Here is a 72,089-nt window from a genome sequence, read left to right on the forward strand (position 1 = left end):
GGGGCCACGGTCGGAAACCACATCCTGGGGAAGCCCGTAAAGCCGGAAGACGTGGGTGGTGAGTAGCTCCGCCGTCTCCGCCGAGGTCGGTAGCTTTGCCAGAGCTACCAACCGCACGGACTTGGAGAAGCGGTCCACGATGGTGAGGATGACCGTGTTGCCTAGGGACGGGGGAAGGCCGGTCACGAAGTCCATGGCGAGGTGGGACCACGGTCGACCGGGCACGGGTAGAGGCCGCAGCAGTCCTGAAGGCGGCCGGTGGGATGCCTTGCTGCGAGCGCAGGTAGGGCAGGCCGAGACGAACTCCCTGACGTTCGCGGCCATGGTGGACCACCAGAACCGCCGGCGCAGGAAGGACAGTGTGCGTAGGGCCCCAGGATGGCAGGCGAAGCGGCTGGCGTGGCCCCACTGCATCACCTTGGTCCTGACGGCGTCCGGGACGAAGAGACGGCCGGGGGACCCCGGTCGGGGATCTGGCTGGGTGCGCTGTGCAGCTCTGACCACCGCCTCGATCTCCAGGGTGACCACTCCAACGACCCGGGAGGATGGAACGATGGTGTCCGGAGTGGTGGGTTCCTCCTCTGCGGCATGGAGCCGAGAAAGGGAGTCAGCCTTGGCGTTCAGGGAGCCCGGACGGAACGTGAGGTGGAAGTTAAACCGCCCGAGGAACAGGGCCCAGCGTGCCTGACGGGAGTTCAACCGCCTGGCCGACTTGATGTAGGTTAGGTTCTTGTGGTCCGACCAGACGGTGAAGGGGTGCTCCGCGCCCTCCAGCCAGTGCCGCCACTCGTGGAACGCCTCCACCACCGCCAGCAGCTCGCGGTTCCCGATGTCGTAGTTGGCCTCGGCGGAGGTATAACGGCGGGAGTAGAAGGCGCAGGGGTGCACGGTCTGGTCCTCCGATCGTTGAGAGAGCACGCCACCGACGCCCGTGTCTGAGGCGTCCACTTCCACAATGAAGGGCCTAGAGGGGTCTGGGTTGATTAGGACCGGCGCCGAGGTGAAGAGCCTCTTCAGGTCACTGAAGGCAGCGCTGGCTGCTGGTGTCCACGTGAACTGGCGCAGGGGGGAGGTGAGGGCAGTGAGGGGGGCGGCTACCCGGCTGAAGTCCCGGATGAATCGCCGGTAGAAGTTGGCAAAGCCGAGGAATGACTGCAGCTGTTTCCGGGTGGTAGGTTGGCCCCACTCGACGACGGCCCGAGTCTTCTTGGGGTCAGGGCGAGTCAACCCACCCTCCACGATGAGCCCCAGGAATTCCACAGAGTGAGTGTGGAACGAGCACTTCTCGGCCTTAATAAAAAGGCGATTCTCCAGTAGGCGCTGGAGGACTAGGCGGACATGTTGGACATGCTCCTCAGGGTTCCTGGAGAATACTAGGATGTCATCCAGGTAGAGGACGACAAAGATGTCCAGCATGTCCCTGAGGACGTCGTTCATGAGGGCCTGAAAGACGGAGGGGGCGTTAGTGAGACCAAAGGGCATGACAAGGTACTCATAGTGGCCACGGGGGGTCTTGAACGCCGTCTTCCACTCGTCCCCCTCACGAATCCGGACCAGATGGTAGGCGTTCCGGAGGTCCAGCTTAGTGAAGATGGTGGCCCCAAGGAGGGGCTCAAAGTTGGAGCTCATGAGGGGGAGAGGATAGGTGTTCCGGACGGTGATGGCATTGAGCTCACGGTAGTCAATGCATGGCCTGAGGGTTCCATCCTTCTTCTTCACGAAGAAAAACCCCGCTGCCACCGGGGAGTGTGATGGACGGATGAGCCCCTCAGCCAGACAGTCGGAGATGTAGGTGTCCATGGCTGCCTTCTCCGGGGGGGCAAGGTTGTAGAGGCGACTGACCGGAAGTTTGTTGCCAGGGCGGAGCTCGACGGCACAGTCGTAGGGCCGGTGAGGCGGCAGGGTGCGAGCACGCTCCTTGCTGAAGGCCTCTCCGAGGTCGTGGTAGACCTCTGGGATGGAGGAGAGGTCAGGGGGAGCCGGAGGCGGTCGCAGAGGCGATGTGGGGGTATGGGCGGCACGGAGGCACCGGGCGTAGCATGCAGTACTCCAGCTCAGGATACGTCCCTCACCATAGCTGACATGGGGAATGTGGAGCTCGAGCCACGGTCGTCCCAGGATGAGCGGGGACTGGGGGGTCTTGAGGATGTAAAACCGGATCTCCTCCACATGGTTCCCCGAGACGGTCAAGGAGAGGGGTGTAGAGCGGTGGGTGAGAGGCCCCAGGCTGTGTCCGTCTAGGGCTGAGACGGAGAGGGGGGTCTCGAGGGCAACGAGGGGAACGGCAGCTGAGCGGGCCAGCTGGGCGTCCATAAAGTTCTCGTCTGCTCCCGAGTCAATAATGGCCTCGACCGTGAGGTTCTGCCCCTGCCAGGAGAGGGTGACAGAGAACCTGGCTGGGCGGGTGGTAGGTGGGGATTGAGAGACACGGCTCACCCGGATTCCCCCTTCGGGTGAGCCTGCCCCTTTTGATAGGGACGGGCAGGTGTCACGGAGGTGTCCCTTCTCTCCACAGTAGAGGCACAGTCCCTGGGCCCTTCTCCTCTCCTTCTCCGCCGTGGTGAGGCGGGCTCGACCAAGCTGCATCGGCTCCTCGCCAGTGCATGGGGTGTAGGTCGACTCCCGTGCGGAGGAGGGGTTGGCTGTGACGATAGGGTCCTGGGGGCGTGGCGAGCTGGTCTGGTAGCGCCCTCTCTCTCTCCGACGCTCCCGGGAGCGCTCGTCAACGTCGATGGCTAGGGCCACTAGTTCGTCCAGGGCGGCGGGTCTGTCCCGGACGAGCTCGTCCTTGATGGCCTCACTCAGACCCTGGCGGAAAGCAGATCGCAGTGCCCTGTCATTCCATCCGCTTCCGGCTGCCAGGGTGCGAAACTCGGTAGAGTAGGCCGCCGCGGTCCGGTTCCCCTGGTGGAGTGACATCAGTCGCGCCCCGACCTCCTGTCCGGCAGTGGGGTGGTCGAAAACCCTCTTGAACTCCGTGAGGAAGGTAGCGTAGTCACCGAACAGGTCAGGGCGGGCGCAGAGGGTGGCCTGGACCCAATTCAGGGCGTCGCCGGTGGTGAGGTTGGTGATGAACGCCACCCGGGCTGCCGGCGACCAGAACTGGCTGGGCTGATGCGAGAACACCAACTCGCACTGGAGGATGAAGCCTCGGAACTGGGCGAAGGCTCCGTCGAAGGGGCGGGGGCTGGCTAGGTGGGGCTCCCGTGGCTGTCCAGTAGGTGGTGCCGGTAGCTGGGCAGGGTCAGGGAGAGCAGGGGGGGGGGCAAAGGCTGCGAGCGCGGCCACCTGTGCTGTAAGCGCTTGGGTCGTAGAGATGAGGTGCTGCATCTGGGTGGCGCGGTGCTCCTGGTTAGCCTCCTGGGTTGTCAGGCGAGTGTTCAGGGCCTGGCACGCTGTAGCGGCCGCCTGGAGGAGGTGAGTGTGTTCCGCGAGGATCTGGATAGCCGTCGGGCCGGATCCAGGGGTGGGAGATGGTGTCCGGTCCTTCGTGTCGTCTGAGCCCAATTGCATGGTCAGTTCTTCTGTTATGACACGGGGGCGAGGGAGCTCAAGGACACGACACCGGAGGCAGAATATAGTGTTAGCCCCGTAGGGTATTTATTTACAGTGCAGGTGGGTGGAAACACAGATGATGAGTCCGGAGGTTTCAGCCTGGCGGGCTGGGGGTTTCAACCTGGCGGGATGGCGGTAGTGGTTGGCATAGGCTGTGGAGGAACAGGAAAGCAGGGTAAGTCTCCACGGTAGGCCAGTACACAAGATATCAACGAATCACAAGAATAGGCACAAGAGCAAAGTTCATAACTAATCACAGAGGATACTTGCCAGGTCATTCTTAGGGAAGAACTGACGGTGAATGAAGGGAGTCCAGGGTAGATGTAGCCAGAGGGTTAATTGGGAGTGGAGACAGGTGTGTTGGTTTGACTGTGGCTGGATAACCCTCCAATCACCGGGAACGAGCTTCACCTGCGGCGGAGAGCACGCTGTGCTCGAGTTGTGGGGGCGGGTGCTCGGGCTGTGGGGGCGGGAGAGGGCGTGTGTGACGGCCCAGCCGTAACAGTTATACTGTGTTTCTGTCTAGTTTCTAGAGCCATGGCGTCATAACGATGGTATTAAGAGGTAGAATAATTCAGGTAGGAATGTGTCGGACATCACTGAAGGCCTAGGTGTGAAATGCACCGCCCGCCACTGAGTAAAGGGACAGCTCTTCTCGGACTGTTTTGACTTTGCCTCAGACGGCTGTAAAAAAAAAAAAAAAAAGGGAAATAATGCAATGTTGTAATGCTATTGTTAATGTTTGGGATTGTTATTGTCAATGGAATTGCAGACGGAGATGCAAGCATGTCATTTGCAAACAGCTAAAGGAAAGGAGATGTTACATATAGGCATATGTTAGTAGCCTGTGTTACAGGGACACCTAGGGGTACGGTGACCAGACGTCCCCGATTTCCGGGGGGCAAATCCCCGGTTTGGATGACCTGCCCCCGGCAACAAATGGTCCCCGGAAAAGTCCCCGTTTCAAGCATTTCATTTTATTTTTATTTTTTTAAATCTTGGCTTGTATTGTCACCGAACCTGCTGCCAAGGGTCCTACCCATGGGGTCCTCCACCCCTTTATAACGTCAATGTATGCATATTACCCGTTAATGGACGATCGTTACATTCAATAGAAAGCATTTCATTCCCGATTGTTCCCCATTAACGAGCTCATTATGATTGAATGGAGCAATAACAAGGTCATTCTTCACCACTCAGTGAATTACATCCAAGCGTGGGGAAAGCACGCAGACAGTCTCAATGATAATACAATGAAATATATGCAGTGGGTGTATAAAGTTGTTTTAAATTATTAATAAAAATACAATACAATATACAGAATTTTTACAACATCATTAGTCTTATGTTAGGCTTAAACATTATGTTAGGCTTAAAGTATGAGTAGGGTAGTGGAGATAAAAATGGGCATAAAAAGCACAATAGTGTGTACAAATTCACCAGAATGCAGGAAATTAAGTGTTAAATCCTCTTTTTTTCTGGGGGAGGACCCCCAGACCCCCCGCTTGGTTGATGGTTGGCTCGTCAACCTGAACAGTTCTAAGAATTACTTTTAATACCACTTACAGTACACTGACACTAATGTTGAGAGGCACATTCCAGTTGTTACACTTGAGTATTCTTGCTTGAATGTGTATACATTGGTCAAAATAAGGTCAAAATAAATGAAACAGCAATTGTCCCCGTTTCTGTATTTCATCATGATAAAATGTATACATTTTTCCTAAAAAGTTAGAAATGTCCCCAGATTGCATCTGAGAAATCTGGTCACCTTACCTAGGTGTGACTAGATAATGTTGCATGTAAGACCCGGATGTTGTATGTGGGCGTGCGCGGGAGGAACCGCAGTTTAATAAAAGTCATACTGAAACATTTTTGGGTCGCTCCACCGCCAAAAAATCTCACTCCAAACTTTTGGTGAAACTTGGCAGCCCTGCAGATTCACCCAAGATGGCCGCCAGCCTAACAACACAACCAGACTCACCTAAGATGGCCGCCAGACTTACAACACAAACAGATTTACCTAAGATGGCCGCCAGCCTTACAACACACCCTGACTCGCCTAAGATGGCCGCCAGCCCAACAACACAAACAGACCCACCTAAGATGGCCGCCAGCCTTACAACACAACCAGGCTCACCTAAGATGGTCGCCAGCCTTACAACACAACCAGGCTCACCTAAGATGGCCGTCAGCCTTACAACACAACCAGACTCACCTAAGATGGCCGCCAGCCTTACAAACACTCTCCAAGTATATCCAGCTGCGGACATCACGCCTATCACCCGGACGCTTGATGGACCATATTTGGTTGGAGCGCGTCATCATACCGCGCCTGCATATTTGCATATTGCGCCTGCATATTTGCATAGACTACGTCATCGCCTTACGACGGTATGTTTTTTTCAAATCATTTATGCAAGAAATGTTTATACTAAGGATAGTTGATTGTTGAAGTGACTGGATGAAAAGGTAATGTTGTGGCTTATATGCCTTGTTGTGATTTTAATAGATAGCTGGAACTCAGCCATATGTTTTACGTACCATTTTCTAGCATTGACTAATTTTAGATGCACTTGAATTCTACAGGGAAAGGAGGTTTTCATTGCTGACCTTCATGTAACCACAACGTGGGTCCAGCCCCACAACTGTGATCCCATGAGCCATTTCCCAGTAAGTCAAATGATTGAGCCGGTATTTGAATAAGATAAACAGCTATGTAGACAACATTGTATCCAGCATTACAATTGGCATGCCCTTCATGGGACATCAGCACATTAGCTGTGTTGGTCCTAAATACCTTCTTTTTTTTTACTTGATTTCATCAAGGTAAATTAAATGGTTTCCTAACACTAAGCCAAAAAAAACACTACATGTATGAGAAAGGACTTCATCAAATTATCATGTAATTCATAATCATGCACACCCCAGTTAAGTGTTGGATAAAAATGATAAATGCAGTACATGGTTTTGAACAGGAACATGCTGATAGGATGCCCTTATCCTTCCACTGTGGGTTCCAGGCCACTTTGTCCTGTGTGTAAGTGTACTATACCCATATATATATATATACAGAGCATAACTTTATGGTGAATGGTGAATGAATGGTGAATGGTGAATGGTCTTTATTGTCATTGCTATAGTACAGGTACCAAACAACGAAATTTGGGAGGGGTGACTCCCCTGGTGCTAGGAAAAAAAAAAAAAAAAAGACAAGGGAAAGGAGCTGGTTTACATAAATAAAGGCTATGTACACTATCCACTATACTATACTGTACAGATAAAACACTGTGCTGTACTCTATGCTATGCTATACCTATTCTAACATTTCCTATTTCTCTGCAACCTTATGTACCCTAGGGTTGTCATATTGCACATAGTGTTATTGCACATTCATTTAAAGTGTCGCAGTTTGCAGGCTTGAAATGTACACATTTGTGCCTCAGCACTACACCTGATCTTTCAATCCAGCAGCTGCCATCAATCCGTCCAGACTGTCCAGGGCCCAGAACCTAGGTCTTTGCTGTGTTCAGGGCCTGGATGGCCCTGGGGTAGAAGCTGAGCTTCAGTCTGTTTGTCCTTGCGAACATGGTCCTGTACCGCCTGTTCGAGGGCAGCCGAGCAAAGTGTTCGTACCCAGGGTGGGATGGGTTTCTGGAGATCTTGGAGGCCTTCCTGAGGCAGCGTGTGTTGTACAGCTCTTCCAGAGAGGGGAGGGGGGCGCCGGTGATCTTCTGGGCCGTTCTCACGACTCTCTGTAGCGCATTCCTCTCTGCGGTTGTGCAGCTGGAGAACCAGTTGCAGATGCAGTAGGTGAGGATGCTCTCCACTGCGCAGCGGTAGAAGGCCACCAGTATCTCCTGTCTGGTGTGGTCCTTCCTGAGGACTCTCAGGAAGAAGAGCCGCTGTTGTGCCTTCTTGATGATGGCTGCTGTGTTGTTCTTCCAGGACAGGTCATCCTGTATGTGCACCCCCAGGAATCGGAGGGTTGAGACTCTCTCCACGCTCCCTCCGTCGATGAGCAGGGGCTGGACCTCAGATTTTTTCCTCCTGAAGTCCACGATGATTTCCTGGGTCTTTGACTGGTTCAGCAGCAGGTTGTTAACCTTGCACAGCTTGCTCAGCTGCTCTACCTCATCCCTGTACGCCGCCTCGTCCCCCCCGAGATGCAGCCCACCACGGTGGTGTCGTCTGCAAACTTTACGATGGAGTTGCTGGGGTGGACGGGGGTGAAGTCGTAGGTGTAGAGGTTGTAGAGGATGGGGCTTAGCACGCAGCCCTGGGGGGACCCAGTGCTGAGTCTGAGGGCTGTGGAGGTGTGGGAGCCCACCCGCACCCTCTGGGGGCGGTCGGACAGGAAGTCCTTGATCCATGCACATATAGAGTGTGATAGTCCCAGGTCTAGTAGTTTGGTCACTAGCCTGTCTGGAAGGATGGTGTTGAAGGCAGAGCTGAAGTCCACAAAGAGCAGTCTCGCGTAGCTGTTTCCCCTCTCCAGGTGGGATAGAGTGGAGTGGAGAGTCGTTGCGATGGCGTCCTCTGTGGACCTGTGGGCTCTGTAGGCGAACTGGTATGGATCCAGGTTGGGCGGGAGGCGTGTGACTATGCAACCTGGTCTCACACGGAAGCTGTCAGTATTCGACGTCTGTCGTTCGTCTCCAAACGTCGAATTCCGACGAGAAAACGAGCTCTGAAAGCGCAGGGGTGCGCCTGTTATGTGCTCGGGCCGGGCTGTCGGGCCGGGCTGCACTTGCATTAATTAGTTACGCCACATTTTGAGATACAAGCGCTTCAACGTTCATTCATTTGGAACTGCGAGAATGAGTAACATTAGCCCGATTGCACTTGCATTAATAAAGCGTTAATATATTTATTCTTTAAACAAACAAATCTGGGGGAGTGGTCGGAGTTAACGAGATATTGTTCCAATCCATTACCTGGCCATTCAAGTTTGCATTGCCTAGCGTGTAGGCCCGTGAGAAATTGAGAGCATATAAATCACTAGATGCCTACAACTACGCAATCTGTGGTCATGTACAGTACATCAAATACCATGACATAGATTCTAAATAAGAACAATATTCCATTTGCTTACAGATTCCGGGGTGGCGTTATTTGCCGATGTCCGTGTGAATCGTCCGCGAATACATGCGTCTTCCTCTTTGCTGGATGTGTCTGCTTGACTGCATCACGTTGTTTAATTATAAATAAGAACAATATTCCATTTGTTCATTTGCTTTAATGAAATGACAACAATTAAACAAGTCCTGAGCAGGGCGAACGCAGGTGTAAACATTAGAACAGTCTATCTATTTCCTCTTCCGGTGCGTGCACCTAAACATAATATGACCGTAGTGCAATATTCCCTAGATTCAGACTTTTATGTCTTGAAATCAGAAGTCCTCCCAAGCCAAAGACAAGATAGGTTGTCTTACAATCCGTGCGTTTAATTGCAAACTAATTGCTCTCCTTTCCTCAACGCAACACCCGCCCCCCCCCCAGAGGTAGCAAGGGGACACACATTGTGCTCAAACTTCAGGCTTCAGTGCTGAATTAGATACAGTGGATAAGACTGATACGTATGTAACATAATGTGTTTATATATAGGCTATATATAGCAATAGGGATACATAAGATATGTATATGTACAGACAGTTATGAAAATGATAAACTGTACAGTTGTCTCCCAATCCCTTCAGATTTGTTGGAGCTGAGTTTTTTTTTTTTCACAGCGGGTTTACCCAAGTTCCATGCAATAGTGATAAGATATTATGATATGTGTAGCCTATGTACAGTTATGAATGATACACTGCACAGTATGTACCTATCAAGTTGTGTGGTGCATGCATAGCTCCCGCAGCAAAGTAATTGCAGTAGCCTACGTTTGATTATGCATGTACTCATCAATGAATATTATATAACAAACGGATATTTATAATATTGTATATAATGTATTTTTTGTATATCACTGTAGACCACGGTGCTAGACCACTGGACCACCTCAGGCCACCAGTAATAACCATACTATATCCAGAGTAGGGTATAATGTTTATATATACAATATATATATACATGTCCAACATGGTATAATGTTTATCTGGTCTGATAAAGGTCTGATAAAGGTCTGATAAAGATCTGATAAAGGTCTGATAAAGATCTGATAAAGGTCTGATAAAGATCTGATAAAGGTCTGATAAAGATCTGATAAAGATCTGATAAAGATCTGATAAAGATCTGATAAGGGTCTGATAAAGATCTGATAAAGATCTGATAAAGGTCTGATAAAGGTCTGATAAAGGTCTGATAAAGGTCTGATAAAGATCTGATAAAGATCTGATAAAGATCTGATAAGGGTCTGATAAAGGTCTGATAAAGATCTGATAAAGATCTGATAAAGATCTGATAAGGGTCTGGTAAAGGTCTGATAAAGGTCTGATAAAGATCTGTTAAAGATCTGATAAAGGTCTGATAAAGGTCTGATAAAGGTCTGATAAAGATCTGATAAGGGTCTGATAAAGATCTGATAAAGGAGATATGTGAAGTCCTTACATTTTCTAAATCACATCAGGATAAGCTAGTATGAAGCTATTTTGCCGTTTTTCTGTGTAGGAAGAAAGCAAACTTCTGGTATCTGGTTTTCCTCAATAAGCATTTACGGCCTGTGTGTGACACGGAGTGGGTAAAATGCTTTTTTTTCACACACGCAAACATCTCGTCTCAAATGATTTTCTTTTAGACTATCCTAGCTGCTCCGTAAGCCCTGCTCATTGTGTTTAAATTCTTTCAATCGCTTTTTTCACTGTAAAGTCAGTGAGGAGCTTCCATAGGTAAGCTAGTTCACATTTCTTCGTTCACGTTTGATTTTAATACGATTTATTATTATAATATAATTAGTCAGCTAACTACCTAGCTTGCTAGCTATCCCAAGGTGATTAGCAGCATTCATGTTTCCTCTCACAGCCCTGTGAGCAGCCCCGTCACATGACCTCATAGCTGTGTGTTGATCACATACGCAAACACAATCACATGTGTGCTGTTTGTCTTCGCAGACAAATCCTGTCTTGGAGGGGATGCGGGCGTCTCTGGTACGCCAGTGACACAGACACACAGAGAATCTTGTCACTAAACAGTAACGCTTAAGTAGGTATGCAGTATGTAGTAGGTATGTAGTATGTAGTAGGTATGCAGTATGTAGTAGGTATGTAGTATGTAGTAGGTATGTAGTATGTAGTAGGTATGCAGTATGTAGTAGGTATGTAGTATGTAGTAGGTATGTAGTATGCAGTATGTAGTATGTAGTAGGTATGTAGTATGTAGTAGGTATGTAGTATGTAGTAGGTATGTAGTATGTAGTAGGTATGCAGTATGTAGTAGGTATGTAGTATGTAGTAGGTATGTAGTATGTAGTAGGTATGCAGTATGTAGTAGGTATGTAGTATGTAGTAGGTATGTAGTATGCAGTATGTAGTATGTAGTAGGTATGTAGTATGTAGTAGGTATGTAGTATGTAGTAGGTATGTAGTATGTAGTAGGTATGCAGTATGTAGTAGGTATGTAGTATGTAGTAGGTATGTAGTATGTAGTATGTAGTAGGTATGTAGTATGTAGTAGGTATGTAGTATGTAGTATGTAGTAGGTATGTAGTATGTAGTAGGTATGTAGTATGTATGTAGTATGTAGTAGGTATGTATTATGTAGTAGGTATGCAGTATGTCGTATGTAGTAGGTATGTAGTATGTAGTAGGTATGTAGTATGTAGTATGTAGTAGGTATGTAGTATGTAGTAGGTATGTAGTATGTAGTATGTATGTAGTATGTAGTAGGTATGCAGTATGTAGTAGGTATGTAGTAGGTATGTAGTATGTAGTAGGTATGTAGTATGTAGTATGTATGTAGTATGTAGTAGGTATGTAGTATGTAGTATGTATGTAGTATGTAGTAGGTATGCAGTATGTAGTAGGTATGTAGTATGTAGTAGGTATGTAGTATGTATGTAGTATGTAGTAGGTATGCAGTATGTAGTAGGTATGTAGTATGTAGTATGTATGTAGTAGGTATGCAGTATGTAGTAGGTATGCAGTATGTAGTAGGTATGTAGTATGTAGTAGGTATGCAGTATGTAGTAGGTAACCAGGGACCCAATTATCAATATAATGTACCATACAGAGTAGGGAGCTCTAGTGCTTGATTGGAAGTGCCGTTTGTAAAAAGACATCTTCTCACACGTACAGGCACACAACAAGTACAACATGTTGCATTTTTATGCCATTAGGCAACTTGCTTCCTAGCATAGCAGGTCCCTGCTAATATATAGCAGTCGCGTGCAGGGCCTCTAGGGAATGGCCTAGGAGGGTGAAAGTTGACATGGTACAATGTCCCATGAAGGGGAAGGAGTGTGTAAAGTTTGGTGAGTGTGACTCTTTCGCAGCCCCTTCCCTGTGCCCAAACGTACCCTTTTCTCCACAGACACACACAGTGGCCATATAAAGTCATGGAGGTATTTCAAAGTCCAAATGGACCTGCTATGCTAGGAAGCAAGTTGCCTAATGGCATGAAAATGCAACATGTTGTACTCGTTGTGTGCCTGTACGTGTGAGAAGATGTCTCATTCCAAACGGCACTTCACATCAAGCACTAGAACCTCCCTACAGTTGTCCGCCGCGTCGCGTGAATACGTTAGTTTACACCTGCGTTCGTCCTGCTCAGGACTTGTTTAATTATTGTCATTTCGCAGAGTCATTTCATTAAAGCAAATGAACAAATGGAATATTGTTCTTATTTAGAATCTATGTCATGGTATTTGATGTACTGTACATGACCACAGATTGCGTAGTTGTAGGCAAAGACATATTACTGAACGGGCCTACCGGGCCCAGGCCCAGGGGCCCCAGAGATCAGGGGGCCCTTTGCATTTCTTGTCGCAGGGATGCCGGTAGAAAATGTCCTACTGTAACTGGGACAAATGAGATTCCTTATATGAACGTAAAAAAACTATTTTTAATATACTTTTGAATATACTATTTTGAACAATTTTATAGGGGCCCACGTCTTGCAAAAAAAAGAGAAGCTTGTGTGGGCTACATAGTTTCTATAGCCTACTCAGATTATAATGCGAATACAGGCTACATTCCCATTAGATTAATGAGTAGGCTATAGAAACTAGACACTAGAGGGCGCCATTAAAGTTTGTGTACCGGGGACAGGTCACGAGGTCACACTGGTGCAGGTCGCGAGGTCAATGTCAATAACAACGAACTTGAGACTGACAACGCACAGGTAAAATGGAGCACCTTCACACATTAAGTGGAGCAGCTAAACGAAAGATAAAAAAAGAAAAGAAGCAAAACAATCTGATATTTTACATCATGTTCCTCGAATTTCACATTTTTTCAAGAATATTAAAACAAATGAAGAGAACAACATTAGGGTTGCGGGGGAGGCTGACGAGCCCATCGTGGGAGATGAGCAACAGCCAGAGCCAGTCAGCAGCACTGCTAGTGCTAGTGCGAATGCTGCACCACCAGGGCAACTGTTGGTGCTGGCGAGTGAGGAAGAGGAGCAGGCCGGTGCTCAAGAGGCCAAACGGCGACGCGTGTCGCCTCCGCCGCCTGCTAACATGGAGGATCAGTTACAGACTACTCAAAGAGAGGAGAGCAAGGCTTGGTTTGAAACCGTAACTGACCCAGCTTTGTGGGAGATCACTCAAAGTAAGCGGGCCAAAGCGGTTCTAATTGACAGAGGAGTTCAAGTGTTCCAGAATCGGCGTGCACATTATCTAGCGTCTGTAAGGGATAGTGGGATTGGTGGCAAATCCAGAGTATTAACAAATGAACAGCTGAAATGCATTTTGCCCAATAGCCAAGTGGTTGATAGAGAGTGGATTACGTATTCCCCATTCACAGGAAATATTTATTGTTTTGCATGCAAGCTGTTGTCCACTAAGTCACATGCTGCATTCGTTACTGGCTATTGTGACTGGAAACACCCAGAGCGAATCGGCGAGCACGAGAGAAGTGAAGAACATCGAGCCTGCATGCTTGCCCTGCATCAGAGAATCACATGTGCCACCGTGGACGCCGACCTTATGAAGCAAATCGATGGAGAGAGGCAATATTGGAGAGAGGTGCTTAGGAGAGTTGTCTCCGTCATCAAGTTCTTAGGGGAGAGGGGTCTCGCATTTAGGGGGCGTGATGAATTGCTAGATTCCCTCCCCACACAATGGAAACTACTTGGGGATCTTAGATCTTCAAAAAAAAAGTGAGTGTGGCATGCCTGTGTTGTAAATCCTGTGTCGTTGAAATACAGGTGAATTTTTTCTAGTTATTGTGCTGTTGGCTTTGAGTGTTCCTCCGCTGTAAAACCTGTTGAGATGCAGGTAAACGTAGGCTACCGGTATGTCTTATATGCTGTTGGCATTGTGTTTACTTGCGCTCTAAAAAAAAAAAATGTTTGCGCTGGGGAGGGGGGGGGGGGGCTTTCTACACGTCCAGGCCCAGGGGCCCATTTTTTCATGATCCGTCTATGGTTGTAGGCATCTAGTGATTTATATGCTCTCAATTTCTCACGGGCCTACACGCTAGGCAATGCAAACGTTTCAAACTTTTCACAGGCAGGTAATGGCCAGGTAATGGATTGGAACAATATCTCGTTAACTCCGACCACTCCCCCAGATTTGTTTGTTTAAAGAATAAATATGGGAGTTTAATATTACATCCGAATCCTGACGTCTGCCGTGTGAGACCAGGTTGCATTTAGACTATATAGTGACTATATCTAGCTATATATATCTAGTCTAGCTATTGCTGGCTAACGTTACACGTATGTTATTTTAGCTCTCACCTTGTAACAATTAGCTGTAGGCAATAATAATAATAATTAATTATTTAATATAATAATTATTTATATAACGCTTTATTAATGCAAGTGCAATCGGGCTAACGTTACTCATTCTCGCAGTTCCAAATGAATGAACGTTGAAGCGCTTGTATCTCAAAATGTGGCGTAACTAATTAATGTGGCGTGCAGCCCGACAGGCGCACATAACAGGCGTACCCCTGCGCTTTCAGAGCTCGTTTTCTCGTCGGAATTCGACGTTTGGAGACGAACGACAGACGTCGAATCCTGACGGCTGCCGTGTGAGACCAGGTTGGCTATGGAGGTATATTGAAAAATATGATGATAAATAGGCTACATGTGGGATGGAGGTAAGGTGTGGGATGGCAGATATATGTATGATATATTATGGCAGTTTCTCGCGCCTGTCCCGCTCTGTTGTTCAAAGACTATAATATAAAACTTTAACTTTACTCTCATTACTCTCATGTGCCGTGGGCTCTCGGAAAGCTGCGCATTGAATGTATTATGTATGAAAATAATGCAATAGGCTACATAGGAATACGTGTGTTCATATGCAAACATACTCGAGAGATATGAGTTCAATCTGTAAACTGTTATCATCTCAATAGGACGGCCAATGTAAATAAAAAAAAAGAGGAAGGTTTCTGCCAGACAAATTCATCTGATTAGGAGAGCAGCCGCTAAAATGCCATTAAAAAGCAGCAAACAGGTATTTGAAGCCACTGGTGCCTCTGGAGTCCTGCGAACCTCAAGGTGTAGGATCCTCCAGAGGTTTGCAGTTGTGCGTAAACCTACTATTCGGCCACCCCTAACCAATGCTCACAAGCAGAAACGGTTGCAGTGGGCTCAGAAATACATGAAGACTCATTTCCAAACAGTCTTGTTTACTGATGAGTGCCGTGCAACCCTGGATGGTCGAGATGGATGGAGTAGTGGATGGTTGGTGGATGGCCACCATGTCCCAACAAGGCTGCGACGTCGGGCATCCCCTCCAAGAGTCGGCTGCCCGGTTACTTGGACAAGGTCCTCAAAAAGCGCATCCTCAGCTTTCTCACGGAGAGCGGCTGGATATCCCGGGACGTATCCTAACAATCTCCGGAGTTTATGGAGGGGGCGGACTGAGGAGAGAGAGGGAGGATGACTGTTTGTTTTTCCCTTTTTGTCGTGTGTCTTATAAACCATGTGAGATTCACTGTGAACTCCAGATGGACCGAGCGACTGGATTTTACTACCTTTTTGTCGTGTGTTGTCCAACTTTGATCACGCGACATATTTGTGAATATGTACATTGCAAATAATAAGGATTTCTTCCGTTGAAAAAAAATAAACGCAACAACAACAACAACGAAAGAAAATGTGGATACCATTTAAAAGAGGAAGAGGAACAAAGATATATATGTTTGCATTTCAATCATATGAGTGCATATGAATGAGGTATACTTGTATGGGTTGATGATGTCTGTATTGCAGCTGACAATATTATGAACAAGCAAACACGATGTTTTCAATGCTGATGTCAAACGTATCAAACAGTGTCCTGTTCTCCCACAGCTTCTTCTGAGATGTTGATTGATGGGGCGCAGGTAGCCAAGTTCCTATTCACACAGCAATACAGCAACTCTTGGCTGGAAAGAGGATTCCTCTCCTTGAATAGATGAACCCTTAAGCCGTAAGCTTCCAGTATCAGTATTTGGCAGCTAAGACACCCATAGAGCACTGTAGTAGTTTTTATTTTGTTGTTTTTTTACACAATTTGACTCCTTTGACTGTCATCTATTACTTAGCGTATTGGGCTCAGAACTTTGGCATCATGATATGAGGGGGGAGAAACTCATCAGGCCAACTGCACGATTTCTGACTCTACACCTCGTTCCAAATTATTATGCAAATTGCATTTAAGTGTCATAAACATTTAATTTTGTTTTTTACAATTTAACTCATGGATGGTATTGTGTCTCAGGGCTCTTTGGATCATTGAAATCAATCTCAGACACAGGTTTGCCAGGTGAGCCCTATCAAAGGAAAACTACTTAAGGAGGACGTTCCACATTATTAAGCAGGCCGCAGGTTTCAAGCAATATGGGAAAGAAAAAGGATCTCTCTGCTGCCGAAAAGCGTCAAATAGTGCAATACCTTGGACAAGGTATGAAAACATTATATATTTCACGAAAACTTAAGCGTGATCATCGTACTGTGAAGAGATTTGTGGCTGAATCGGAGCACAGACGGGTTCGTGCAGATAAAGGCATAAAGAGGAAGGTTTCTGCCAGACAAATTCATCTGATTAGGAGAGCAGCCGCTAAAATGCCATTAAAAAGCAGCAAACAGGTATTTGAAGCCACTGGTGCCTCTGGAGTCCTGCGAACCTCAAGGTGTAGGATCCTCCAGAGGTTTGCAGTTGTGCGTAAACCTACTATTCGGCCACCCCTAACCAATGCTCACAAGCAGAAACGGTTGCAGTGGGCTCAGAAATACATGAAGACTCATTTCCAAACAGTCTTGTTTACTGATGAGTGCCGTGCAACCCTGGATGGTCGAGATGGATGGAGTAGTGGATGGTTGGTGGATGGCCACCATGTCCCAACAAGGCTGCGACGTCGGGCATCCCCTCCAAGAGTCGGCTGCCCGGTTACTTGGACAAGGTCCTCAAAAAGCGCATCCTCAGCTTTCTCACGGAGAGCGGCTGGATATCCCGGGACGTATCCTAACAATCTCCGGAGTTTATGGAGGGGGCGGACTGAGGAGAGAGAGGGAGGATGACTGTTTGTTTTTCCCTTTTTGTCGTGTGTCTTATAAACCATGTGAGATTCACTGTGAACTCCAGATGGACAGAGCGACTGGATTTTACTACCTTTTTGTCGTGTGTTGTCCAACTTTGATCACGCGACATATTTGTGAATATGTACATTGCAAATAATAAGGATTTCTTCCGTTGAAAAAAAATAAACGCAACAACAACAACAACGAAAGAAAATGTGGATACCATTTAAAAGAGGAAGAGGAACAAAGATATATATTTTTGCATTTCAATCATATGAGTGCATATGAATGAGGTATACTTGTATGGGTTGATGATGTCTGTATTGCAGCTGACAATATTATGAACAAGCAAACACAATGTTTTCAATGCTGATGTCAAACGTATCAAACAGTGTCCTGTTCTCCCACAGCTTCTTCTGAGATGTTGATTGATGGGGCGCAGGTAGCCAAGTTCCTATTCACACAGCAATACAGCAACTCTTGGCTGGAAAGAGGATTCCTCTCCTTGAATAGATGAACCCTTAAGCCGTAAGCTTCCAGTATCAGTATTTGGCAGCTAAGACACCCATAGAGCACTGTAGTAGTTTTTATTTTTATTTATTTTTACACAATTTGACTCCTTTGACTGTCATCTATTACTTAGCGTATTGGGCTCAGAACTTTGGCATCATGATATGAGGGGGGAGAAACTCATCAGGCCAACTGCACGATTTCTGACTACAGTAGTATGAAGTATATTAAACCTGAGGTCCACCCTTTCATCATTGAGTTGCAAGATCAGTAACATTTCTGTGGGCGTTTACCAATGACATATTTAAATCCAGAAGTCCAAATCAAAAGATGTCTCTTGTTTGCCAAAATGAGCATGTTTTCCTGCACCCCTTGTTGTTTTTATTAGAGGTTTAAGTTCGCCTGTTCCCTGGCTAGAATAGGTCTTGTTCATGTTCACTGAGTTGGCCTGCGAAACTGTTTTTTTAATCCTCTTTAATATGAATTTATGGTGCATGATTATTCACTTATTCACTTATCACCTGATGCTGTTACTAGCTGTTTCGTTGTGATCTAGGTATTCAAAGAGTGTAGTATTACTACTACCCATTCGAACAGTTGAAGATCTGCTACGGTCCCAAGTTTGCGTATCCTTCCTGGTTCATTTTTTTGTTCATATAGTTTGGCCTTGCAAAGATAATATCAAAACACTCAAATGTTCCCTGGGGGAAAGGGATGACTGCCACAGAAAGAGGGGTTGGTGTCAGAGTAGCTATTAATGTTTTCCACAGGATGTCATGTTTGTGGCCAATCACAAAAAATTTGTGTTTGACGTCCGTTTGCGTCGTATGAAATGGACACAGGTTAACTACAGCAGGTTGTGAGTGTGGGTTAGTTTATATTAGAAACAGAGGAGTACTGAGTTTGACACTGGGGAATGGATGTAATCGATTGCATGTGTGAAGACCGTGATCGTATCCTTATCAACCAAATGGTAACATAGTCCCCCATTCACAGGGATAATAAAAAGCAATAGCCTATGTTCTCTCCCATTAAGCTCCAGAGTTTGAAAACCAAACCCTGACATTGAAATTGTTTCTCCCATCACCTCATCTCAGACAGCATCTCCTTACAGTGTTGTTGTTGCTAACGGTAGCTGCTAACGTAATAAGGAATTGTGAAATTGTGAATGTAGAAATGCATTGAAATGACATTAGTACATCAGACATTAGACATCAGACATGGAAATATGTCAATGCGCGGCTGTCATGCACAAATCAGCTTGTAACGTTAGACCAGCGGTTCCCAACCTTTTAGGACTCACGGCCCACTTTGCAGATATGTCCAGTATTCGCGGCCCACTTTTTTCCCCCGTGCACGCGCATGAAACGCGCACGAGCGCTCAAAACAATGACGTAATTTTACCAAAAACTAGAGGGAGCGTGGCAAAAAAATAAAACATAAATAGCGGTTAAACCATTAAAGCCGAGCGGCGATGTTTTATATAGCAGGTGATCAAATACCAAGATCGTAAATGTTGTATGTGTTCAATATTTACGACCAAACATCCTTATGTGTGTGGGCAACTCCCGACTCCCGACTAGGGTTGCCAGATGGGCTCGGGTTTTTTTTGTGGAATTAGCGGTTTTAGACTGTGGTTAGGGTGGAAAATGTCGATCCCATCTGGCAACCCTGTTCGCGAGTCCGGGATGGAATGTAGCCAATCAAGAAGCGAGCTGACTTCTTCTTTTCGGATGGAAATATCGGCGCACACCACACACAATACGATCAAGGCTGTTCAATCCAAGATTTTTTATCTTTTTAAAATTAAAACGTTTTTGTAACAAAAAATAAAACAATCAATAAAACATTTTTTTTGCCAATGATTTGGCGGCCCACTTGCAGTACTCTCGCGGATCACCAGTGGGCCGCGGCCCACAAGTTGGGAACCGCTGCGTTAGACAAACAGCACATCGGCATAATAACGTTTTGTTGTTGTTGTGCTTGTTATAAAGAAAAGGTATATAATGCATTGAAATGACATTAGTACATCAGACATTAGACATTAGACATCAGACATGGAAATATGTCAATGCGCGGCTGTCATGCACAAATCAGCTTGTAACGTTAGACACACAGCACATCGGCATAATAACGTTTTGTTGTTGTTGTGCTTGTTATAAAGAAAAGGTCTATAATGCATTGAAATGACATTAGTACATCAGACATTAGACATGGAAATATGTCATGCGCGTCTATCATGCACACATCAGCCTAACGTTAGATTTCACACTTCACATTAAATATGTCTATCATCCGCTGTCAAACGCCAAAGGTAATCTTTTATTTCTAAACAGGAATGTACATCTCGATGTGAATCGCGCTCCTTATATTATTATATAATATATTATATTATGGGAAGGCTCAGGCTGTGCTTGACGCTTCAATGGGGCTCTCCTGCATAGGCACAATAGCGGCATAATAGCGATCTTTTTTTGTTATGCTTGTTGTAAAGAAAAGGTCTATGATGCATTGAAATGACATTAAACTAAGATAATACGATGGTTATCATATTTTTTCAAGTCTTTAATTACAAGTAATTCCAGAAAAAGTAAATGACATTTCAGGCTCGCTTCCGTATTACGAGAGCGAAAAGAACATTTCTGTAGATGTTTCGCAATGCATGCCGGAAGGGAGTCTCATGGCTCCGAATCGAACGAGGGTCAAGATTTTCTCCGAACGGAGCCAACCCTAACCCTATCCCTAACCCTAAATGAGTAATGAATTGGGACGCCACTACGGCTACACGTGAACGCGCAAAACGGAGATTAGGGGTGAAAACGGAGCCAGAGTGGTGAATTGGGATTCACCCAGAATGTCTTTTAGGGCTCGGCGATATAGCTTAAAATTCGTATCTATATTGACACGTTTGGGCCAAACACAATATACAGTGCCTATAGAAAGTCATCACACCCCTTCATTTTTTCCACATTTTGTTGTGTTGTCGACTCAATTTAAAATTGATTAAATAAAAAAAGTAATTGTTGCTCATTTGTTGCTCATTTTAAGAGTGTTATTGCAAAGGGTATGAATGACACAAGGTATTTCTCTTTTTCAATTTTAATACATTTGCAGACATTTCTAAAAACTTGTTTTCGCATTATGGGGTATTGTGTGTGGATTTTTTTTTTTTTTTACATTTTTTTGAAAAAGTGTGATGACACACTGTAATGCTACACTGTATATCTCAGTATGTCCTGTATCAAACTTAATATAAAGTTCAAATACACTTTGCATCTACAATGTACAAGTCATTTCTATTTGTTTTTGTTTTGAAAGAACAGGCCAACAGATATTGTTGTACTAAGACAAATTGTACAATAACAGTTTATTTAGTATCAGAGGCTAGTCTACCTTGTTTTGAGTTTTTCCCTAACAACGTAAAGTTGTTTCTTTTAGGGACTCAAGGGAAAAATCAAGTTAAATGTGTGTGCCAGTTGTGACTAGGTCTTTATTACCAACATACTGGAAAAAATAAGGTAACAAGTCACTAGTAGTAGTATTGGTGATGATAACTGCTGATCACAGTTTGTTTGTTTGGTTCAGATCACAGTTTGGCAGTGTGAAGTGTGAAGATAGAAAAGCCCTCGGGAGGACCTGTGTTCAATCAACGACCATCATCAACCCGGTCATCATCTCCGGTCATCCCAGGAGAAGATCATCATCCTGGGCTTAAACATGATCAGAGCTGTCAGAGAACCAGGAGAACCGCTGCACTGGGCGAGGGAGGCGTCGGTGGCCGGCTGGTCACCACCGAGGGAGCTCCGCTAGCAACGCGAACGACCATTCACCCAGTCCATGACTCGAACTACTTCAATCGTCCAAACAACAAGGAAGCTGGTAAAATGTTGATTGATTGTGTTCTAATGCTATGCTATGTTATGCTATGTGCCATGTGCTAGTTGAATCGTGTTCTGTTGATTGTGTGTAACGGCGCCATCTTGTATCTCGCCACGCGGCTCCCATGAGACGGCGCCATCTTGTGGATCTCGCATCTCACTCTCGCGAGTCTGGGAACAAGTGGCTGCCAGGACGGCGCCATCTTGTGGATCTCGCATCTCACTCTCGCGAGTCTGAGAACACGGCGTGTCTTGCCATGCGCGCGGCGCCATCTTAAGTTGTCAAGCGAACTTGACTAGGTGAGTATCTGCTACGGAGCAGCAGCACAGTAGACTAGTGCATCATCGTAGTCAACACCCTCCAACACCCTCCAACACCCGCACAACACCCTCCAACACCCTCCAACACCCTCCAACACCCTCCAACACCCTCCAACACCCGTACAACACCCGCACAACACCCTCCAACACCCGTACAACACCCGTACAACACCCGTACAACACCCGCACAACACCCTCACTCATTGGGTTTATGGTGAGAGTGTTGAGCTGTGTGATCTTTAGAGCTCCCCATAAGTGACTGATGCTTTATCATAACCTACTAATCTGTAGAAATATCTTTCTCTGTGATTTGGTTTTAAGAGTTTATATGTAATTATTTCCCACTTCAATTAATCTCTCTCTGTGAAGTCTAGAATCTGAGATTATTGAAGCACAATCCTGTGATGGTGTCAACAGTCAGAGGATGTTCATATCTGGTCAGGTTGGACCTCTATTACATATTCCAGGGTTCGGGTCATCTTCATTTGAATGATCCAATGATTGCAAATAGGACATTTGTTTTCAATGTTTTCTCAATAAACTGTAAAAGAGATTATTCTTTTTTTTCTACATTTAAATGTTTTCCTTGTACAACACCCTCCAACACCCGCACAACACCCGTACAACACCCTCCAACACCCGTACAACACCCTCCAACACCCGCACAACACCCTCCAACACCCGCACAACACCCGTACAACACCCTCCAACACCCGTACAACACCCTCCAACACCCGTACAACACCCTCCAACACCCTCCAACACCCGTCCAACACCCGTCCAACACCCTCCAACACCCGCACAACGGAACAATTACAATTGCCGGCTTCTGCACTGCACTCGATATGCCAAACCCTCGTTCTGGTATGCAGCCTGACCAAAAAGCAATGGCTCTTTGGGGGGGGGAGCTAGAAATAAAACAAGGTTACTACTGTTACTACTGTTACTACTGTTACTGTCTCTGCAATATTTGACAATGAAAGAAAGCAGAGTGAAGTATTTGAAAGTATTGTATTGTGTATAAAAAATGTATGGACTCACTGCAATGTAAGTCGCTTTGGATAAAATCGTTAGCTAAATGGCATACATACAACAGTATATAGAAGGGGACTTGCTTTCATTTGTCTAATAATGATAACTGCTGATGACAGTTTGTTTGTTTGCTTCAGAGTTTCACAGTTTGGCAGCAGTGTGAAGTGTGAAGATAGAAAAGCCCTCGGGAGGACCTGTGTTCAATCAACGACCATCATCAACCCCCCGGTCATCATCTCCCATCCCAGGAGAAGATCATCATCCTGGGCTTAAACATGACTAGTGTGATGTAATATTGTGTTACTAGAAATTGTTTAGTATAGTACATAGCCTTTAGCTACGCTAGTTTTTGTGCTAGTTGATTGTGTTCTAATGCTATGCTATGTTATGCTATGTGCTAGTTGAATGTGTTCTGATGCTATGCTATGTGCTAGTTGATAGTGTTCTAATGCTATGCTATGTGCTAGTTGAATGTGTTCTGATGCTATGCTATGTGCTAGTTGATAGTGTTCGGTTGAACGGACGCAATGAGTTGTCCAATCTGTCTGGATCTACTGAAGGATCCGGTGACTATTCCCTGTGGACACAACTACTGTATGGGCTGTATTAAGGGCTGACCAGGATGATCAGAAGGGGGTCTACAGCTGCCCCCAGTGCAAATGGGAATTGACTGTCCCATAACTATGTTTAAATGCAACAATTCATGTGTTGAGGCTCGTAAAAGTGTCCAAGACTGCTTTGCTAAGTAGATTAAAACAAATAGTTCAGAGATAAAATCCTAGTACGGTGAGGTTACAGCAGCACATGGACAATCTGCAGGGCTTTTTGTTTCTACACCTCCTATGTTTTGCTATAAACCCAAACTGTTCAGTGCTGTTTGTGTGTGTCTATAAACTGTCTCCCTGGTTTGCTTTTGCAAGATAGTAGTTGCCTCTTACCTTGCCCTCTAATAAGCTAGATGGAATGTTTCACCTTGCTTTCACATATCCAATGGCAATTACAATGACAGGAGTGTCAAGGAGGGGGAAGCCAGAGTCATTTAGCAGCCTGGCGGCTGAGGGGAAGAAACTGAGCCTGTGGCGGGCCTTTAATGTCTTAGGCAGCCGCAACCTTCTTCCAGAGGGAAGCAGGGTGAGGAGGCCGTGGCCGGGGTGGAAGGGGTCGGCCATGATCTTCCTTGCCCTCCTCAGGGCCCTGGTGTCATGCAGGGAGTTGAGGGAGGGCAAGGGACAGCCGATCACCCTCTCTGCTGAACGTATCACCCGCTGCAACTTGGCCTTGTCCTTGGTCGTTGCAGCAGGGAACCAGGTGATGATGGAGTGGGTGAGGATGGACTCTATGATGGCCGTGTAAAACTGGACCATCATGGACCTCGGCAGCCTGAATTTCCTCAGCTGCCGGAGGAAGAACATCCTCTTCTGGGCCTTCTTCGTGAGGGCCTCGGTGTTCAGCTCCCACTTAAGTCATTCAGGACGTCCAATCAGAGTGTGAGAGTGAGGTCAGCCCCGCCCACAGTGGATGTTCTCCAGAAATGGGAGCTGTGATTGAAGGCGGTCCACTGTTGTTATGGAGTATAACCACCTCAGTTATAACTGGGGGTGAGTGTGGGTGGGAGACCTCAGCCGTTTGGGGGGCTGGGAGGAAAGGCACCTCCTGGGAGACCCCAGTGCTCACATCCAACTGTGTCAGGGGCACGGGTCTTCGCTGCCCTGAGGGCCTAGTCTCTGGTGTTCTCTGGGGTTTGGGAGCCATCACCTTCTGAATGTAAGGGGTGGGGCCCTGTGAGGGGGGAACTGAGGGCAGCCTCTGCTGTGATAGTTCGAGACAGGGTGGAGGAAGTCTCTATAGAAGTAGGTGTTCTAGGTATGGGCAAAGAGACAGACTGCACTACAGCCGCATAAGTGGAAGGCTCAGACTGTTTCCCAGCTTGACTAGGCTGGGATGGATGTATTAAGCTGAGCCTAGATTTTAACATTTCCACAGAACTGTTAGTGAATTTCCTCCTGTATGAATGAATGGTCTTTATTGTCATTGCTACAGTACAGGTACCAAACAACGAAATTTAGGAGGGGTGGCTCCCCTGGTGTTAGGAAAGAAAAAAAAACACTTTTAAAAAAATCACAAGAAGGGAAGGAGCTGGTTTACATAAATAAAGGCTATGTACACTATCTGAGGGCTGTGGAGGTGTGGGGGCCCACCCGCACCCTCTGGGGGCGGTCGGTCAGGAAGTCCTTGATCCATGCACATATAGAGTGTGATAGACCCAGGTCTAGTAGTTTGGTCACTAGCCTGTCTGGAAGGATGGTGTTGAAGGCGGAGCTGAAGTCCACAAAGAGCAGTCTCGCGTAGCTGTTTCCCCTCTCCAGGTGGGATAGAGTGGCGTGGAGAGTCGTCGTGATGGCGTCCTCTGTGGACCTGTGGGCTCTGTAAGCGAACTGGTATGGATCCAGGTTGGGCGGGAGGCGTGTGAGTATGTGGGCCCGGACTAGTTTCTCGAAGCACTTCATGATGATTGGTGTGAGTGCCACCGGGCGGTAGTCGTTTAGGCAGCTCACCGTGCTTTTCTTCGGGACTGGGAGATGAGATTTTCAGGCAGGGTGGGATGGTGGCCTGGGACAGGGACTGGTTGAAGATGTTGGTGAAAACCCCGGCCAGCTGGTCGGCGCAGTCCCTCAGCACCCGTCCCAGGACGCCATCCGGCCCCGAGGCTTTCCTGGGGTCCACCGCCTTCAGCACGCGTCTCACTTCATGCTCTGTGAGGGTGAGGCTGCTGAGAGCTGGAGAGAGTGGTGTTTGTGTTGTGGTTACCTCCGTTCGCCCCTCGTCGAACCGGGCGTAGAAGGTGTTCAGCTTTCCCGCCAGCAGGGGGTCGTCCTCTGCGGCTGTGAGCCTGTTGGCTCTGAAGTTTGTCATGTGCTGAACCCCCTGCCACATCCGCCTGGAGTCGTTGCTCAGGAAGCATTCCTCAATCTTCTCTCTGTGGTCTGCCTTGGCCTCTTTGATGCCGCGCTTTAGGTTAGCCCTGGTGGTGCTGTACAGCGGTGTGCTCTTCCCTGCGAAGAAGGCGTTGTCCCTCTCGTTGATCAGTTTTTGGACCTTCCCAGTCATCCATGGCTTCGTGTTGGGGTAGACCCGGACCCGTTTGTCCACGGTGACTGAGTTGGTGCAGTTCACTATGTGGTTCAGAACCGACGACGTGAACTGTTCCAGGTCCTCATGCTCATATTCCTGCCATGGGGTGTCATTTAGGCAGATCTGCAGTGGAGCGGACCCTTCTGGCCAGGTTCTGACAGTCTTAGTGGTGATGGGAGCACTTTTCCCCATGATAGTGTATGCTGGGATCAGGAGGATTGACACATGGTCAGACATGCCTAGATGAGCTAGCGGTCTAGCCTTGTAAGCACGTTTGATGTTGGTGTATACCTTGTCCAGTGTTTTTTCTCCTCTTGTTGCACATTTAACATGTTGATAGAACTTGGGTAGTACTGCCTTCAGGTCGACATGATTGAAATCTCCTGCTATAATGTGAATTGCCTGTGGATCTGTGCTTTGTTGACCACTGATGACGTCATATAGCCGCGCCAATGCTAAGCTACCGTCTGCATTTGGTGCAATATAAACGCTTGTAATGTACACTGCATTGAATTCTCTCGGTAGGTAAGTGGGTCGGCATTTAACAGTCAAGTATTCCAGGTTTGGGGAACAGTGGCTACTTACAGTTTTCGTGTTTAAGCACCAGCTATCCTTCGTAGATATAATGATGCCGCCTCCGCGAGTCTTACCGCTGAGCAGTGTTGCCACAGTTACTTTGAAAAAGTATTCTGATTACTGATTACTGATTACTCCTTTAAAAAGTAATCTAGTTACTTTACTGATTACTTGATTTAAAAAGTAACTAAGTTAGATTACTAGTTACTTTTTTAGTTACTATTGGCAGCTGCCTAGGCACCCGACCCCCCCCCCCCCCCCCCGCAACATAAAAATGAAAACTGGTTTTGCCAAAACTCACTTTATTTTAACAGTAACTTAAATTACATAATTAAACTTTAAACAATAACTAAAACAAAATAAAGAGTCTTTCTTTGCCTCACCCAACATAAATACTTGTTTTTAAACAATAAAATAAATATAATCTTTATTTAACACAGTAACTAGCAAGGAGTGGTTTCACAAAACCTAAAACCTACCCTGACCATTCAGATATGATCCTAATATAATCCTAATCCTAAACTGGGTGAGTCTGAGTTTATCAATGAAGAGTGAACTCAGCTGTCAAGACTGGAAGGAGGCCATGAACACGCTATGGAGGCCATGAACACGCTATGGAGGCCATGAACACGCTATGGAGGCCATGAACACACTATGAGTGAAACAGTGGAAAGGGGCGAGTAAACCAGTGGTTGTATCTCATTAACAGAAGCTTCTCAAACCTCTTGTCAGAAAGTCTGTTCCTTCTAGGCGTGAGCACCAAACCTCCCAGACTAAAGAGCCGCTCTACAGGAGCGCTAGATGGGGTTGGAGTGTTATACTTCAAGAAAATGTTCTTAATGTTTGGATACTGATTCAGAATCTGAAGCTCATGCCCTGACCTCAAGTAGTCCATGACTTCCTTTTCTGCCGAGTAGGTCTCCTCTGGCTCCGCCTCAAAAGCAAAAAAGTCCATCTCGCCTTGGTTGGCAGTCGTGGTGGGTACACTGGCAGGGCTCTGTGCTGCAGGAGCAGTTTTGCGACATTCTGCTGTGAGAAGCTCCTTTACTTGCTCCCTCCTACCTTCATCTCTCAGCCATCGGAGTTTGAATTTTGGACAACTAGCAGCTGCGAGAAGGGCATCTTTGTTGTCCAGCACACTGGCAAAACGAGTCTGGATAGCCTGAAAGATATAATTTGATATGTTTATTATTATCTAGTTGTAGCCTATAAGGTCTATTATTTATACCTTTATTTACTAATTATGTATGCAATTAGTTTGTGCAACTGACAACCTACATACTGCAGTATGGTGTGACTCTGCTCCATGTTCATGAATAGTGCAATGAAAATGTATTTATTTATCTTTAAGATGGAACAACATAGCATACCTGCACTATGGCATCTGGAAGGCCTGCAGTCATCTTGGATAGGGTGTCTTTCACAGCAAGGGTCTTCTGCATCAGGACTTCAAGTGTGGGCAGTAAAGTCCCATACGGACAGTCACCTTGTAGGATATCCAGTGCTATAGTTAGAGGCTTCATGACGGTACAGTACTCATGCAGGTACTGGTACTCCTGGTCTTTGAAGCACTTCACTCCCAGCTTGTTGCACAGAGTAGTCAGCTCATTCATGGGGATTTCTGCGATTCTCTTTATGGCTTCGTAAAAGGAATTCCACCTTGTGGATGTCGGTACCAGGAGCTTTCTTTTGTTAACCTCCTCCACCGTTTCTGACGCAACGGTAGATCGGCTTGCTTTCGTCCAGAGAGCTGTGCATTTTGCTGTGCTGCTCCTATACACAGCCTTGCTCTCTGGTTTGGAAGTGATGTACTTCTCCACATCACTTGTAGAAATAAGGTTGAGGGTATGTGAAGCACACCTTTGGTGCGGGGGAAGAATCAGCTGGCCATCACTATCATCCTCAGCTGATAGGATTTCTGACACATCTAAAAAAGTGACATCATCCGTGGCCTCCTCCACCGTCTCATCATCGGACTCTGTGACAGCAGGCTGATAGACTTGAAATGCCTTGACAAAGTTAGATCCATTATCTGTCACTGTTGCTACTACTTTGTTGATTAGTCCATATGAAGAGTGAATGTTTTCGATTTCTGCACCAATAACATCATACGTGTGTCTACCGCGGATTCTCCTACACGCCAATGCAGCCTTGTTGCGGTCTAATGTGGATCTACTAATCCAGTGGAGCGTTACTCCCATATAGCTCCTATTGTTAGCTGTCCAAATGTCCGCTGTAGTTGACACATAGTCGACCTCGTTCAGCGCAGCCTTCAGATGTTTTTCCATCTCTGCATACTCCTTCTCCAAGTACGAAGAAAAAGATGTTCTGTGAGGTAGCTCGGCATTGGTAGTAGTGGGGATCTTGTTAATGATGGCACGGAAAGAGGGCGAGTCAACTGTGTTTATGGGCAGCATTTCCTCTACAACATACCGCCCGACCAATTTATTCAACTCTCCCACACTTACAGGTTGTGATTTTGTAGGCCTACTGAAGTCCAGCTTTTGTTGCTTGAGCGGTGTGGGACCTCCCGCAGAAGTCGAGGCCGCGGTCTCTGGGACTTTCTCCGCGAGCTTGACTGTGCTGTGCAGAGATTCCAAATGTTTCTTTAAATTTGATGTTGTGGTTTTACCACAGGACAATATTTTCTTTCCAGCACAGAGTGTACAACGAACATTTATGTTCTTGTCATCCTTTGCTGACACAAACTCAAAATAATCCCTATATTTCCAGCTATTTAACGCATATCTCTGTTCTCGCTCCATTATACGCTTCTGTTTACACTGTGCAATCAGCGTGGTGATACACGTGAGCGATTCTGCTGCACCTCGTGTTGAAAACGTGATCACTGACGTCACTCCCCAAGACGCGAGAAAAGCAATAAATGTTTGTTTACTATCGAACATTACAAAGAAATACTGCATTTAGCCTAAGTTATGAGGTAGTAACGCAATAGTAACGCACAGTCACTCGAATAAGTAACTTTAATCAGATTACTGATTTGGAAATAGTATCGCGATAGAATACTCGTTACTGGGAAAAGTAATCAGATTAGAGTATCGCGATACTTAGTATCGCGTTACCGGCATCACTGCCGCTGAGTAGCGTGCGGTCTGCGCGGTGTAAGGTCCGTCCTTCCAAGCTAATCGCGGAGTCCAAGATAGTTTCATTTAGCCAGGTTTCAGTGAGAATAATCACACAGCTATCTCCCACGATGTTATTTTTGGCAACCTGTAGTCTCAATTCATCCATCTTATTCGTCAGGGACCTGACGTTGGATAGGAAAATACTCGGCAAAGCAGGTTTGTCTGGCCTCCTCTTTAGCCTAGCTAACAGGCCTGCTCTGCAGCCCCGTCGTTGCTTGCGGTCCTTACGCCGACGTTTGCGCCTCAGGGTAGGGACTGAGTACCAAGGTTCTTCCGGTAAGCGGGCGATGTCGTGATAAATCCTTTGTTGCTTCAGGAACTCCGCTGTTACTGTCTTCTCGTTTTGCGTGCCAACTTCTAGTAAGTCGTGCCTGCTGTAGGTACTATTTACACAACCGTTCCCTATAAGTACTAAAATAAAAATGTACATACAAATGCACTTAAAAACACTAAAGAACACCAGTGTTGAAGCCACTCCAGCCGCAGCGACTATGCGCGCAGCCATCTTGCTTTGGAAGGAACACAACAAGCAGGAGATACTGGTGGCCTTCTACCGCGGCGCAGTGGAGAGCATCCTCACCTACGGCATCTGCAACTGGTTCTCCAGCTGCACAACCGCGGAGAGAAATGCGCTACAGAGAGTCGTGAGAACAGCCCAGAAGATCACCGGCGCCCCCCTCCCCTCTCTGGAAGAGCTGTACAACACACGCTGTCTCAGGAAGGCCTCCAAGATCTCCAGAGACCCAACCCACCCTGGGTAGGAACACTTTGCCCGGCGGTACAGGACCATGGCCGCAAGGACAAACAGACTGAAGCTCAGCTTCTACCCCAGGGCCATCCAGGCCCTGAACACAACAAAGACCTAGGTTCTGGGCCCTGGACAGTCTGGATGGATTGATGGCAGCTGCTGGATTGAAAAAATCAGGTGTAGTGCTGAGGCACAAATGTGTACATTTCAAGCCTGCAAACTGCGACACTTTAAATGAATGTGCAATAACACTATGTGCAATATGACAACCCTAGTCGTCTTATCTGTACAGTATAGTATAGTGGATAGTGTACATAGCCTTTATTTATGTAAACCAGCTCCTTTCCCTTCTTGTTTTTTTTAGTTCTTTTTTTTTCTTTCCTAGCACCAGGGGAGCCACCCCTCCCAAATTTCGTTGTTTGGTACCTGTACTATAGCAATGACAATAAAGACCATTCATTCATTCATTCATAATCACACACCAGTGGTGTGACCAGGTATAACCCCAAAGCATTTATATTACTCTCAGCAGGATTAATGGCAGTACTCACACATAAATTAAGTACTGCAATTGCAGACCTAATAATAATAATAATAATAATATAATAATAATAATAATAATAATACTCACCCACGAGTTGAGCATTGACCAATGGAATGACAGGGTACTCCGTTTAAAAAGGAGCCGCGAGCCTCACACGTAACCATAACAAAACAGCTCACCTGACGACGAACACGCAGCTTGAGGACAACGGTAAGATCATATGAACTAGTAGTTCATACTAGTATATATTATATAGTAGTATACCAAAGTCGTTGACACTACCCTTTCATTAACCCAAGAAATTATAGTCTGGCTAGCCAGCTTTTTCAGGGTTTGCTAGCTAACGTGTTAGCTTCTACCACACTAGTAAGCAGCCGTCTTGCTGGGTAGCTAGCTGGGTAGCCAGTCAGCCAACTACGAACTCTGGCTTGTTGATTTTTAACCTTTCTCTTTTCGAGAGCATTGATCATTAAGCAATATCACACGAGAGGGAGTGTGTTATACTGAATATCAGCACGACAATCACAGCCGTGATATTCATAACAGCACGACCTCGATTGTGATATTGCTTTTATACAACAGTTCTACAGCGCGATTTATTAGTTAACAGTAATAAGCGACAACAGATTATGATTTGTTTGTTTATTTAATCATAAAAATAAACAAAAAATAGTTCCGCAACTAAACTTCAAATGGACTGTTGCCTAGTAACCTGAAAACAAACAATGTAGTCTAATTAACGGTCATTTAGTAGAACACCTGTGCGGCGGAGTGATACATATAGTTAAAAGTCCCAGTGCTGTTATACTGTATCGTAACTCATGGAATTCCTCTCGTCCAATCAAATTACTTGGTCGGAACTAACTGTTGTATAATGTAAATAACGGTAGTGAGCTTTTGTGGCTGCAACTGCTAGCGTTTGTCTGTCAGTGATGGATCTGTGGCTAGACAATCAATGTATTGCTATTGGGTAGAGTTACTGCACACACACAAAAAAAAGTTAATATAGATATTAGCTTCAGCCAGCTCTGTCTCAAAACGTATAAATGTCACAGCTTAGAAAGTCACACCGTAGTAATCCTGGGAACCAGATGTACATCTGTATGTTTTGTGTACCTTAAAAGTTGTCGAAAATGGGTTTGAAATGGAAATTCCCAACTGCCAAGTGTGGAGTTTTGAACATTCCACCACTAGAACACACACCACTACATGATTGAAAGTCTCATCGCGCAGAAACGGTCACTCTCTGCGTATGTGGCTGAACATGACCACTGCCCTCAGCTGCCGACTGTCTGCATGATCAGCCATCTCCTACCTTCCTCCCAGGTCTCCTTCAACAGTACATCCTCTTGATAATAGCACTTTTGGATTTGGAAAAAAAACATTTTAGCCATCAGAGATAGATAGAATAAATACTGAGAGGACATGATGCTCAGGACATATTACTTATTAAATTGGTCTTCATGTAAAACATCAGATTTGGGTTGTAGATTTATCATGCATCATACGTTTTGTTTTTACAAAGTAGTTTTTTGCTTGTTTTTTTGCAAGCTTTATAAATGAGGCCCCTGATGCCCATTAGAATACTCTGATACCCAATTCAGATTTGATCTGAGATTTATATTTACATTTCTGACATTCAGCAGACGCTTTTTTATTTATTTATTATGATCTGTAAAGGCAAGGAAGAGCTGGAGGCCATGCTGGAGTCCAAAGGCGACCAGGTGGACCTGTTCTCCCTCGCCCAGGAGGACGAAAGGTGGCACAGCTCAACAAGGCCCTGCTGGACTTTGACTCCCGGGTGGGGCCTGGCAAGCTGCACCCCAAGCACCGGCTCATCCCCGACTGTGGCCGCAGCACCAAGATGCCCATGTATCAGCTGTCACTGACCATCAAGATGCCCATGTATCAGCTGTCACTGACCATCAAGATGCCCATGTATCAGCTGTCACTGACCATCAAGATGCCCATGTATCAGCTGTCACTGACCATCAAGATGCCCATGTATCAGCTGTCACTGACCATCAAGACGCCCGTGGTGTTTGACAAGCTACACTCAGAGGCGTGGAGCATCAGTGCCAAGCTGCACTGGTTCGTCTTTGGGCATGCGCCCCAGGACCCGTGGGAGAAGTTTGAGATCTACTACAAGCTCTTGCCAAGCTGCAATCAATGTACACCTTCTCAGAGAGGACGTTTGAGAGCATTCAGTCAAGCCCTTTCTCCATCAACCTGGATAAGAGCACATCAAGCTCCAATAAGAAGGTGCTGTCAATCCTTGTTGGTTACTTTAATCAGGAGCTGAAGCATGTGGTCGTTGAGCACCTTGGCTCCATTGAAGTACTAAAGGGCACTGCTGAACATCTGGAAAAGGCCCTAGTGACCTTTTTCAAGGAACACACAATTCCATTTACTTACATGGTTAGCATGATGATGGACTCCTGCAACGTCATGCGAGGGAGTAAGTCCGGGCTGGAGACCAGGATAAGGTCCAAGTACTGTCAGAACCTCCTACATGTTGATGGAGATTCCTGCCACCACATCTACAATGCCGGCAAAATTGGAGATATACAAGATCCACAGTGATATAGTGGAGATATACAAGGACCACAGTGTTGGTGAGCGGGCAAAGGCCAGGATACATTTTTTTTTACATATTGTATTTAATCTCTCTCTTCCAGGAATGACGCAAGTTGGGAAGGACAGGAAAGAAAGGGTGTGGAAGAAGCTCTGGTTTGAGAGTCGCAACACAGACCTCCAGCTGAGCATTTACCTTGGCATCCTTCCCATCATGAAGGAGTATGTTACGGTGTTCCAGGTGTGTGTTTTCACACTAATGAATTAGTGAATTATCAATCTCTGATAGATAAACTAAATAGGCCCATTCTCTCATCAGTTAGATTGTGATATAAACAGACCCTCAACTGCATGTCTGTGTATGGTAATAGAATTGTTGTAGCATTTTATAATATTGCCATTATTCACAGGGCAGCCAAACCCTTGTCCACAAGCTGCATGACAAGCAGCTTGAAGTTGTGAAAACCTTCATGGGGTGCTTTATCAAGGCTGAGAATCTGCATACCACCCCAAAGAATATCATGGAGTTGGATTTCAACGACAAAATGCTGCCTCTCTGTGAGCTGTATGTCGGACAGGTGGCGGAGAAACTGAAGGCAGGAAATCCACGTAATCAGGTTAGTAAATGTATTAAAAACGGCAAATCAAACATTTATAAATTTCTCCAGGTAAAATGATTTAATTGCAATCGTTTTAATGTTTTACAGATTGTGCTGCAGTTTCTCGAAACAGCGAAGACTGCATACATGTCGACAGCAGCCTATATGCAGAAAAAGCTGCCACTGGACAGCAGGACCCTGCAGTCACTGTCTGCCTTGGACCCATTGGTGAGGGGACACTCAGAGACGGGCATCCTCCTGAAGTGGCTGGCAGGGATGATGAGCCACTTGGTGCCACACCCCAATTTGACGTGCCACTGGAAGTTGTCAAATTCAGCACAAATTCCACCCTTCCCCTGTACACTGATGGGGACAACATGGTTAACTGGTGGGCAAATGTCATTGACACTGGAAGGTACACAGGCCTCAACCATGTGGTTCGAGCAGCGCTCTCCATTTTCCATGGACCAATGGTGGAGTCATCGTTCAGTGCCATGGGAGATATTATTGACTGCAAAAGCACCAGAATGAGCATGGACACCTTTAGGGACAACCAATCCAGACAACCAAGTATGCCCTCAGGTCCAGGGGTCAGACAGCAATACAGATGTTCAGGAGAGAGGATGTCAAGTTCTCAAAGGTAGACAAGGTCCTATGCAGGAACATCCACACTGCAGGCTCAAAAGACAAGGCTCACAGACAACAGGCCCTGTTGAAGACAAAAGGGAGGCAGGAAGAGTTTGGTTGCCAGCCAACAACCAGTGCTGCACAAAGCAGGAAGACTGCAGTGGAGGATGACAGGCAAGCCACAGTGAGGCACATGGCTGCTCAAAAAAGAAAAAAAAGCACTGGAAGTGCTGGTACAGGCAAAGAAGGCAAAAAAGCACAAGTGATGTGCTTGGTGGGATGGACTTCATCAGAATTGGTTTTATTTGTTCAAAAATAAATGTTCAAAATATATTTACAGAGCATCTTCTCCTCTTTCATTTGGGAGAGTAAGTCACCAAGGATTAGCCAACAAGTTTTACAACTTCCATATAATGATGGTGGCTTAAACCTACCGAACCTTAACATTTACTTTCTGGCTGCCCAACTTACCCAGATTAGGCAGTGGTTCTCTAGCTCATCTAGCGCATGGTCAAGACTGGAATCTTATGACATTCTTCCATATGAACTGAGATACCTGCCTTATATTGGTTTACAACAGGTTAAAAAAATCACAAATAATCCTATTATTATTAACAGTTTACTAATATGGAAGAACTCCCATAAACGTATGGGTCACAAGGAACACCTTTCGCCCTATACTCCTATCTGGAGAAACCCCAATTTTACATCTTGTTTTAATGATGACACCTTCAAGTCTTGGTACGACAAGGGGATAAGGGAAATAACACATCTTTACGACAGTGGTACATTTGTTTCTTTCCTTCAGTTAAAGTCAAAATATAATTTATCTTCCACACATTTATTTCGATTTTTTTCAAATCCGCCATATGATACAGACAACTCAAGGCACTCTAGAAGAACCCAAGCCCTCCAAAATAGAAGGCCTTATCAATAAGGAGGTTCAAAGTTCTAAATGTATTTCTCAAGTTTATTTATCTCTGCTTGAATGCTTGTCTACAAGTACAGATGCTACGAGGTGTAAATGGGAAAAGGATTTAGACATGGATATAAGTAAAGAGGACTGGTCTTTCTTTTGTCTTAAAGTTCATAAATGTTCTTACAATATGAGGCACAAACTCCTTCTTTTTAACATTTTGCATAGAACTTATTATACACCTGCAAAACTTTATAAAATGAATAATGAAATGTCCTTTTTGTGCTGGCGCTGCAAAAAACAGAAAGGGGACTTTTACCATATGTTTTGGTCATGTAATTTGTTGTTAACATTTTGGAACTTTGTAATTGACACGATAGCATTATGTTTAAATATTCACATTGCAAAATCATCTCGCTTGTGTCTTTTAGGCACAATCAATATGGATCCTTGGAATGAATTTCCAAAAATATATATTGATCTTGCTTTGATTGCTGCAAAGAAGTGTATTGCAATCCATTGGAAATCCGATTACTCTCCTACAATATCACATTGGTTAAATGAAATCTCTAGCTACATTCCATTAGATAAAATATACTATAATATAAGACATAAGAGTCAGGACTTTGTAAAAATATGGCAACCACATATAGATTTTATGGCAAGAAGGGCAGCTTCAGGTACTATTGTTTGATGGACAGTGTTTCTTGTAGGGATGCACGGTGATGTGAATTGCTGTTAATATCATAGCGCATCCCTAATGAATGTATTATTGTGTGTGTGTGTGTGTGTGTGTGTGTGTGTGTGTATGTAGGCATGTGTGTTTTGTCTTATTATTATTATATTTTTGTTGTGTTGTCGTTGGGCGTTGCCGCACAATGGTGGGTGGGGGGGGGGATACAAGGGGGCGGGGAAACAAGAAAAAATGTGTTCAATTATATTGTAAAAATGTTTGAATCTTTGAAAAAAAAAAAAAAAAAAAAAAAAAAGGAAGAGGCGGCCCCAGGTCATCCAGGAGTTCCAGAGCCCCGCTCCTGACGGCCCCACGATCATGCTGCTGTCACTCAAAGCTGGCGGGGTGGGACTCAACCTGACAGCCGCCTCCCGTGTTTTCCTCATGGATCCAGCGTGGAACCCTGCAGCAGAGGACCAGTGTGTGGATCGCTGTCACCGCCTGGGCCAGAAGAGAGAAGTCTTCATCACCAAGTTCATCGTGAAGGACTCTGTGGAGGAGAACATGGTGAAGATTCAGAGGCAGAAGCAGGATCTGGTGGACAAGGCTTTCGGCTCCAAGAACCCCACCGACAAGAAGGCGTCACGCATTAATGAAATAAAAGCCCTCATGGAGCTGTAGACGTCCCTACGTATGGGAACCTTGTTAAGAAATTCCCATTTTGAAGTTTAGTTTTGATACTGTTTGTTGTGGAATGTTCTCTCAGCACATATGTCCATCGTTACATTCCCACTCACCACACTGCCCTTGGTTAACAAGTCTCATGATACATTTACATTTTTGGGCATTTAACAGATGCCTTTATCCAAAGCGACTTTTCTTTTGGGGGATTGATGTGTGGTTTCATGTATGTGGGAATAAATGTTTTAAGTGACAAACAAAAAAAACTAAAACTAAAACAAACAAAATATATTTACAAAATAAATACATCTTTCTTCTAATTCTAATAGATGCGTTTTCATTATTGTTACCGCTGCTTCATAGGTCTGAATAACACTGACAGGCTTTATATGTGTCCCTTGAACAGAGCTTGTATAGAAAAATTATAGCATGCATCATAGGAAGGTGCCTGGGCGCCGCGCAATGATAATTTCCGTCGTTTTCAGTGAAAATAATTTTGTCACCTTTTTGGGCCAGCACCCCTGCATTCCCAAAAAATGTGATAGAAATGAGCCATTGAATTGTTGCACTCTCTCCAGCAATTCCCAGTTCCCGGTGTACCATTCTGTAAGTATTTTCTTCGTGGGGTAATAAAAAACCTAATAATGTTTTTCCATGAAAATTCTCTCCATTGTCCAGAGCTAGAGGTGGTGGATTGTATTTTACATATGTTCAACCATTCTTCCTCAGTTAGGACTATGTTTGCTTCCTTCTCCCACTTATCCCTAACATATAAGGTGGAGTGATTCTTGGTGGACTGTATACTCGACTGTATAATTCTTGACACCAGTTTCTTGTGGGTGTTGCCCTTATACGCATCAATAAAAATGTTGACGAGACTCATTTCAGAAACCTCATTATTCTTTATATTCTTATAGAAGTAGTAATGCCTCAGTTGTAAATACCTGTAGAAATCTTGTTTCTCTAGGTTGTGATTATCAATAAGATATTGAAAGGCCTGTATTGGATGAAATTAGGTAGGGATGTCCTGATCCCATTTTTTCACTACCGATACCTGGGCTTCAGGTATCTGCGATACCGATATCAATCCGATATTTGTATTTATTGTTTTACTCCTGAATAATAACAAATACTTCCCCAGTATAGTCCACAACATTTGGCTATTAAAGACTGCCAGCCTTTATTCAAGAAACAAAAACAGTACTCACTGAGTCTGTTACTCACTACTCAGTGACCAACTGGTTTCAAGTTAAAACAATTTAAACAGCAGCATTCAGCATTGTAGAAAAAAATGAGTTACTGTCTGATTTCTAGTTGTAGTGCCTTCAGTTCTCTTTCATAGTATTTTTTTCGTATCTCACTATGGGGAACGCCCCCTGCGTGACCTCATCAGAAACTGAATTACACTGCGCCAGCCCATTGGCTGGCCCAGGCGACGCTTGTGTCACGAGGGACGGGACCCTCCGCCTATATAACGGCATCTGTCGTCATTCAAAAGCCTTTGCTCCCTTCTCACTGGAGCTGACAACAACTGTGCGGGTGGCTAGAGCTAAACAGTCCACAGATACGAGCGACCACAACACACACACACACACACACTGTATGGAAAGTTTGAGCGGCAGTGACGGCCGCGTGCTGCACTTTATTCTTTATTATTTTGAACGTCTCGTTCGGCCCGTCAGTGACTGTGCAGTGGCAGTGTGTGTTAGCCCGTCAGTGACGGTGCAGTGTGTGTGTGTGTTAGCCCGTCAGTGACGGTGCAGTGTGTGTGTGTGTTAGCCCGTCAGTGACGGTGCAGTGTGTGTGTGTTAGCCCGTCAGTGACGGTGCAGTGTGTGTGTGTGTTAGCCCTGCTGAGCCATGCTGTACGTTAACAAACACGTTTGTACAGCTGTTCCTTTGTGTCGACCTCCCTCTGTGCCTAGAGACTCTTACACTAACGTTACCACCAGGTGCTAGCTAACTAAGGTAGCTAATGTTACCACCAGGTGCTAGCTAGCTAAGGTAGCTAATGTTACCACCAGGTGCTAGCTAACTAAGGTAGCTAATGTTACCACCAGGTGCTAGCTAACTAAGGTAGCTAATGTTACCACCAGGTGCTAGCTAGCTACGGGTGCTAACGTTACCACCAGGTGCTAGCTAACTAAGGTAGCTAATGTTACCACCAGGTGCTAGCTAGCTACGGTAGCTAACGTTACCACCAGGTGCTAGCTAGCTACGGTAGCTAACGTTACCACCAGGTGCTAGCCAGCTACGGTAGCTAACGTTACCACCAGGTGCTAGCTAGCTAAGGTAGCTAACGTTACCACCAGGTGCTAGCTAGCTAAGGTAGCTAACGTTACCACCAGGTGCTAGCCAGCTACGGTAGCTAACGTTACCACCAGGTGCTAGCTAGCTAAGGTAGCTAACGTTACCAATGCATCATCAGACAGAAATGAGCAACTGCGACTCCGCTGGCAGAAGGGTGAAAGAGGAGAAACGCTTTGAAATGGATACCATTTCCACCGACATAAGAAATATTGCCTCTCACGTAGGCTATTATGAAGGAGCGCACACAAAGGATACGTGCACACTGCACATATCGTATTCGTCCATGTCCTATATGCATCACACTATATACATATATATTTACTGTTCATATCATATTGATATTCATGCAAATATATTTACTTTTTACATTCATATTCATTGCACGTATAGCGCGAGGTTGACCACCGTCCGCATTGACTTCACAGTAATGTACGTCTTTGAATGAATGGTCTTTATTGTCATTGCTATAGTACAGGTACCAAACAACGACATTTAGGAGGGGTGGCTCCCCTGGTGCTAGGAAAGAAAAAAAAACACAAGAAGGGAAGGAGCTGGTTTACATAAATAAAGGCTATGTACACTATCCACTATACTATACTGTACAGATAGACGACTAGGGTTGTCATATTGCACATAGTGTTATTGCACATTCATTTGAAGTGTCGCAGTTTGCAGGCTAGAAATGTACATATTTGTGCCTCTACTACTTTATAAGGGTAACATTCCCGATAAGTCCAATGATTGCAATATCCATACAGTGAAGAACATGAACAGGCCCACTGTAGACAATTGACTATCATCCCCAAGTAGGCCTGTATGCATGTTATTTAATTATCTTGTATCCACCTAAGGTAAGGTGACCAGATTTCTCAGATGCAATCTGGGGACATTTCCAACTTATTAGGAAAAATGTATAAATTTGATCATGATGAAATACAGAAACGGGGACAATTGCTGTTTCATTTATTTTGACCTGATTTTGACCAATGTATACACATTCAAGCAAGAATACTTAAGTGTAACAACTGGAATGTGCCTCTCAACATTAGTGTCAGTGTACTGTAAGTGGTATTAAAAGTAATTCTTAGAACTGTTCAGGTTGACGAGCCAACCAAAGCTGTTCTGGTTGCATTATGGATGATGTGGGCAGGACAACCCAAGCCAATCACCTCCCGCTGCAGAGAATCTTTTACTTTGGTGTGGACATTGACCCTCCCTGCCCTATTCAGGCCCCCAAAGTTTGTGTTTGTATTATCTGCAGAGAATGCCACCACTTTGTTCTGATCTGTATATGGGAGAGTGAACCCATGTACGATAGACTAGATAGAGAATGTAGTGGACCTAAGAAAAGACAATGTATTTCTCTGTATACGAGAGAGGTAAACAAAAAAATTGTAAAGAAATGTGTGGTAGAGAAAATGCTCTACATCAAATTATAGAGGGGTTTTTTTTGTAGAGAAGAGCAGAGATTTATGTGGGTTAGCACTGCTGTTCAAAGCAATGCAGGATATAACGTATCGCCTATCCTATTCATCGCTCGCTCTCTCTCTCTTTCTCTCTCTCTCCCCCTACCCTTTTCATCCCTCCTCTATCTTCATCTAATTCATAGCCATCCTTTCTCTCTTGTGTAAAGATAACGGGTGTATATAGGACGTATTTTATGAGGGTAAGCTTGAATACACCACAGTGTCTATCAATCAGTCCTTGCTATTCACAACTGTGACGGTTTAAAATACACACTTTATCGCCTCCATTACCTGAGAGTGAAGATACGTCCACACACCATTAATAAAAGACCTACACCGTTGATTGTTTTAATGCTACTCGTCCGTCTTGATCTGTGTAAGAATTCTAATGTAATTTACCTGCCAATGTGGAGGCAAGCATATGCCTAGGTCATGTCCTGCTTATGGAAAAGTCTGCCACAAGTGTGGGAAGGATAACCACTTTGGGAGGTATTGCAAAGCTGAGGCTTCAGGGATGAAAGTGGACACAGTGGAAGAAGAGCCAGAGGAGTTCTTGGTTGACTCAGTACAGTCTAGCATATTTTCCTGTGTGTTTCCTGTTTCTTTATTTAACCAGCTAGTAAAAAACCACCTCCGATTCTGGTTCCTGTACAGGAGGGTGTACTACGGTACTCCGCCACATGAGGGCACTGTCTCTCTTATGTCACTGTGACTTACGTCTTCTTCCTGCTCCTCCCCTGACCTTTGCCCCCTGGTGGGGGGGGTTGGGGGGCTGACAGGGCATGGGTGTGCAGGTCCAGTCTCTGCTGTAGGATGCCTGTGAGCAGGAACTCAGCGGTGAGGACGGGGACAGAGGCAGCGAGGGAGAGGGAGAGGGAGCGAGGGTGAGGACGGGGACAGAGGCAGAGAGTCTACTGTTTGGACTCTTGGGACTTTGCTCTGTAGGCTTTTGCTTTCCAAACTGTTTTGGGCGCTGTCCCTCTCTTTTCACGGCATGCACTGCTGCCGACTCATCCATGCGCAGCTCCTTTGCTTGTGCGCGAGTGGTTTCTGCTGCTCTGCACATGTGAACTGTTTTCTCTAGCGTTAAATCACGTTCACGTAGTAATCTTTCTCTAAGCCCATTATCAGGAATCCCACACACTATTCGATCTCTGACTAATGAGTTTCTTAAATCTCAGAATTCACATGACTTGCTCAAAGTAAGTATTTCAGTTAAGTACTGATCAAAACTCTCACCTGTCTTCTGAGCGGCAGAGAAAAACGTATATCTCTCAAAAGTGACGTTTTTACTGGGCACAAAGTACTCCTCGAACTTTGTCACTAGCTCAGTCAATGTTAAATTTCCCTCATCTATTTGAAAGGTGTTGTAAATGTCCAATGCATCTTCTCCCATTACATGCAAAAATATAGACGCTTTTAGCTTTTCATCGGCCAAGTAAATATTAAATCTCTGCTTGAATCTCTTCCAATTATCAGCAAGATTGCCACTGAACTGCATGGGTGTGGGAGGACTGAGTTTATCCATGATGGGGAACACTACGGGTGCAGGATTTTCTTGGTCTCCTTGTTGATTGTTCGAATCGTTTTCACTCACATTAGCTTCCACTCTCGCTAGACATGCTCGCGTGACGCTCCTCTTGCTAGCAGTCCGCAGATGTGTGCTTTCGGAATCCAGCACATTCCTTTTTCATAAGTCGATGAACTCCGCGTTGCCAGTCCCATTATCTGACACCATGTTATGTTTGTTGTTTCCAGTATTCCTAACTAGGAATAAACAGGCTGGGGTTTCTTAACTGGCTTTTAATAACACGTTGCACATCCGTCTTCCAGACACTCTCTAGCTCTAACTCCGGTCCCCCGGTCCGGGTACAACAACATAGGGCGGAACCAATGTTATGTACTATAATAACAACACAAAATTGAACTGGGGGGGCCCTAAAAGGTCTAACTGTAAAGCCGGGCAGAGACTGTGCGGTGTTATGTCGGTGAACCCCTCACACTGCACGACTGAAAGTTTCAGTCCTACCGTCTCCGACTTGATCAGACATTACGACGTGCGTGCTCACACTGTACGATTGCTCTCAGCCACGATTGACATCCACGATTGCTTGTGACGCGACTTGTACAGTTGTTGAAATAGTTCGATTGTGAACTTTAGGACCACCCACACTTCACGAGCCACGACGAAAATTTCTGACCTGCCAGAAATGTGTCGGCAGGTCGTAGCCTCGTCTTTAGAACGTAGGAGCAATTAGTCGTTGATCGCTGACTCTCTCACACTGTGCGACTTGGCCTTACGACGCTAGGATGTCTCTACGACTACGCGACGTAGTCTGCGACAACAAAATCGTGGCGAAATCGTGGACAAATCGCACAGTCTATGCCCGGCTTAAGGGGGGGCAGGAGGTCAGGGGGAGAAAACACAGCAACACACAACTCACAACATAGCCAATAAGGCCCGGGACACACTTCCTACACCAAACAAGCCTTCAACAATCATGAAATGCCATTTAAAAAGATTTTTGTGTGTTCATCATCTTGCTTGCAGACACTTGATATGACCACTGCAAGTCTGCAAGGCGCTCCATATTCAGCTTTGCTTTGTGCTAAAAATCTGTACGGATACTTATAAAATCATTGATAAAAATATTCCTCTGTTAAGAATACGCCTTGGAGGGAAACCACGTGAGAGACTAGGGGCAGGCTGGGGGGAGGGGGTCAAGGGTTAGGGTTCAGGGGGTCGGCAGTGTTGCTACTCAGACTTGGCCTCCTCCTTCTCTGGCTCAGGAGCATCCTCCACCTCGTTGGTCTTGGCGTCTCCATTCTCAGAGTGGTTCTCCTCGTTAGCCTCGGCCTCTGCGTTCTCCTTCACCTTGCTCTTGGTCTTCCTGTCCGCGGTCTTGTCGATCACAGCCTTTTCTTTCTTGGCTGCCTTGGCTACCTTCACCTTTGGTTCAGCCTTGGCTGGGGCTGGCTTTCTCACCGCCGATAACCGAGCTGATCTCCTCTGGGGCTCGTCCTTCACCACCCCCTCTCCTCCAGCCTGCTTTCTCTTGGGCATGTTGATTTCGTGGAGATTTCTTTACAAATACAACTAAAAACTTTTTTCCCCCTTTTTTTTTACTTTCACATATACTGTACTTGATTCATAAAACAATTACAACTATTAAAAATATACAGCACAGTTTCAATTAGGAAATATTTGCCATTGTGCGCAAAAAAGGGTGAAGATTATATATAGAGAAAAAAAAAGATATAATAATAATAAAGATACAAGCCTTTTCAGTCTGACTAGAGGGTGATGTTAAGGTCTTAAGATTAGCAAATCTTTGTAAACAAAAATAAGGTAAACCTATTAAGTACAGTTGTCTTTTTTCTTTCCAAAACATTCCCTCACTCTCACTAGAAGAATGGCAAAACATTCCCTCACTCTCACTAGACGAATAGAAGAATGGCAAAACCAGGCAATTATTTCCCAGTTAAAACAAATGAAATGGTAAACCCCAGCTTCTTATTCAATGTTTCCCTCACTCAATCTAGATATAAAAAAAAACTGCTGGCAAAATGTCTTTTTTTAATGGATTGAATGCATCCTAATGGATTAATGGATTGAATGCATCCTATGATTGAATGCATCCTATGATTGAATGCATCCTATAAAAAACCTGTATCACAAATCAACAAAATGTCTCTTTGGTCTGAAATAGCCCTTTGTAACATATTTTCATCCTGAAATAATATCTAATATGTTTTTATGAAAGTCATCTTGGATGAGTAAAGCATTACAGTGCTGCCCATGACTGACAGCATACATCAATAAGTAAGGAAGAAATAACAACAATATGGTTAAATCACACAATTTCTAGTTTTTCTCTCTCTTTTTTTTTAATTAGGTCACATTTTTACTGGTTCAAAAACGATTTATTTTCAAACAGTGCTGAGTAAGTCAAAGACCCTTGGTGGTATGTCACATGGTACACGTGAATGCTGTCATTCATATTCATGTGTTAAATAGTAACCCAATGGAGAAACTTAACTAACCAGCTAACTTTGATAAACTCACAGAAATAACTCTTAAGAATCTTTTTTTTTTTTACTGGGAAATAACTTAAACTGGGGAAGTGCTTAGGGTATTTTGGACAGTTAATCAACTGGGTAAAATACCTCCCTGGTCAGAGCTGGAAGTGGTCAGTCAGTTTGTATGTCTAGCAGTCGACCTCTCCATATAATCGAGTTCACTTCCAGTGAGGAATTCTACCCTCCATGGTCCCTGGATAGTCTCCATGCCTTTCCCCCCCCTAACCCTAGCCCTGCACAGATCCTAGTACACCCTGTAGTCACACTTTGCCATGGCCATGTAAGCATCCAGCTCTGCGTCTAGTTGTCTCTTGGACTTGGACATGTAGTCGTCTATCTGGTTGTCCAGCTCCTCCTTGGTGACTGTGATGGGGGGGCTCCTGGCCCAGAAAGACCCTCTGGTGCTCAGGCCCAGAGCTCCTCTCCTCCCTCTCCCTCCTCCCAGACCAGACCTGGTGCCAGGGCTGACCAGAGGTCCAGACCTGTAGGCCTGGCCACCGTGCATCCTCAGGCCCCAGTGGTGTCCCAGCCTGGCTCCATCCCCCTGGCCTCCTCCTCTCTGACCCAGCAAACTAAAATCCAAGCGTGTCCCATGGAAGCGTGTCCCTCTGGCTCGGGTCACACAGGATCCTCTGGCTCGGGTCACACAGGATTCTCTGGCTCGGGTCACACAGCATCCTCCCCCAGCCGGCAGGCCTCTGCCTCCCCGCTGCGTCATCTCCTTCCTGGGCCGGCCAAGACGCGTCTGGACCCCCAGGCGCTGTTTCAGGCTCCTCCAGGGCTCCAGGGCGTCCTGCACAGAAAGCCTGTCTTCCATCTGGAGGGCCAGCATCCTACTGCCCACGCTGCCCTCTGGCTGCTCTAAAAACTGTTCTGCTGTTGTGAGTTCTTGACCTCCCTTGCCCTCTCAGCTGCCTTTTTTTTCACAATGGACTTTTTTCGCGATGTCCTAATGGATTAATGGATTGAATGCATCCTATGATTGAATGCATCCTATGATTGAATGCATCCTATGCATCCTATGCATCCTATGCATCCTATAAAAAACCTGTATCACAAATCGACAAAATGTCTCTTTGGTCTGAAATAGCCCTTTGTAACATATTTTCATCCTGAAATAATATCTAATATGTTTTTATGAAAGTCATCTTGGATGAGTAAAGCATTACAGTGCTGCCCATGACTGACAGCATACATCAATAAGTAAGGAAGAAATAACAACAATATGGTTAAATCACACAATTTCTAGTTTTTCTCTCTCTTTTTTTGTTTAATTAGGTCACATTTTTACTGGTTCAAAAACTATTTATTTTCAAACAGTGCTGAGTAAGTCAAAGACCTTTGGTGGTATGTCACATGGTACACGTGAATGCTGTCATTCATATTCATGTGTTAAATAGTAACCCAATGGAGAAACGTAACTAACCAGCTAACTTTGATAAACTCACAGAAATAACTCTTAAGAATCTTTTTTTTTTTTACTGGGAAATAACTTAAACTGGGGAAGTGCTTAGGGTATTTTGGACAGTTAATCAACTGGGTAAAATACCTCCCTGGTCAGAGCTGGAAGTGGTCAGTCAGTTTGTATGTCTAGCAGTCGACCTCTCCATATAATCGAGTTCACTTCCAGTGAGGAATTCTACCCTCCATGGTCCCTGGATAGTCTCCATGCCTCTCCCCCCCCTAACCCTAGCCCTGCACAGATCCTAGTACACCCTGTAGTCACACTTTGCCATGGCCATGTAAGCATCCAGCTCTGCGTCTAGTTGTCTCTTGGACTTGGACATGTAGTCGTCTATCTGGTTGTCCAGCTCCTCCTTGGTGACTGTGATGGGGGGGCTCCTGGCCCAGAAAGACCCTCTGGTGCTCAGGCCCAGAGCTCCTCTCCTCCCTCTCCCTCCTCCCAGACCTGGTGCCAGGGCTGACCAGAGGTCCAGACCTGTAGGCCTGGCCACCGTGCATCCTCAGGCCCCAGTGGTGTCCCAGCCTGGCTCCATCCCCCTGGCCTCCTCCTCTCTGACCCAGCAAACTAAAATCCAAGCGTGTCCCATGGAAGCGTGTCCCTCTGGCTCGGGTCACACAGGATCCTCTGGCTCGGGTCACACAGGATCCTCTGGCTCGGGTCACACAGGATCCTCCCCCAGCCGGCAGGCCTCTGCCTCCCCGCTGCGTCATCTCCTTCCTGGGCCGGCCAAGACGCGTCTGGACCCCCAGGCGCTGTTTCAGGCTCCTCCAGGGCTCCAGGGCGTCCTGCACAGAAAGCCTGTCTTCCATCTGGAGGGCCAGCATCCTACTGTCCACGCTGCCCTCTGGCTGCTCTAAAAACTGTTCTGCTGTTGTGAGTTCTTGACCTCCCTTGCCCTCTCAGCTGCCTTTTTTTTCACAATGGACTTTTTTCGCGATGTCCGCCCACTTGTTTTTTATAGAGATGCCATCCCTGGCTACCCCCCGCACTCCCACTGCGGAGACCGTCCTGGCAACTCTTTCCCCCACCCCCTCTTTTTGTTGTCCGCCGTCACCGATACATTGTCCAATTTCCCCAACAATAACCTTTTTTTTAAAATAACCTAATCTACCAAAACCTCCAACTCCTGCCTCGTAAACTTCTTGCTCCTCTTCGCTGCACTAATATCTTCCATTTTTAGTTAACCGTTATATTCACGCGAGTGATCATAAGTTAAAAATCTAAGAACTTCTCAAGTGAGAAAACTAAGAAGTTCTTAAGACAGGACAATTCCTAAGAAAAAAATTGTGAATAGTGTTTAAGAACATTCTTAGGAACATCTTATATATATTTTTAAGAATTGTCTTAAGAAATATCCTGCCCCAGGCAAGGACAGAACAGACACCACAGCCATGGACAGAACAGACACCACAGCCATGGACAATACAGACACCAAGGACAGAACAGACACAGTCATGGGTTAGACACCTCACTCCAGAAGCCCACTGTGTTCGGTGTTTCATCCCACTGAGACAGATGATGACATAGTGGAGCTTGGCCGTTAGACAGATGATGACATCGTCGCGCCATTGCTGCACAATTTTGTCAGTATCAGCAAGAGAGTACCCAAGGAGCGTGGCGATTTTTTCAATTTCTCCATCTCTCTTATTATGCACTAGAGAGTTCCTCCACGTTGCAGACTGACACGCCCTGCAGTGGTTCAATGTCGTCTGGCAGTCGTTCCCGAAGCGCGTTGGTCAGGGAGATGGTCAAGGCGACACATCTCCTTCTAAGCCTAACCCTCATCTTCAGGTGACAGGTGGAGCTCAGCTGCCTTTGCCTCAAAAAGATCCCCAAGGTATGGTTAGGGACTGATGTACCCATCTATAAAGATCCCCAAGGTATGGTTTGGGGTTGATGTACCCATCTATAAAGATCCCCAAGGTATGGTTTGGTGTTGATGTACCCATGTATAAAGATCCCCAAGGTATGGTTTGGTGTTGATGTACCCATGTATAAAGATCCCCAAGTTATGGTTAGGGACTGATGTACCCATCTATAAAGATCCCCAAGGTATGGTTTGGGGTTGATGTACCCATGTATAAAGATCCCCAAGGTATGGTTTGGGTTTGATGTACCCATGTATAAAGATCCCCAAGGTATGGTTTGGGTTGATGTACCCATGTATAGGCTCTTTATCACCCTGCTGCTGACAGACTTGATCAAGCCAGTCAAAGCCTTGATAGCCAACTGTACCCAGTGTTTCTAGTCATTTAGGGAATTACTGTAAAGTATCTAACATATCCCGTGTTCCACGATTCACGTTACAACTGAGCTCAGGAGAGACGAGTAGACCATGGTTTCTATGATAATTTACTAGTCAGTAATTGAGTAAAGATAAATAAGATATTGAAGGAATTGCCCACGACACCTTTTATTTAGTTTCCCTCCCACACTACAAGTGACGTAGAGCCATAAGACGTAGCGCTGGGGTTCGTAACAGGGAACAACAAGTACCAAAAACCTGGAGGACAGGGAGAGATACACAGGCTCTGGTAAGAAAGACCGATACTTGTGGATGTTTCAGTTTTATATGATTTAACATTGAACTAGTTAAATGTCTGTAAACAAGTTGCAGCTAATTGCCACAGTCAATGTAACAGAGCCTAGTATACTGTGTGTCATCGGAAACGTATCTACGTAATGATCGTAATGATCACTAGCGCCAGCCAACAGCTGGTGATAGTCGCTTGTGTAGCTGCTAGCTTACCTCCAGTTAGCAGCTCTCTGGTGTCGACTCCTCCGTCCACTCCTTCGACGAGAGTCTCCCCAATCGCCCCCAAGATCTTCTCCTCCAATTGGTCTAAATGGACCGATGACTTTCCTCCTCCTGTCTTCTTGACCTCCCTTGCCCTCTCAGCTATCTTTTTTTTTACGATGGACTTGATGTCCGCCCACTTTTTTTTAATGGAGATGCCATCCCTGGCTACCCCCCGCACTCCCACTGCGGAGACCGTCCTGGCAACCCTTTCCCACCCCCTCTTTTTATTGTCCGCCGTCACCGATACGTTGTCTAACTTTCCCAATAATAATCTTTTTTTTTAAATGACCTCCTCTACCAAAACCTCCAACTCCTGCCTTGTGAAATTCTTGGACCTCTTAGCTGCACTGCTGTCTTCCATTTTTAGTTAACCGTTATGACCGCGAGTGATCATAAGTTCAAAAGAGAGAGAGAGAGACACACAGGTGTAAAAATCACAGTTCAAAATCTAAGAACTTCTTAATTGAGAAAACTAAGAAGTTCTTAAGACATAGGACAATTCTTAAGAAAAAAATTGTGAATAGTGTTTAAGAACATTCTTAGGAACATCTTATATTTTTTCTTAAGAATTGTCTTAAGAAATATCTTAAGAACACTTTTGTGAATCCGGGCCCAGCACCACCAGACAGGCCCTTAGATGGAACCCCCAAGGCAAAAGGAAGAGAGGCCGGCCCAAGAACACCTGGCGCAGGGACTTTTCCACTACCGGGCTGAAGCGGGCCGCATTTGTATCCGAGCCGTGCCGAGCCGTGCCGTACTTTCAGAAACGCTTCTCCATTATACGGAGCGACCCGGGACTAGGAGGAGTTACGCAGTGCTTACAATAACACTGTATTGCATTGCTGTGTTCAGAGACAAGTCTGGGAGATATGGAATGTTTGATTCTCATTGTCGAAATGAGTATGGGCTACCTGTCGCCCTCGGGGGTGGACCGCAAATGCAACAAGTACACCAACAAGAACAAGTCCTCCCAGTACCACGAGACCAGTATTACTGACAACGACGTCTTTAGCCTTAATAACCAATTGACTAACTAGGGAGATTAGTTAGCTTGAGATTAATTAGCTTGCACATCATGTGAATTGGATGACACTTAGACCCCGACCCCCCAAAAATATATATTTTCAGATCTACACAATTCACATGGATGACATATTTTGAGATAAAAACGGCTAGTTTCTCCGACCAGAAACGTTCAATTTCAATGTTTTTCCGGCAGTATGCACCCCTCACATATAGCAGAGCAATAAATGCCTTCAGCTCAGCGACTGAGACATCCCAGGAGGCGCGCTTTCTTTCGTCACATTCTGTTGCAACATGGGCCGATGCTGTGGTTATTATGGTCCATTTGGGGTAGGTACTTTGTTAATTTGGTCTTTTTATGTGGTGAATGACGTTTTACGCCTATCACACCACCCAAATATTCTTCTAATAGCCTACCCATTTCCAGTGTTATTTTTGACTGATTTACATTGACGTACAGGCAAAGCGATGAGTGTTGTCAGTGGCTGTAAGTAGCCACTGCTCCCCAGACCTGGAATACTTGACTGTTAAATGCCGACCCACATACCTCCCGAGGGAACCTGGAATACTTGACTGTTAAATGCCGACCCACATACCTCCCGAGGGAATTCAACGCAGTGTACATAACAGCTGTTTACATTGCACCAAGCGCGGATGCTAGCTTAGCATTAGCCCGGCTACATGACGTCATCAGTGGTGGAAGATTATAATTGAGGAAGAGAACTATTCAAATGACATAAAGAAGATCTTGAGTGATGAAGAGACTTGCTCAAGCGATCAAGAGAACAGCCCAAGCAATGAGGATGAGGAAGAGGATTCAACCATCTCAAGTGATGTAAAGAAGAGTCCACAGGATGAAGAGGTCAAATAATAATGATGATGAGGATGAGTTGGCTATAAGTGACCAATGTTTGCATGATGAAGAGAGCCAAGCGATACACAACGTTGAAAAGCATAGTGCTGAAGAGAGCAGGTCAAACAACGAAGAGAACCGTGCACGCGACGACGAAGGAGCAGATTCAAGTAGCTCAAGCGCATCAGATTATCTTCCGTCGGAAGGAGAAAGCTCCTCAGATGATGTAACCGAACAAGCCCTAAAGGAAACAGCCCTAGCCACGAGACGCCAGAATAAATCTGCGGGGAGGAAAGATACAAGATCAAGCTCAAAATTGGCAAAGCCTTCCAAAAAGCAGTTTTGCCTTTATTGCCATACACCACATAGCAAAATTGCAAGACATTTATTAAGGATGCATCCAAACGAAGATGACGTTGCACATGCTTGTAGTTTTCCGAAAGGTTCCAAAATCAGATTCAGTTTGTTGGATCAACTCCGCAACAAAGGGAACTATCAACACAATTTTGCAGTTCTGCTAACTGGAAACGGGGAAATTGTGCCCAAGAGGCAAACTAATACAGCTCTGTCAGTGCGTGACTATCTGCCGTGCCAATATTGTTTCGCTTTTTACGTCAAAACTGATTTGTGGAAGCACGAGCGCAAATGTAAAGTCAAAGCGGAGACAAAGTCCAAAAGGAGAGGAGGAAGGCGGCGAATCCAAGGTGCAGCCGCTCGACTCCTCCCACGGTCTGACTACTCCACAGGAGTGTGTGACGACGTCTTGTTCAATATGAATCAAGATGACATCTCGCGCCACATCAGAAATGATCCCTTGATATGCAAATACGGCAATGCACTGTCCGCAAAGCACGGTAACGACAAGTCGCAGTATGCTTACATTGCACAGAAGATGAGAGAATTGGGTAGGTATATGCTCGCTGTGAACGGGCTGGATTCCAGTGTTCAATATCTGCATCAAATATGTATACCGTCCAAATTTGAACTGGCCATTGAAGGTGCTAAGAAAGTGAGTGGTTTTGATCCTAGCTGCAACAAGTTCAAGACCCCAACCCTTGTTTCAAAGATTTGTTATTCCTTGAAAAGAGCCGCTGAGATAGCGTTCGGAGAGAGTCGTATGACTGAGGACAGTGAGACAGAGGGTCAAATCAAAAGGTTCCTTCAGCTTATTGATACTAAGTGGAATCACTGTTTCTCTCGCCACGCCCTCCGCTCATATCGTAGGTCAGAAGGCATCAAGGTCGACGCATCCTCACTGACCGAGGACTTGATCAAACTTCACAACGTTCTCAAGACCGCAGAGGACGAGGCAAAGAAAGACTTGCTCAAAACCCCTAACATGTCTGCATGGAGAAAGCTGAATGAATCTGTTCTCGCACAAATGGTTCTTTTCAACAGAAGCATATTGGGAGATTGTGGTAAGCTGCTAATGGAGAGCTACACAAGGAGAAAGATCAGGACAGGCCCAGTGACTGCAGATGTGTACAAGACCCTCACAAAGCTGGAGAAGGAGCTTGCTGACAAACTTATCAGGCTGGAGATAACGGGCAGTAGTGGCAGGAAAATGCCTCTCCTACTAACAGATAGGATGTTAATGTCTCTCCATGTCCTCAGTGAACACAGAGAGAAAGCTGGCGTGCTGAAGGACAACCCTTATGTCTTCGCACGGACGGAAGGCCCGTCCAATATCAGAGGTTCCGATTGCCTGCGAAAGTTTGCAAATGAGTGTGAAGCCAAAAACCCTGACAGTCTTATCTCATCAAGACTGAGGAAACAGGTGGCAGTCCATTGCCAACTGATGAACTTGAATGACCGTGAGTTAGACCAATTGTCAAAGTTCTTGGGGCACGACTACTGGGTTCGCAGTGAGCTCTACAGACTCTCGGAGAACCCGATGCAGCTGGTAGAGTTCTGTAAACTACTGCTTGAAAAGGAACATGAACAGGGGGAGTCTGAAGCAGTTACGAATGGTGAGTATCCGTTTATATTGAATGAAATTCTGTGATTCAGCAAGTGAATTGCCATTTATATGTTAATTAAAAGGACATTACACTGATTTGTATCTAATACATAAAAGAGGCAAGTGACAGGGGACATCTGAAGGCAAAAGCCAAGAAAGGCGCAGCAGAAGACAGGAGGGGGAAGTTTCTAACTGAAGGAGGAGAGTGGGACAGGGTAAGACTGAAGGAGGAGAGTGGGACAGGGTAAGACTGGAGGAGGAGAGTGGGACAGGGTAAGACTGAAGGAGGAGAGTGGGACAGGGTAAGACTGGAGGAGGAGAGTGGGACAGGGTAAGACTGAAGGAGGAGAGTGGGACAGGGTAAGACTGAAGGAGGAGAGTGGGACAGGGTAAGACTGGAGGAGGAGAGTGGGACAGGGTAAGACTGGAGGAGGAGAGTGGGACAGGGTAAGACTGAAGGAGGAGAGTGGGACAGGGTAAGACTGAAGGAGGAGAGTGGGACAGGGTAAGACTGAAGGAGGAGAGTGGGACAGGGTAAGACTGAAGGAGGAGAGTGGGACAGGGTAAGAGGAGGGGGAAGTTTCTAACTGGAGGAGGAGAGTGGGACAGGGTAAGAGGAGGGGGAAGTTTCTAACTGGAGGAGGAGAGTGGGACAGGGTAAGACTGAAGGAGGAGAGTGGGACAGGGTAAGACTGAAGGAGGAGAGTGGGACAGGGTAAGAGGAGGGGGAAGTTTCTAACTGGAGGAGGAGAGTGGGACAGGGTAAGAGGAGGGGGAAGTTTCTAACTGGAGGAGGACCACCAAAGGAAGCAAAGGACCTGCTGTCACAAAAAAATCAACAAATGATCCCCCAACAAATTTCCCCTCTTGAAAACCCATACGACGACGACGGCAAAATTGATGAAAGTTTACCGTTAGTTACGGAAACTTTAGGTAAACTTGCTAGCTAACACAAGCAATAATACAGCATTGCTATATTTTATAATTGAATCATTACAGTTGTTTCCTAATGGGAATGTCTAATCGGTTTGTCTATGTTTTTGGTTTGTAGAGACTGTCATTCTGCTGGAGCCAGAGGAGCAGCAGTGGGACTGCCTACCAAGTGCAATAGGCTTGTAAATCACAACACAATCATGGAACTAGAAAAAGAGAGATGTTTAATGGATATTGCAAATGCGAAGTTACAGAAGGAGGTCCTATTATTAAAAAGAGGTCCTGTTATTTAAATAAAATAAAAAAATAAAGTCTAAAGAGACTGTTCTGCCAATCAGTCCTTTCCACGCCTCAACGACCCCCTCGGAGTCATCCTCCTCTTCGACATGGCGTATGAAGAGGCAGGTCCCCTTAGAGGTCTCTGGGTGCTCCTTCCAGGCCCTCAGGAGATTTACATGGTAAGTCTGTCTGGCCTTTCCCCTCTCTGGATGCAGTACTTCATAAGTGACAGGCCCCATCTTCCTGCTGATTGTGTATGGGCCCTGCCACTTGGCGAGGAGCTTGCTGGTGGAGGAGGGAAGCAGTAACAGGACCTTCTGGCCTGGTTGGAGCTCCCGCTGGCGGGCCTGCTTGTCATACCAGGTTTTCTGTGTCCTCTGGGCTTCCTGGAGGTTGACTTTTGCCTCATCCCTGTACCTCTCGAGACGGTCTTGCATCTGAAGGACATACTGGACCACTCCTTGTCCAGTCGATGTACCAATGGCGCCCTCCCATCGTCCTTTCAGTAGGTCCAGAGGTCCCTGCACCGGCCAGCCGTAGAGGAGCTCAAAAGGTGAGAAGCCTGTGGACGCCTGTGGCACCTCCCTGTAGGCAAAGAGCAGAAATGGCAGCCACTTGTCCCAGTCCTTACCAGTGTCGGACACAAACTTCCTCAACATCCGCTTCAGCGTTTGGTTGAATCTCTCCACAAGGCCGTCCGTCTGGGGATGGTAGGGAGTTGTCCTCACGCCCTTTATCCCCAGTTGTTTGTGGAGTTGCTCCATCAGCTTGGACGTGAAGTTGGTCCCCTGGTCGGTCAGGATCTCCTCTGGGATGCCTACACGGGAGAACAACTGTACAAGAGCACTGATCACTTTGGTGGCAGTGGTGGGATGGCAAGTCGCAAACCAGTGCGTCCGGGCCTGGGCCGGAAGAAGACCAGGACGGGGCTGCGTTCAGATCGGTTGGCCCCAGCAGGGAAAAAGGAGAAGGCATGGCAGACACCGACCACCTCTGAGGGACCTGAGAGCGGACAGTGGGAATCTCGTTCATCCATTCATGCGCGTCACTAATTAGATGACGAGGCATTTGGCTACCTTAAGAGAGTCATACACACTCCCGCCGTTTACCCGTGCTTCATTGAATTTCTTCACTGACATTCAGAACAAAGGGAAAAATAAAGAGAATATCCATTCAAAGGATGATGGATTCGAGAAACCTGAGAGAGTGGGAAATGTTGTTGTTGGCGATGTAATGAAGAATTTGTTTGCTGACTTCGATGCTCAACAGGACACTCTCTTGGAGAAGGAGCACTTGCAGGTCTTCCTCAGGATACGTCCGTTTACCTCTGCAGAGAATGAGAGTGGTGAATCTCAGGAATGTGTTTCCACGGAGACTCCAGACACAGTCTCTCTCAGGGCCCCCAGGCCATCTCTATCGGCAAGATTCAGTGAGAGACCTGTCACTGAATTTCAGTTCACTCAGGTGTATGGCCCAGACACTACACAGACGCAGTTGTTTGAAGGATCAGTGAAACGTCTTGTCAAAGATGTTCTGGAAGGAAGCAATTCTCTTGTCTTCACGTACGGAGTTACCAATGCTGGGAAAACATTCACTTTCCTCGGTCCTGAGACTGATGTTGGAATTCTGCCAAGGTCTTTGAACATGATCTTTAACAGCATTGAAGGCCGTATCTACATGCAAAACAACATCAAACCGCATCGTTGCAGGGATTTGAGATTGATTGATTGAGATTGTTTATTAAGGTAAGCCCCTTGAGAAGAATCTTCTCATTTTCGAGGGGGTCCTCACATATAACAATACAAACATAATAGTAACGCATAACAAATAACAATACAAAGCACCTACACACACACTCACACACACAGCCCGTCATCACTCCACAACCCACCACTACAACCCAATCGCAATATATAGATGCAACAGTCAGATACATACATAATATAATTATCAGAAGACATCAGAAAGTAGTCGAATTGAGCAACAACAGAGAGCACATTAAAGGAAAATACAAATACAAACAACCTGAAAACTAGCCGGTCCAAACCCCCCACATAATTAATAACATGAGCAGGGCTTTTTTAAATAGGAAAGTAAAGATGATTTAAAGGAGTGAAAGGATGTGATGGACCTTAAAGGGGAAGGGAGATTGTTCCAATCACTAGGGGCCTTGTAGGCAAATGATTTACGACCTAATTTTTTACGGTATCTGGGAACACAGAAAAAAAGGTTTTGATGTTGTCTGAGTGGATAGGGAGAACTACGGGGGACCAAGTAAACTTTTAAATACATGGGATACTTAAAGTAAATACATTTAAAAATAAATTGTAACCAATGAGATTGCCTTCTGTCTTCAAGTGAAAACCAGTTGAGTAAATCATACATTAGACAGTGGTGTGTAAAATAATGACATCTGAGAACAAAACGACAGAGGGAGTTGAACAAGACATTTAGGGGACGAAGACAGGTTTCAGAGGTACGCTGGTACACAATATCAGCATAATCAATAATTGGTAAAATAAGCTGAGAAACTAATCTTTTCCTGATTTCAAAAGTAAAGCAATCAATAGAACGATATAAAGAACCAAGGCAACCATAGGCTTTTTAAACAAGATTATCAATATGTGGCTTGAAACAGAGTTCAGGGTCAACCCAGAGACCAATATATTTAAATAATTTAGCATTTTCTAGGGGTGAACCATCATCATAAACAATATTTAAATCTAAGAGATGGGGACGCCGATAATGTGCACCAAACACCATACAACAGGATTTGTTCATATTCAGAACAAGGTTATTATTAAAGAACCAGTTCTGAACAGATGCAAAATCTGATTGCAAGGAGCTTTGAATTTGTGTTAGATCTCTGTGAGAGGTATAGATAACCGTATCGTCTGCATAAAGATGAATAGCAGAGTTAGAACAAGACTTAGGGAGATCATTAATAAATATAGAAAAGAGGAGTGGTCCCAGAGTAGAACCCTGAGGAATACCCTTGTCCACAATTAAGTAATCGGACTGAGAACCCTGTAAAGAAACATATTGACGGCGATTATGCAAATATGCATTAAACCAAAAAAGAGCCTTCTGAGAAAAACCAATGGAGTACAACTTATCAAGAAGAAGATAATGATCAATCAAATCAAAAGCTTTAGATAGATCGATGAAGATGGCACCAGTCAGTTGGTCTTTGTCACAGGATGAGAAAACATCACTAGTAAACTTGAGGAGAGCAGAAGTAGTTGAGAAGTTGGGTCTAAACCCAGATTGAAATGGTGAAAGAATATCAAATAAATTAAGGTAGTGAGACAGTTGATTGTAAATCAGTTTCTCAAAAACTTTTGCAGTGAAACAAATAATGGAAATTGGGCGATAATTATTCATGTCAGTTACATTTCCATTCTTGAAAATAGGGGTAACACGGGCACATTTCCACATTGAGGGAATTGAGCAGGTAGAAATTGACAAATTAAATAAATCTGCAAGAGGATACATTAACACATGTGCTGCTAGTTTAACACATTTATCTTCAATACCGTCTGGACCAGCACCACCACCTTTGAAATCAAAGATTGCATTATAAACATCCATAGGCATGATTTTATTAAAGGAGAAAGTAGTAGTAGGCCTATGTGTTGTGGGGTTTGAGGAATCTGCAAGATCCGAGTATTTAGTATTTATAACATCACCGATAGAAGTAAAATGTTGGTTAAAGGCCTGTGAAATATGTAGGGGGTCAGAAATTATATCATCGTTAATTTTTATTTGAGATATGAGGCCTTTGTTAGTTTTATTGAGAGCTCGGTTCAACTGTTTCCAAACTTGTCGAGGGTTATTAAAGTCTTGAGAAAGACTATCACGGAAGTAACTGGATTTTGCGTTACGCGTTTTAGTTTTGCAAGAGTTCCTCATACATGTCCCAGTCAGCAGGATCATTTGACAAACGATGTTTGGCCCAGGCTTTATCTCTCTGTTTAAAAAGATTGAATAGTTCAGTACTGATCCAGGGTAGATGCCTGCCTTTAACCCTAAATGTCTTTAGAGGTGCAAGTTTATCAATAACTATTTTAAATTCTAAACATAAGAAACTCCATGCATCCTCCGGAAAGGGTATCAATTGGAATCTATCCCAGTTAATTGCAGTTATATCGTTAATAAATGAATCAACGATCATTTTTTAATATTGCCTCAAATTAATATATTTAGGTGGGGAGGAAGGTATTCTAATTTTCCAAACACACAATATAACACAATGATCACTAAAACAATCAGACAAAACACCAGATGCGGTTATTCTCTCAGGATTGGTGACCAGAATCCAATCTATTAAAGATGAGGATCCATGGTGATGGTCCACACGAGTTGGCTCACTGATCAACTGAGATAAATTAACACTGGAAAATAATGTTCTCTCATCAATAGACTTATCAAGCCAATTTATATTAAAGTCGCCCAGAATGATCAGTTCATTATGCTTCTTTAAGGAGTTTATTGTAGATAAGATGCAGTTAGCTGAATCTGATAGAACTGGAGGTGGTCTATAAATGGTCCCAATTGTTAAATGTTTATTATCATGAAACATGATGTTGATGAAAAGGCTTTCAAAATGAATTGGGTCAACAGTAGGAGTGGTACACTCTGAGGTAAATTTATCAGAAACATAAGTTGCCACCCCACCTCCTCTCGAAGGTCTATCAGATCTGTAAATAATGTAGTTATCAATTTTAATTTAATCATTAGTAATATTATTATGCAACCAGGTTTCAGATAAAGAAATAACATGGGGTTTATAAAGAGCCACCCATGCTCTAAGTAAATCAATTTTCGGAGCAAGACTCCTAATATTGATATGAACTATCTTTATTCCTTTTGCTGACTCAATAGCACAGAGAAAACAAATATATGTTGGTCATGAGACCGACCTGGGAAGTAGGCCTAGGGCGTAGACGTTGGGAGGGAGAGAACGAGCTGCGGGGTGAGGGACTAACAGGCAGTGGCGGGCGGTGCATTTCACACCTAGGCCTTCAGTGATGTCCGACACATTCCTACCTGAATTATTCTACCTCTTAATACCATCATTATGACGCCATGGCTCTAGAAACTAGACAGAAACACAGTATAACCGGGCGTTGCATCACCTTAACATAATCAGACAAGTACAACAGAGTTATATTAATATTTCCGAAGCATTTTTAATCAATAAATCCGCATTTACAATGAAGAGTGTGATCTTTAAGATCGCTTCGCTTGGATACTGTCAAAACTTTTAAATAAAGGGCACTTTTATCGTCAAGAAACGTGACAAAACAATTCAACAAGTCTCCTTGAGTACTTTTACTGCACAGCTGATTCACGTGCGCCACCCACGTAATCTCCACATCTCTTGCAACCTGCAACAGACGCATCAAACATTTATTTTATAAGCCTATATTTGTCATTTTAATTACCTATATATTAATTCGTTAATATTGAAACGAAAATAAAATGAATTTTAATTACCTATATATTAATTCGTTAATATTGAAACGAAAATAAAATGAAATAACGAAATAAAATGACAAAAATATATACAAATAAAATAAAAAATAAAATGCTTTGTACTCACCAAAACAACTTCATTTGAAAACAAAATCCATCCTCCTTTCTTTCCTCAGGAATACTTCAATTACTCTGTTGTAGAGTTTATCTGTACGCTTCAGCTCCATCAATAAGTGCTTTTCAATTGACATGGAAGCTAATGCTGAAAGCCGAGTCTGTCCAGTAGCATTTCTGGCATACGTTTTAATTCGCTTTAAGGCCGAGAATGACCGCTCGACCGAAGCAGTGGACACAGGGATGGTCACTGCCACACATGCCAAACTGTAAAGCTGCCCCATGGTCTCACTCAGATTTTTCTGCTTAAGGAAATGAAGGAGATCAGTCGGACTTTTCCCTTCAAAATCGGTCATGGCATACATTACAGTCAGTTCTGTTTTTAGCCGGGACAGATCGAACAGTGTTCCGTGACTCTGTGTTAGGCTGGAGAAGGCTGTTTGCGGGAATTTCATCCGGTAGGTCTGAAAGTGCTGGGGGTCGAGGAGGGAGAGAAACATTAACTTCTCGTGGTCTTGGAACCTGTTCCGTATCTGACAAAGAATGTTGTCCAGAATATTGCTGTGGAGCTGTTGGTAGTGTGCGCGATCTCCTTGTGCTGTACGTGGGCCTCTGCGTGCGCTCGGACCACTTGAGATGCGCGCTGTGTCCTCGTAGATTTGTCTGAACCGGCACCTCTCTCGCTCAATTGTGTCACAGAACTCGTTCACCCTGGTCAGACAGAATTGCACATCCAATGTTTGCTTCTGGAGTATGGCAAAGAGCACATCTGAATGCTTAAAAATATCATTGAATGTTTCAAGCAAAAAACAAAACTCAAAATCATCCAGACGTGCATGAAATCCTTGAGCGCTAAGCACAGTATCCCCATCATACTCATCATGATGTTCTGGTATGTGGTCAAACAGCTCCTTGAGGGCAACTCTCTTCTCAAAGACTGCATTGACCAATCTCGAGGTATATTGCCACCGCGTTGGTGCAACCTTAGGAAGACGACGCTTGCAAATGTCATCCAGCAGTTGGGTGCGCTTAGGGGATCTGGAGAAAAATGCTGCAAGGCCATTGAGGCTGGCAAAAAATACCTTGCATTCTTTAAGCTTTGAGGCCCCTTGAGTCAGTACTAAATTGAGTCGATGTGCATAGCAGTGAATGAATAAGGCCATAGGTGCCCTCTCCTTAACTTTAGCCTGCACCCCATTTAGTCCAGATGCCATGACCGCTGCACCATCAAAACACTGTGCCACAACTTTATCCAGGCTACATTCATATTCCTCCAAGAAACATAAAATAAGAGCGGCAATGTCATCAGCTCGCTTGCCGCTTGTAACGTCTTCAAATCTGACAAACCGCTCCTTGACACCTGTGTCCGTCACATAACGCAGGACAAGTGCCAGCTGTGCTACATTACCCACGTCTGTCGTCTCGTCCACCATAATAGCGACAAAGGGTGCCCTTTTAATCTCCATTTTGATCTCTTCTCCCATCACTTCAGAAATAGCAAAAATCAGGTCGTTTTGTATTTTGCCTGACGTCCCAGTAAACACTTTGTTTGTGGACAGGTGGTAATGTAAATCTGGGTTGTTTTCAGCCAGAAAAGAAAGAAGCTCAACGTAGTTCCCTCTGTTTGTGGACTCGGAGGTTTCATCATGTCCCCTAAATGAAAGTTCTTGTTTACCCAAAAACAGGACACAATCGATCAGACTTTTCAGTATGTCCCTATTTTTGGTCACCCTTTCGTTGTGAAGCTCAGTTTCCCTGCGCACTTGCTCGTTGAGCTGTAAATCCACTCGAGTGTCCCCAAAGGTGTTCAAAAGCACCGTTGCTTGTAAGTGCCCAGCCGTGCTTTGGTGTCTCGTTGCTCCCTTGGTTAGACAACTCAAGTTTGCAAAACCAGTGTGGCTCCAAACACCCGATGATCTGTTGCAAATAGCAGGCATTGCCAGCAGTACAATTTGCAGTGCCTTTCGGAGCCTGTGAGCCAGGGGTACCGCTCGTAGTTAGCGATCTGAAAGTGCCGGACAAACCCTTTTCCCCGCTGAGAAAGGCTCGCAAGAGTCGGGGTTGGCCGTTCTCTGATAATGTCTATCTTTTCCTGGAAAGTTCTTCTAGAAAATGGCGTTGTTTTAAGATCTGCCACCACATCTGCCTCTTCTCCCCCTTCCGCCATTGTAGCTGATTGCAGACGGTATAAAGATACGCAAATTACCTTGCTACGCATCTCAATAGTGCGTATCCAATCAAAAGACGTGCTGGGTGCTGACATCAGATTGAGCCTTCCAGCAGGCGCCGTTGTTGATTTTGCTCGCATCTACGTAGGTTTACTAGGAACGCCACATGTTTTCTCGTTCCAACGTTAAGTTACAGGTCGAATTCGCAGCACCGTCTGTTGTGAAGGCGGGCAGATTTGGGAGCCCCCTAGCAACACATTTTGATTGGATAAAAGCTCTAACATAAAGGCCAGCCCTCCAAATCTCAATTGGAGACTGGAAGCAGCCAACCAAGAGGAAAGCTATGAAATGAAGAGAATAGACTATGGGGAATCATTCATACATATTTGTGGAAAAAATATATTAAATAAAATGTATATTCTGATGATGTTTAGGCCAGCAGAGAAGGCCTTGCTGGCCCTGACGGCACACCACTGCTAACAGGGGCACACACACACGCACACGCACACGCACACGCACACGCACACGCACACACACACGCGCACGCGCGCGCGCACACACACACACACACACACACACACACACACACACACACACACACACGCACACACACACAGAAATAAAATAAATTGTAACATCATCAAGATGCAACACAAAAGCAGAGCAACAGCTCGGTCTGCAAGTCAATACAAGCATGAATAAAGGATCAAACAATAGCAATTTTGTGATGGAATTTACACATCAGAAAGTAGGATTACACATTTTTGCGACAGTTTTTCGACCATACAGCGCTTTACAACAGTCTAGGTTTACGGCAAACATGCCCATGCTGCATCTGATCTCTGAGGGAGCAGCAATTGAGAATGGTGGCGCGAGAGCAGGTGTTTTGGTACCCGTGCCAGTAAGTTCGGAGACCTTTGATACACATATTCTGCCTCCCCTGCAACATTCATATATGTATGAGGAGTCCAAGCAGTCTTTCAGATACAACTCTGCATTGTTGATAAAGAATGCCAGCCTGCAGGAACAGTATGAGACTCTCCGTACAAAGAGAAGAGATATGGGATACTCACAGGAGGAAATGGAGGAATCCTATGGCTTTTTGCTATTCGAGGATAAAGACAAGGCAAATCAACTGTGAGAGACGGGCATAGTCACTGGGCACAGCACATGCTCAACACTGTGAGAGACGGGCATAGTCACTGGGCACAGCACATGCTCAACACTGTGAGAGACGGGCATAGTCACTGGGCACAGCACATGCTCAACACTTGGAGATCCTTCAAAGGGTGTGGACTATTCCACGTTCTCGGACTGCCTCGACCTCAACCGCTGGTACCATGGGAACACTGGTCACATCGCCATCATCAGGCTGACCAAGGGCAGAGTCAACCGCTGGTACCATGGGAACACTGGTCACATCGCCATCATCAGGCTGACCAAGGGCAGAGTCAACCGCTGGTACCATGGGAACACTGGTCACATCGCCATCATCAGGCTGACCAAGGGCAGAGTCAAAGAGGTGACGGACAACTACACCAAGAACTTCACCTCAAGTTTTTGACATTCCGTTTTTGACATTTTATGAATGACTCACTAAGTCAAAAAATGTCATTAAACATTTTAAAAGACCATGAGGTGATCATAAGCTGATCCTCTGAATGACTTTCTGCAAGTGGGATATGTATAAAAACAAAGTGCACTACTCCGCAAAGATGAGATATCCTGGGTGTAATTGTTATCTAAGATGGGAAAACAAATATTTTATACTACTTCGATTATCATTGTTCACATTGTACTAGGTTTGTATTGTGTTCTGCAACTCCTGTGTCGGGCAAATGGTTTTTCCCATAAGGAGTTGGGCTGCTGGAAGTTGTCAGGAAAGCCATCTGAAGAATATATTTTCTGACAGAGTTGTGATTTGTCAATACGAAAGGGTTTCATCATTTAGCTGTTCAGAATGGTGTAAGTTATTTTTTTGCTTCTTGTTCTTTTTTTGATTGAATCAATATTTTTGAAAGTTCTGTTTTTTTCTCAGTTTCAAAAACAAATGGTATTAAATACATGTTCATTCTATGATTAAGAATAAATACATGTTCATTCTATCATTAAGAATAAATACATGTTCATTCTATGATTAAGAATAAATACATGTTCATTCTATCATTAAGAATCATTCCTCCCTCCCAACAATTAGTGAGAAGGGTTGAGAATCAGACCACTACTCAGATCTGTCGTCATTGGCTGCAGGTTCTCCTTGCCTCCGCTAGGTGGCGCCCACACTCCACTGATCAACACAGTGGGAATTGCATATGATTCAGCAGCTGTGGTTTTGGGTAGACTTGCTGCGAATCCTCTCTTGGGAAAGGGATGCAAGAGTTGAAACACTGGATATATATAACACCGGATTTTCCCACCCTACCAGATTTTCCCACTTTTCCGTACCTACACCGGTTTAAAAGGGTGTGTAACGGTTGAGACATCAAAGCATAGGGATATTTAGTCACTGTGAGTGTTTTTTTGTTTGTTGAAAGCTGTGGATTAGAATGAGAAGATGAACCTTCTTGATAATGTAATGGTACATTAAATATCTATTCCAGTTGAACATAAGATGATGATGACATTGTCTGATTTCTTGCTACAGATGTGTTGTACCCTTTAGAGATGGGCAGAGTCAAAGCTGTTGACTTTTTGTCTTGAACTTACCAGTCAAGCCCTGTAGATGGCAGCAGAGACTTACATATAGCAGACCAGAGACATGACAAGAGATTAAAAGGTGCACTGTAACTTTAAACAAGAACAAGCCATTTGATCTATTTCAACCAGATATTGCACTGCAAATGCCTCTCCTCAATTCGTCTGTGACACTTGACAATGGAATAAAGTGAGTGCCCCTTGTTACAGTTTTTCTCGATGGCTTTAACACTATCATCGGAACCTCAAACACAGCGACCAGAACCTGAACCTGGTGTATTTGATCTCACACCGATTCTTCACAATGACAAACACATTTCTTGCCTATCACTCATTTTGAAGCTCTAAACCAAACAGTTAACAAAACACTAAATACAATTCTCTACATTTGGCACACTCTTCCTTGATAAAATCTCTTGTGTTCACATGGAAAACACTATCAATCAGACTGCTAAACTCAAACCACCAATCACACGATCACACTCCTCATATGGACAAACACCTTTTGCTTTTCAATTAGCAATCATAGCTTTAGCAATAAAAGATGAGCTGTCCTGTGTTGAAGAACAGTAGAGCAGAGGCCTGTGGCCAGACAGAAACTAAAGGCAGGATGCAGCCTCATTTTATTTTTCTTTACAGTATTTGCAGAAGGCCTATTTTATTTGTTCTATTGTTTGTTCTGTATGAAGAATATAAGATAAGATAATATATAAGATAGGCTAATCATAGTACTGTTTTTCAGTAACACATCAGTGTTCAATTGGTTCTTACAAGTGTCTATTCATTTGATGGTGTGTGTGTGTGTGTGTGTGTCATTTGACAACAAATTTCATTTTGAGAAGACAACATTATTTTGAATGCAGTGTTTGCTTTTGCACGAGATTTGTGGAGTTTAGGGTTTTGTGTGTGACTTTTTGGATTTGTGTTAAGAGTTAAGAGAAAATGAGCTATGCTTTGAGAAAACGTGTTACAGTAAAGTGATAGAGACAAACTGTAATACAAGAACGGTTATAGGCTACAATACAGCTGTTTCTATTTGTGGGCATGTGGGTGAGGCATTCTACTCACTTCTTACATGCAGGTGATCCAAGTATGAATAAGGAAGGCAAGTGAAAAGGTTCTGTATCAACAGGAAATAAAACGTTTTTATTGATCATTTGTGTATATGAAGTTATATAACAACAGTCAGAAAACTCCACAGAGTGAATCACTACACAAAGTGAAACAAAACTGTAAAACACCTCGTTAAAAAATGAAGGTATACACAGCAATATAACTGTCTGCTCCCTGTCGCCTCGAGCAATATGGCAGGAAAAAACACCCCAAACAGTTCTACAAGATTACAGAGAAAATGTACACACACAAAATACTCAAGCAGGCAGCTGATACACAAAGGCAACTAGGATCTTTCTACAGCATCAGATTCGAATACTTTACACAGCTTTGTCTTGAAAGGTTAGTGTGGCCTTTTGTTGTTATTTGAGATGTTCATGTTCCTCGTTTACAGGGTTCCACTTGAGTAAGACGTTTGGGGTTTCTCATGCGCTTCCAGACAGCAGAGAGAAGCTCTACTGCGTGGCAGAGCAGTTCATGGCTTTTCTTGTGGTACTTTACACACCTCAATCTGATGCGTCCTGCAATGTTGCTTTCGACCCTGAAGCGGTTTATTTCATAAACATAATTATTCCACACATTTTGTTCTTATTGATCACACTCTTTATTTTGTTATTTTGATAATAAGCCTAATTATTATTTTCTTTTATCCTTGTTTCATTCTAACAAGCTTTTCTATAATTCATGAGTTAAAGTATGCATAATAAGTATGTTTACAAAAGAATGTCCCTGTTCAGGAGGAAATACAACTGGATAGGGCATGTATACTATTAGCTATATGTATACTATATGCTATATGTATACTATTTGCAGCCGTGATTAAATGTTCAATGTTTTTGGAATGTATCGTTTATAAGGGATAGTTCCCAGTAGGGCATCAAAATAAATTAATGTAAAAAAAAAAACACTCACACAAATTAACATTTATTTTTTTACAACAATTAAAGGAAAGTGCCATCTATAGTCTCACGACAAACATAATCAACACTAAACACAGTCCATACTGTACATTCAGAGTTTTCATTTCAAATATAAAAGGTGTTTCAATAGGGCAATAAACACATGATAAGAGCAACAGTAATGTGACAGTATAGTTTAGTAGATCATGTTGATATAATGATGGATGGAGTTATTAGGACAGGTGAGTTACGTGTCATAGATATTCATGGGAATATGAGGAATACACTTTTGGACAAATATGAACATATTTACATGATCTTTTTTTAAAGGAGAGGGGAGTATTTAAATGTATTTTCGGGGGAAGTTCAATGTTGGTATTTCCCAATACTTCCTGAAAGTTCTGATGCTGATCTGTGTGCAAGAACAAATTAACCAGAAAAGAGGGAAGGAACCCTAAACAGAGGATTATAGATGTCAAGCTCCAACCTACACAGAATCTACATGTGCTGAGGAATACATCTGACTGTATATATTATTTTTTATCTGGGCAACACCACCCACATAACACTATGGAATGACATACACGTATTGCACAGTGCTCAACAAAATGCTGTGTGAATCCACGCACTCTCACTCCAACAAAACGTCCCACATCTCCTGTGTATAGCGGCGTTAATCAGCCAGCCAGTCCACACATATCAGAACTGACGATGCTTTGCACTCTCTCTCTGCATGTAGAAGGGAAATGGCAGTACAACGTCACTACAGAACAGACTGGTTCGCTACCTACTGATAAGTCTACATCTCTATGCACACACGGCAGTCACAGTGATCACACAAAGCAGTCCTTGGGGACTCCTATGGAATGACAAATAGCTTTTTCATAATAGTGCTATCAACTACACAATAACATTGAAAACATTTAGAAACTCCTCCTGAAGCTAGCATCGAGTATATGCAAGAGGTTCCTCCAAGATAAGATACTTCATGGATTTCATGGATTAAAACGTCTTACTTATTCCTCTTATTGGACCCGTAGTAAAGGACATACAGTATGGACTAATATTATCACCCTAGGCAGACCATTAACTTTTACGGTTATTCTTTTATATCTAATTTTCCTCTTGGTGTTTCACTCTGCCAACAGTAGAAAACTGTCTAACTACTGTTGAGTCAAAAAAGAGATTTGTCGTTTCATGTACTTTACCTTGCAGAGCTCTTGGAAAAGAGTTCCCATGCAATTTGAGCAAATCTGAAACAAAGCCAGTCAACATAGTCCAAAATGGTATAGGCTAAAGAAGTCAACAAGCTATTGTTGGTTAGAAGACATCCAGTGCAAAAAAGTAGCCACATAAAAGAAGATTGGCAGTAAAACATGGCTAGCTCTATTGTCACTGTGAGAAGGCAACGCTCTGCAACCCAACGCTCATTGCAGCCTAAGACATTGTTCCCAATAAACCCAAGCTGCTACCACCACTACCTCCTATTGGGAGTGTGCATGAAGAGAGGGTTTCGATAGTCTCCTCCCTGAAAATGGCAGTGTTTAGAAGCTCACTCCTGTCAATAAAAGTCAGATATGACTTTCTTTTTCTCTGATTGAAGGCAAGGGGAGCAGTATCATAAGAGACAGCCCCTGGTGTTGTATGATATTTCCCCCCACCCCAGCCTTTAGCAAATATTGTTAAAAAAAACATGCAGTTTACTAAAAATATTTAGATATTGAATTGATCTAAAAAATAGTCATCTTAAATCTAGAGTCAAAACTCTTTGCTCCATTTTGGAGACTGGTCTCCAAATCCTAAACATAATATGTCCAACAACAACAAGGCTATTGAAAGTAAACAATTAACAACATATTGTTAAACCAGCTTAAGGACACAATGGCGACACCTTGGTGCTATGTCATATGTCATATGGGGTCAGTTTCCGAGTGGGGTCAGTGGAATAGACGTTTGGGTTTAATAAGAGGACCAGCTTGTAACAAAGAAAGTAAATCAAGACCTTTAAGATGGTCTTTAAAACGAGGACCTATTTGACTTCAAAGTAACAGACCGTCACAATGTGAAGCCCCGCCTGATGTGAGGAAAAGAAAGGCTAATCGGTTTGCATTGATTTAGAAATCCTCAGAACACTCAGAACACTGTGTTACTGTGTTTCAGCCTAACACACATAGGTCCTCTGATTGAGAAATTAGTATAAAAAGTTATAAGAAATCATGTGCTTGTATAATTTCCAGCAGTATATGTTTTCCCACGAAACCATAGTAGTTAATGGCCTAGTTTTTTTAGTATCTTATGTGTATATTCATCTTTTTTCTGCTATTGGTTCATTAGTAAACATAAAGCCAGACACCGCCCTTTACGATATGAGTATACTTCCATCTTGCAGGTTGGATTTTTTTTTCTTCTGGAATGCAATAAGGTAGAATCTTTAAATCCTGTAATATATATATAATATCGGCTCTCCTATATCTGCATTTACATCATTTAAAATAGAACATCTTATTAAAAACATCAAGATATACACAGATTAGGAAACTGGGAACAACATACAAACACATAAACTAGAAATCATGTTTGTCTGCATACTGATTATATACAACTCGTGGTACAATAAATTCTTTCAGTCATGCGCTATCTATACAGATCATATTGCTTAAAAGAAGGGGGCGATTGGTCAGGGGGATTAAGGGGGTGGAGATGAGCAACAAAGTGAGGGCGGGTGGACTGGGAGAAAGAGGTCAGAACCTCAGAACCTGACATATAGAAACACAAGTCTGAACAGCGGGGGGGGGGCTGGGCCTAGAAAGAACCGCTAACAATTAGAAAAGAAGTGGCGATACGACGAGTAGTATGGAGCTGGGGGGGTCAGGGGGGTCAGGGGGGTCAGGGGTGGAGGGGGGGTCAGGGGTGGAGGGGGGTTGACGGTGGATGGACCCATACATATACTGTATCACTGAGGTATTTACACATACTGGCTAAAGAGCACTAGGGGGGCAGGCTAGGCTGAAAGGGGCCCTCTGCCTATTTCTTGGTGGAAAGCTGAGCGTCCACTTCCTCCTCCACCTTCAGCACGTGCCACTGGGCGATGGGTCTCCGCGGGTTGGCCAGCATGTCCGACCAGTGGCGCAGCTCCGTGCCCGAGCTGTTGAGGCCCACAAACACCTTGCCGATGGCATCGTTCTTGCCGATCTTGTCATAGTCCAGAACAGTTACAACAACTTGAACTTTCTGTGGAAGGGAAGAGGGGCGGAAAGAGGGAAGGGAAATGACAGAAAACTGTGAGTTTGTGGGAATCAACTATCCTGGCTGCCAGGGGAGGACTCCATGGGCCCTATTATGCACTTCTTAACTTGCCGTCTTAAGTCTTAATTAAGACGCACCGCCAGGTTAAGACCTACCGCCACCCTTATTATGCGCTTCATACGCGCTACTGCTATTATGCCGGTGTCGATAGGCGCCCACACATAAGACGTAATACTCCCGTGCATATATTACTCATTGTGGGAGTGTTCATATGTTAATGAAGTGCACTAGGCGCCCCTGCTATTATGCGATCTGACTTTGCTCCTAGCGCTAAGAAGTGGTTTGAAAAGTTCTTAAGTTTAGACTTCATGCACGTTTTGAAACACGAGCGCGCCTCCGCGGTTTGCGCATGCATGTGGGCACACATGAACACGCACGTTGCTCCACGGCAAGACGTCAATTACGGTCACAGTATAAATGCTTTATTTCAGAAGGGAGAGGCAGAGAAGCGCGCTGACCTCCTTCTTAGGACTTCCATAATAGCATAGCGCTAATGACTTAACGCAGCCGGTTCTTAAAGGGAATGGCACCTGGCACGCTGATTGGGTTGATTGAGAAGACGCCCAAAACACACCCATGACTAATTTCTTTGCTTAGCGCCGGGTTTTAGGCGCCCACTACCGCACGCATAATAGCAAAGTGGCCTTGACCACGCCTCCACGTCTTAAGTTTAGATCTACCGCCTCGTCTTATTGCTTAAGACTTATGAAGTGCATAATAGGGCCCCATGTCTCCAGCATCTCCATGCATGGAATAGAATGAGGAATGATATCAAACATATGAAGCATATTTACTTTTAAGAATTTGGTTGAAATAGATCAAGAGTAAAACTTCAATCAAAGTTACATAACCCTAACCCTATAGGTTACATAACCCTAACCCTACAGGTTACATAACCCTAACCCTATAGGTTACATAACCCTAACCCTACAGGTTACATTACCCTAACCCTATAGGTTACATAACCCTAACCCTATAGGTTACATAACCCTAACCCTACAGGTTACATTACCCTAACCCTACAGGTTACATTACCCTAACCCTACAGGTTACAGCCCTCCTCTCTGATGGAGATGGTCAATGGGTGTCGGGTGGAAAGAAAGAGGAAGAGTTTGTTCACACATTTATACCCCCAATGACCAAGGTTTAGGCTACAGCAGGTCAAAGGTCAGGGGGCAGGTCACAGAAAGGCCAACTTGAACACTTGCTAGGACAAAGAAATGAACATGAGACTTTTAAGACAAAGGAATGCTAATTCATAAAACCCCCCTTGTTAGCAGAATGCCTACAGAACTATCCAGGTCTATGTGTGTGTGTGTGTGTGCAATAAGACAGATATCTACACAGGTCTATGTGTGTGTTCAATAAGACAGATATCTACACAGGTCTATGTGTGTGTGCAATGAGACAGATATCTACACAGGTCTATGTGTGTGTGCAATGAGACAGATATCTACACAGGTCTATGTGTGTGTGCAATGAGACAGATATCTACACAGGTCTATGTGTGTGTGCAATGAGACAGATATCTACACAGGTCTATGTGTGTGTGCAATGAGACAGATATCTACACAGGTCTATGTGTGTGTGTGCAATAAGACAGATATCTACACAGGTCTATGTGTGTGTGTGCAATGAGACAGATATCTACACTGGTCTATGTGTGTGTGTGTGCAATGAGACAGATATCTACACAGGTCTATGTGTGTGTGTGCAATGAGACAGATATCTACACAGGTCTATGTGTGTGTGCAATGAGACAGATATCTACACAGGTCTATGTGTGTGTGTGTGTGTGTGTGCAATGAGACAGATATCTACACAGGTCTATGTGTGTGTGTGTGTGCAATGAGACAGATATCTACACAGGTCTATGTGTGTGTGTGCAATGAGACAGATATCTACACTGGTCTATGTGTGTGTGTGTGCAATGAGACAGATATCTACACAGGTCTATGTGTGTGTGTGCAATGAGACAGATATCTACACAGGTCTATGTGTGTGTGGGCAATAAGACAGA

General features: G+C 44.7%; 2 protein-coding genes across 2 annotated transcripts in view; both read right to left on the reverse strand.

The window, feature by feature from the left end:
• Positions 1 to 43,473: 43,473 nt before the first annotated feature.
• LOC308163233 (non-histone chromosomal protein HMG-14A-like) lies at positions 43,474 to 44,008 on the reverse strand. The gene has a single exon (XM_080537412.1). It carries the CDS (start codon positions 43,966 to 43,968, stop codon positions 43,660 to 43,662), a length of 309 nt encoding a protein of 102 aa, XP_080393538.1. The 5' UTR covers positions 43,969 to 44,008; the 3' UTR covers positions 43,474 to 43,659.
• A 25,779-nt stretch (positions 44,009 to 69,787) lies between these two features.
• syt1a (synaptotagmin Ia) overlaps positions 69,788 to 72,089 on the reverse strand; it is a gene marked incomplete at its 3' end in the record, with an annotated part of 54,346 nt that continues 52,044 nt past the window's right edge. The window contains exon 8 of the mRNA XM_080537760.1: positions 69,788 to 69,994. Within this exon, the coding sequence (XP_080393886.1) occupies positions 69,788 to 69,994 (207 nt within the window). The remainder of the gene's footprint in view (positions 69,995 to 72,089) is intronic.

This window comes from Nansenia antarctica, assembly GCF_963989245.1.
Source record: "Nansenia antarctica genome assembly, chromosome: 8".
Classification (NCBI taxonomy): Eukaryota; Metazoa; Chordata; class Actinopteri; order Argentiniformes; family Microstomatidae; genus Nansenia; species Nansenia antarctica.

Bases quoted from the DNA above. Each gene is read 5' to 3' on its own strand.
- LOC308163233 (XM_080537412.1), bottom strand. From the start codon at position 43,968: ATGCCCAAGAGAAAGCAGGCTGGAGGAGAGGGGGTGGTGAAGGACGAG.